General features: G+C 31.5%; 6 protein-coding genes across 10 annotated transcripts; 4 read left to right on the top strand and 2 right to left on the bottom strand.

Moving 5' to 3' along the window:
• The first annotated feature begins 9,517 nt into the window (after positions 1 to 9,517).
• Positions 9,518 to 11,799, top strand: LOC100776262 (ribosome associated membrane protein RAMP4). Of its 2 annotated transcripts, none has more exons than XM_041017597.1 (3): positions 9,518 to 9,762; positions 10,238 to 10,394; positions 11,460 to 11,643. In XM_041017597.1, exons 1-3 carry the CDS (start codon positions 9,760 to 9,762, stop codon positions 11,588 to 11,590), a joined length of 291 nt encoding a protein of 96 aa, XP_040873531.1. In that variant the 5' UTR covers positions 9,518 to 9,759; the 3' UTR covers positions 11,591 to 11,643. The 2 variants fall into 2 exon arrangements, with proteins under 2 accessions (XP_040873531.1, NP_001341138.1); NM_001354209.1 differs by having other exon boundaries at positions 9,607 to 9,762; positions 11,449 to 11,799.
• A 580-nt stretch (positions 11,800 to 12,379) lies between these two features.
• LOC100775721 (F-box only protein 6) lies at positions 12,380 to 16,312 on the bottom strand. 2 transcript variants are annotated; one of them, XM_003531151.5, is made up of 3 exons: positions 16,120 to 16,312; positions 13,230 to 14,491; positions 12,380 to 13,109 (listed from the first exon to the last, which is right to left on the bottom strand). In XM_003531151.5, the coding sequence occupies exons 1-2, from the start codon at positions 16,236 to 16,238 to the stop codon at positions 13,249 to 13,251; spliced, it is 1,362 nt and encodes a 453-aa protein (XP_003531199.1). In that variant the 5' UTR covers positions 16,239 to 16,312; the 3' UTR covers positions 12,380 to 13,109; positions 13,230 to 13,248. The 2 variants fall into 2 exon arrangements, with proteins under 2 accessions (XP_003531199.1, XP_014634341.1); XM_014778855.3 differs by having other exon boundaries at positions 12,380 to 14,491.
• A 3,101-nt stretch (positions 16,313 to 19,413) lies between these two features.
• LOC100820618 (glutamate-rich WD repeat-containing protein 1) lies at positions 19,414 to 24,186 on the top strand. The gene is made up of 13 exons (XM_006585057.3): positions 19,414 to 19,540; positions 19,767 to 19,844; positions 19,966 to 20,129; positions 20,438 to 20,516; positions 20,858 to 21,037; positions 21,131 to 21,229; positions 21,961 to 22,126; positions 22,236 to 22,342; positions 22,492 to 22,631; positions 22,715 to 22,787; positions 23,218 to 23,333; positions 23,626 to 23,743; positions 23,832 to 24,186. The coding sequence occupies exons 2-13, from the start codon at positions 19,797 to 19,799 to the stop codon at positions 23,964 to 23,966; spliced, it is 1,425 nt and encodes a 474-aa protein (XP_006585120.1). The 5' UTR covers positions 19,414 to 19,540; positions 19,767 to 19,796; the 3' UTR covers positions 23,967 to 24,186.
• A 7,962-nt stretch (positions 24,187 to 32,148) lies between these two features.
• Positions 32,149 to 33,504, top strand: LOC100820087 (probable methyltransferase At1g27930). Its single transcript, XM_003531149.5, has 2 exons — positions 32,149 to 32,627; positions 32,717 to 33,504. Exons 1-2 carry the CDS (start codon positions 32,406 to 32,408, stop codon positions 33,353 to 33,355), a joined length of 861 nt encoding a protein of 286 aa, XP_003531197.1. The 5' UTR covers positions 32,149 to 32,405; the 3' UTR covers positions 33,356 to 33,504.
• A 1,363-nt stretch (positions 33,505 to 34,867) lies between these two features.
• LOC100819554 (uncharacterized) lies at positions 34,868 to 38,180 on the bottom strand. 3 transcript variants are annotated; one of them, XM_041018089.1, is made up of 7 exons: positions 38,130 to 38,174; positions 37,744 to 37,987; positions 37,542 to 37,645; positions 37,338 to 37,451; positions 35,840 to 35,923; positions 35,600 to 35,695; positions 34,868 to 35,375 (listed from the first exon to the last, which is right to left on the bottom strand). In XM_041018089.1, the coding sequence occupies exons 2-6, from the start codon at positions 37,940 to 37,942 to the stop codon at positions 35,639 to 35,641; spliced, it is 558 nt and encodes a 185-aa protein (XP_040874023.1). In that variant the 5' UTR covers positions 37,943 to 37,987; positions 38,130 to 38,174; the 3' UTR covers positions 34,868 to 35,375; positions 35,600 to 35,638. The 3 variants fall into 3 exon arrangements, with proteins under 3 accessions (XP_040874023.1, XP_003531196.1, XP_040874024.1); XM_003531148.5 differs by having other exon boundaries at positions 37,744 to 37,990; positions 38,130 to 38,161; XM_041018090.1 differs by having other exon boundaries at positions 35,106 to 35,695; positions 38,130 to 38,180.
• A 22,525-nt stretch (positions 38,181 to 60,705) lies between these two features.
• Positions 60,706 to 62,524, top strand: LOC100819013 (F-box protein At1g67340). The gene is made up of 3 exons (XM_003531147.5): positions 60,706 to 61,164; positions 61,253 to 61,415; positions 61,523 to 62,524. Exons 1-3 carry the CDS (start codon positions 60,881 to 60,883, stop codon positions 62,249 to 62,251), a joined length of 1,176 nt encoding a protein of 391 aa, XP_003531195.1. The 5' UTR covers positions 60,706 to 60,880; the 3' UTR covers positions 62,252 to 62,524.
• The last annotated feature ends 5,464 nt before the right edge of the window (positions 62,525 to 67,988 follow it).

Raw genomic sequence — 67,988 nt, 5'->3', positions numbered from 1 at the left:
AAATCAGATCACAGTATTATGGGTACCAAAAATTTTATAAAAAAAAAAAATAGAGGGCAGAAAAGGCATAGTTCCACTGAGCAGAAATCACAGCCTTTCTTAACTTTGGTTTGCTTTGTGTTCACATCCCTATCCGTCCATGCCAGTAGACAACTTCTTCACGCCAAGTCGTTTACTCTGTGCGTGCGTGGGTTTGTGTTAGCTGTACTTTTGTGTTGACAAAAGTGCCCCTGCATGGAACCAAAATTTCAAGAATAAGGCATAAGCTTTTTTGGCTCAGAATGGCATTTGATACCCCCGTACTTTATCAAAACTGCCATGGGAGAGGACCCAGAGTCAAAAGAGTAGGTATAGAGATAGGCACCACGCATGAATGATTAGAACCTCTCAAGGTGTTATTATCTTTTTCCCTTCCTTCTTCTTTTCCCCCTAGAATCTGTCTACTGTTTAGTTAATAGTTTAGTTGCACCTGGCCACATATCTAACTTTACGCTGAATTCAGACACTATACTCTAAGGACATCACTGTTTACCACTCTCCTCTGCCAATATTTAATTGATCCAATACAAGAATGGGAACATTGTGAGAGAATTTAGGCCATTTGTCACTTTACCCATTAGAACTTGTTCTCTCTCTTTTCTTTTTCTTCCCTTTCCTAATATTGTAGTGTCCTAGTTTTAACTTTTTGTGCATTGCATATCTAAGGGTATTTATTATGCCCCCAAAATGGCCAGAACGTGTATTCAGATCCAAAATTAAAAAGGTTTGTTTTATTATCAAAAATTAAAATTAAAAACCCGAGATATGTAACAATTGAATGAAATAAGACAAGGAATCTCCAAGTACAACAATCTTATTCAATTTCTATAGCAATAGGTAAAGCAATACCTCTTTTGATTTCCATTTTTATTAAACCATTATCTCCTTAATTAATAAAATATTATTTATACCAATGGATAGAGGAAATATTTCTTTTGGTAATCACCTCTTCATCTTCATCCATAATTAACAAAATATTAACAAATATGAATTTAATCAAACACAAGATCTTTTCCTCTCCATTTTTTTAACTCCTCCATGGTTCTATCATAAACTGCTAAACAATTCCTTTACACATTTTTTTCTTCTTATTTTACACTTGAAAATGTAACTATTCTAGTGTGGTCATTCACATTTTTGTGCTTGGAACCAGTTTATATTTTTACGACTCCCACAATTTATCCGTGCATTTTCACTTTTCTTCTCTCTTCACCAACCCTAAACGCAAACCCCGCATCCCACACCTGCTCCTATACAGTGCACTCATCACCATCCCTCTGCTCATTGTTGCGCCATCCCATTGCATCGTCGTTGTGTTGTCCCATTGCAACACCACTGCGACTTCACACTACTCGAACCACTTCGTTCAGGTACTTCCTCTAGTTGCTTCTATAGACCCATTCTTCTCTAGCTATGAACCACTGAAATTGGAAAGCTTGAATTCTCTATGTTTTATGAACGTGTATATTTGATTCCTCTATGTGAGTCTTCTTTTTGCAGTAACACCGTATTTAGAGGTGGAATTTTGTGACTACATTCAAGTGGGGTACTGAAATTGGTTAAAGATTGAGTTTTGGGTTTTGATTTTTTATTGTTTTTCCTGTGGTCGAGTATTGGAATGCTAGGAAAAATAATATAACCTTTGTAAAGCAACAATCGTATATCTTCTAGTCGCGAAAACTCAACCGCTTCGGTCAATCATGTTTTTTTTCCAGGTGTGATGGATATGTGTTATATTAAACAACACATAAAAGGGAACATGGCTTTGAATGATTTTTTGTTTTGTTTTCAATTACAATTGGAAAAATGTTCAAATAATCTTTAATTTTTACACATGTTTTTTTATATTTACTTTATATATTTCTCCATGTCTCTTATTTTTCTCTTCACCACATATCTTATTTTGAAATATATCAAAAAAATTCTTAAAATTAAAGTATATACACCCTAAGAATAAAGATAATTAAAGATCAAAATAAGAAAAAAAATTCAACATGTGACATAATAATGTTATCATTTCAACATTTCACAAATGCATTTATCAAATAGAATGATATTCAATTATGTACATCAAATGAACATGTATTTACAAATATAATATATTAATTTATTATGTTATCATAACAAAGAGACACAACAAGTAAAATTATGTATACATTACGAAGTATATTAAACTAAAATAAATATGCGATATCGTAATAGAAATGCAGACATGCAGGCACGGTCACGCCTGTGTTTCCACCAGAAAATTATAAAAGTGATGTTCATTTGTAACTATTTAAGAAATAGAACAAAAGAATAGTCCATGAGTGTTTTTATTTTCATTGACAAATCTAGCTTAATTGGTTGAAAATGATGTGTGAGTAATTATAAATTTTTTTATATGTATCTTCAATTCTTAAAAATTAGAAACGAAAATACACTAAAGATGAAGTTAGACAAGTTCACAATGATTTGGGTGGAGTCAACAACCAATTTGAACATGACAACAACCTATGTAAAATGTAATAATAATAAGGTACATGAAAATGGAGTCATAACAAACACCTCTGTCCTAGGAGAGGAGTGTAGTCAAGTTGGGTGCAAAATGGGAAGAGGAAGGGGCAAAGTAGTCGAGAGCATAAAAAAATGCAAAGTGGTAATTTAGACGAAAAGAGAGTCACAAGAATAGAAAACACTTTAATCAAAGAGAAAAAGGGGTGACCACAAAGTGATTAGGTTCTCGATATTTACTTCTTTCTTTTTTGTGTCCTCGAGAGTGGGAAACTCTTTCTAAAAGCGACGCCCTTCATCAAATCACAAGTTGTATATATTGTGTCACAAATTATTTTGCTCTACTCCAAATAAATGTTGTAAAAGTAACTAAGTACTACTACTACTTCAATAATAATAATAGTAATAATATTCCTGTCTAGTAGTATCTGTCATGAGGGCTGGTGTTAAAGTTTAAATCATTCATGTTAGTACTACTATATTGTTAAAATATTGTGTAATGAGTGGGTGGTTAAGAACAAGATGATTCATGGCTAGCAAGTATTTTTTTGGAAGTTAGTTTTTGCAAGATTCAATCAATGTTTTTTATTTTATGTCCAACCATCATAGATTAAAGATGTCTTCTAATTTATTAGGTTAAAAATTAAATTTCACTCGCAATATATTATTGCTGTTAATAAAAGTATACAAAAAGAAAATTAGAGTGTTTTTCAATTAAATAAATCATTTTCTTTACATGTGAACGTAAGAAAACCTTACATATCACTATATAAATCTCATGATTTCTAATCAATAAATTTTAAAACAAATAGTATTATTTAAATATTAAATAACGTTAATTATTATAGTTTGGTCAGTCTAATCAATGAATTAAATTATTCTATTTAATTAATTATGGATGCATATAAATAGTTACTTCTTCTATTTAATTATTATATAAACAATACTAGTACCTATCTTGTTTATTGTACTCCATCATTTAGTAAAGAGCAGTTCAAATTCTCATGTTTTGCGTGGTTTGATGACTTATTAAATGCTTATTGAAATAAATATTAAAAACAGACACATCATCAGAGCTTTCTCAGCATGATGTAGACAAAGGTTGAACTTCAAAACTCATTTTATATGTTAAATTCTATACCAATTCCGCGTACAAAAATATTCAATAGACATAAATAAACTAAAAATATTAAAACATTTTTTTCTGAATGAAACATTTAAAGAAATAATAACTTCTATTATATTTTTAATTTCTCTTAAAAAGTGAGATACTGAATAAATATCATGGTTTTAAAATCCAAATCCGCGATTCAAGGAGAAATCCATCAGGTATTCGGTCCAATGCTTTTTAAAAAACAATGCATCCTTAAATCGACTAAAAATTGTTAAACCGGTTTTCAACCGATAAAACTTAATAAAACTATTTTTTTAAGAAAAAAACTTTCAAAACAACATCATTTTGATTTTAAAAAATCAAATAAATATTATGACTTATGAAAGTTTTTAGAGAACTTTGGTTTTTATTATTATAATTTATGTACATTATGTTATTTTTTTCAATATTATAAGATATTATATTAAAATATTTAAAAAATTATTTTATTAAAACCATTTCAATTCCCATTCAAACATTAACCCTTGAACCACAACTTTTAACGGTTTGATAATCGGTCTTAGAAGATCGATAAATATACTCTCGTATAAAAGCTACATAAGCTTTTTAGTTTCTAATGAAATTTATTCTTTCTTTTAACAAAATCTGTGTATGTATTTTACAAGTGAGGAGAATGTTTACACATTCTCAATAGGTTGATTATATTCAACTTGGCATTATTATAAAGACTAGTGAGTAAAATCAGGTTGTGTGGTATATTTAGTAATGAAAATAATATTCTATCATTATTTATAAAATTCTTATAACTTAATCTCTTATTATTTCTAATCTCTCTCCTTTTTCTTTTATATTTTTTTATTTCTGGCCTATCAATGATTCAACCTCAATGTATTTTGCAGTCCTAATAAAACAACGGGTTCAACCCAGTCCTAAACCGTTTTTTTAGCTGATTGAGTTAACCGTTTTACACCTGTATTTCCACTTCTCATAGTACTCAAAAATGCTTTTCACGTTAGATAAGCACATAATTGAATAAAATAATGAAAGACCGAATTTGGACCGGAATTGCTACTGTTTAAATTGTTGATAAATTTAAATAGATTACTTTCTTGCTTTAGATATAAAATATTATTTTCTAAGAAATAGCTGGTATGGAAACTATAAAACGAGTAGTTTGACCAAGTGAATTGTACATGATCATATATATAGTTGGATTAAAATAAAAGTACAGTCCCCGATAAAATTGCTATACCTCATATTCGTATTAGCAAATAATGAATGCAAAAGTCATTTAATTGCAAATTCTTATAAGTTATAACTAATATTCGTAGGAGTATTATGTATATCAAAAAATTTAATTTTAATATTATTTGTCTTAAATTGTATATTATTATATTTTTTATTAATTGATTGTGTCATTTTTACAATTAAAAAAGTCTGTAAAAAAGGAAAAAATGTAAAATAAAAATAAAAATTAATCTCTGCTAGTATTCATTCGTAGTGTTGTCCCTTAGGTAATATGACATAAATTGTTTATTAAATGTGCAACGTGATGTTGGTTTTAAACTTAGGCATTCCCATTTCCCCAACAGGATATTCTTTTGTGTATTAACTAATTAAAAATTAAATATTAAATATACATAAGTGTACCGACGTGTCAAGTGCAATGGGACAGGTTAACGTTTAAGGATTAAAATGATAAAATGATCACGTGATAAATAAACACAAACAAACACCTTGATTAAATCTTGTTACAATCAAAATAGGAGCTATAAATTCACACACATTAATCTGATATCAAAGACTTGGATTCTTAAACATGCGATCTTGAGCTCAACTTGTGAAAAATATCATAATTTTAATATCTGATTATGTTTAAGAAATTAATCTTTCACTTATGAAATGAGATAAATACTCTAAAAAATTCAAAGAAAAAGAATCATAAAATTCAGAGAAAGACACGCAACCTACCATGACGAATTATGAACCAGTTGGAATTATATCGTACAATGACAGCGAAGAAAATGGTAATAAAAGATCATTAATTTAATAAAACATGATTAAATTAACACCTAACGAAGAATAATAACCAAGACATGCATAACCAATATCAAATAATGTAGGCTCACCTGAACAATTAATATGCATAATCCTTGTTTATGCGCTACGAGAGGTGGAAGGCAATTTGGCAATGCCTCACAATGCTATTAATAGCGACTGGAATTACAAATTTGTCTTTTGGTAGAAAAACATATTAAAATCTAAGAATGTATTTATATCTTAAAAGAAATTATTTTTATCCATAAAGATTATAAGCATCAACTCTCCTGTCACTGGGCCTACTGTTTGGTTACTACTGTATATATTTTATAAATACCTTACGAATATAAATTCTTTTTAGAAGAATATATAAATCTTTACTTTTATTATTATTATTATTACTTAAAATCTTAAATCCAAAATAATTTAGCCAGGTAATATTGATATCATGATAATATCAGTTACATAATTAAACATACCCACCTATTTGACACTTCGTAAGAATGTCGGCCGCATTATTCACTTTCCTTTTGTTCAAAATTTTCCAAGAGTTGTCGACTCTAAATTTATAATATAAAGTATAAAGTAGTACTTATGAAGGGGTACTCATCGTTTAACATTTCATGTATTTTGTTTTTTGAAGAATACTTGTAAGTTAATGATGTTATTAGCATTTTAATTATAAGATTTGGGAAATATAAAATTGATCCTGTAATTTAGGAAGGAAAAGATTGTATATTTCTAACCAAATTAACTAATTAATACTTGTTGATATTTTTTTTTTATAAGATTTGCATATCATAAATGTAAGCTAACCATGCAAGGTTTGGATACTTTTCTGGAAAAATAGACACACCACTGTCCTTGCATCAAATGGCAAAACACTTGTCCAATCACCTCCACCCACAACAACATCCCACTAATCAAAAGTTCAGAACATAAGCATCTCCAACCAAGAACCACTTTCCATGTATCGGGTCACCAATTTTCCTTTTTACTAACTTTATCAGGTGCCTACACAAGGCACCCATCTTAGTCACCTGAAGTAAAACAACTTCAAACACCTAAGGCCTTGAGCAACAAGGGGAAATTCAAGACATTAAGTACACATAATAAAATATAAAAAAATTATTGTAGATATTTTTTTACTTAAACTAATTACCTTCCTAAAAAATACCTGTGATTTAATTTCATAAAATAAAAAAATATTTATACACTAACTAACTGTGTAAAGTAATTTTATATTGTCATAAAATCATAAATTATTATTTAAATTTCTTAAAGATAATTATTTTAAAAGTGAATAAACTTATCATTTATAATAAATTATAATTAAATTTCTATGTAAAATTTTATATGGTCAATATATAATTCTTTTTTTCTAGAAAAAAATTGTATATTCGACTAATATATAAAGACGGAGTACGGCGGCTACTAAACCAAACAAACTAGATGTGAATCCCATGAGGACAAGGAGGGTTACAACCATTAATTTCATCAGGACACGCAACCTAGGTATGAAATTAAAGTCAATTTGTTTCCCTTCATCTTTATTTTTGTCACATATGTCTTGTGCGATGATAACTTTTAATATTGCAATTAATCATATCATATTAATGGTACAAATTCTTGTTTTGAACCGTGTTTAAAAAATAGCATGAAAAGCTCACATTAGTGGGGCAGGATTAGTTGAATGTGGGTTTTAAATATTTTAAAAAGGACGTGTTGCTGTTTATGCTTCCAAGACCCGTAAGATAAGTAGGGACATGCAGGGTGCTAATATGGAAGAGGCAAGGTGATATCAAATTAAGTAAGAAACCCCTTCAACGTGCTTCATCTCATAAAGGTACCACCGAGTTTTTGAAAATAATATGATATATCACAAAAAGTTTAAAGCGTCAATAATTCAATATCATTCACATTTTGTGTAAACAAAATTATATAAACTTTCATTGTCGTTTTTTATTTTTATTTTACATGAAGTCGTAAATCTTCAAATAATATTATTTGTAATGTATTTTTATTGAGGAAATGTTTGGGAAGCGTTTTTGTTTTAGGTGAAATGGAAGGCAAAAAGTTTACCAAATGTTTCTGCAAGCCAGAGAAGATTATTCGTTTCAATCATTTTTGCCTAATGCCTCTCGTAAAACATAGTAAATAATTAAGAATTAAATATAAAACAAAGGGGTAAACTAAGAAGAAGCATGAGTGTTTACTGTAGATGCAATAGAGTTTTATTATTAGTACTTATTTGGTTGAATTTGTTTTGAAAAAGTAATTACTTATTGTTTACACTTTTTGAGAGAGTTAAAAGAAGAAGAAAAATAATATTTTTTTAATCTAACCCAAACCAAACATGTGCTTAATGTGAACGAGAGACTATAATACCAAAAAAAGACTATAGTGGTAATTGACAAGTCAGAACTAAAACTTGTTGGGTGTCAAAAGTAGAAAGCATAAACAATTAACAAGTGGTATACGAATTTATTTTTTGGGGTACGATGCGGGGTAGTTAAATAAATCGAGCAAGATTTTTTGTTTTTTGTGCTTGTTTTTAGACAATGACTTGCTTCCATTAACAGAACTACACCGGCCTGCCGGAATATTTGAAGAGGTCCAACTTTCCTTCTTCAATGGTTTTTTTACCACCATATATAGGTGTGCGTGATGAATCATTGGTTTTTTTAATCACTAATTTTTACTAGAGTATTTTGCTTGTTTGGTTTAGTTAGGTTTCTTCTCTTAATTATATTTTTCCATTTACAAGATTAAACTTAAAATCTTATTTTAAAATATAAATTTAATTTTACTCAAACCAACCCAATATTAGTACTTTCTTTCTGGAATTATTTGTATAAAAAAATTTACACCAAAAATTGATTCTAAATTATTTTTAATATGATTTTAAAACAATTATTTTAAAAATTAATAAATTTATCATTAAAGATAGATTATGATTAGACGATAATATAAAATATCTTTATATTTTAAATGAGTATATTTATATATGAGGTCGTACTTTTTAAATTTAATAGAAAGGCTTATAAAGATGAGTACAGTCTAGTAAGCCCAAAAACTCAAACAAAATCTTAAGATGATAAGAAAAAAAAATGCTTCTGGGCCTGGGATACCCCTTTAGTAAGTACAGGCTGAATTGGTTTAATGACATTTATTCCGAGCCTAGGAGATCCTTATTTTTTTTAAAAAAAAAGTAGCCTAGAAGATCCTTATTCAACGTGTATTTGCGGCCTTTGTTGACCAGAATATTTCAAACAGTTTTTTGTTTCCCTTTTGAATAACAGAGAGATTTGACACCCAAAATAATAATAATAATAGGATAGAGAAAATTATCTAAACCTTGATGTGTGGACTACTGAGTACACGGCATTTCCTATTGTCATTTTAAGGCCATGTGATATTTTGATGTATGGATGAATTAATGTTTAAATTTTACTATGTTCTAATAAAAAGGATGATAGTGCAAAATAAACATTTATCATTTGGGTTTAATTTAGATTATCAAATGTATCAAAGTGTAATCCTGAACAACTCAGGGAAAAAAAATCCGGAACGTACCTAAATGATGCGAAAATGTTCCAATTTTTGTTAATCATTCCCTTTCTGATAGTAAGAAAACACCGTTCTAAGGTGAATTAAGCAAGTAAACTTATTGTATTCATGTTAGGTGAATGAATTATTAAATCAACAATTGATTACTATTATAATTTTGTAAAAACAAAATGATTATTATAATCAATAATTTATTAATTAACTTAACACGCGACTTGTCACTCACTGTATTAAACCTGGTACAATAACCTTACGCCGCGTGTCCCAGTGACATGGCATTGGCCAATCGCGAAGAAGCCGTGACGCTATTATCGGGGATAGGTTTGTTAAATAAAAGGGAGAAACAACGAGAAACCGCGTTTCACTCGGATCGCGCATTCACAAATAAGGTTGAAGAGGTCACTGCCGGAAGAAGGGAGCAACACCATCTTTCATTTTCCGGCGATCTCTTGTTTCTTCCATCATCACCGTTTTCCGGCGATCCCTAATCCTCGCAAACAGAAATGGTACTTCAGTTTCTAACGCCTCTGCTTCGTTGACTTTCACACTCGAGATTTACATCTAACAGTTTCTCTTTCTCTGTCTTTGCGTTGCCGACATTGGTTTTATTTCTTATTTTCTTATTTGTGATGTCTGATTTGTCGCGTTTCAAATTTTCGTGAAAGAAATTAGAATTTGAATTCTCTCAATTGCTCAATTCTCTTTGGATTTCTACAATTGGGATCGGGATGTTGTGAAAATTAGGTCAAATTGTTAATTCATGATAATAATTTTGTTAACGTAGGGGTTTTATTGTGGTTATTATTTTATACGTCGAATTAATTCCTACTTTTGTGGTTATTAATGCTGTCTGTGAAATGTTTCGTTAGCTGATGGATCGGATCTGGTGACATCCAAATCCAATTGTGCCTTCCCTGTGGTGTTGATTGATCTTGTTTATTTGATTTTTGCAATGTTAATTGAAATTGTGCTTTTGTGTAGACGACATCAAGGCGCCTTGCGGACAGGAAGGTGGAGAAGTTTGAGAAGAACATCACAAAAAGAGGATTTGTGCCAGACACTACCACTAAGAAGGGAAAAGACTACCCTGTTGGCCCAGTGCTGCTCGGTTTCTTCGTCTTTGTTGTCATTGGATCATGTAAGAGAATCATTTCTACATCATCTTAATTAATTCGTTTCTTTTGGTGGCAAAATGTTTTCTATTTTATTTTCATTTTTAATTATAAAAAAACATATGATGTTAAGTGATTTATGTAAACAATCTTATCTAGTGTAGTGGGATAAGGCTTTGATGTTGTTGTTTTAATTACAAATAACGCCACATTGTTTTTGGTTTGTCTTCTGTTTCTGTTTGCAATAGATCCTGCAAAAACAACCTTTTTTTTATTGTTTTTTGTGTTTAAATGTTTCGTATACAAACTTTTGAAAATAGAAAACACGGTCACATTTCTTGTAACTGAAAAGGAAAACCTATGAAAACATAATCATTTTATCAAACTAAATGACCGTGATGTTTGTCTCTGTTCCTGTCATGGATTTAAACATTTGTTGTTGACTGGATATATTTGACATACTCCAAGAGTTGGATTTGGATATTTTTATGTTGAGAAACATAGTCTGGTTGGATGCTAATAAATTTTTGACAACTTATCAGCTATATCATTACACAAGAAAATAAGGAAGCAAGCAAACATTATATCATTATATTGTTTCTTTGGTTAATGATATGTGATATGACTTGTATTCCATAAAATGTTGGTGGTTAACAACAACATTCATACGCCTTTTTAGCCAAAGTACGTGAATACCTAATTTGTGGTTGGAACCCTGAAGTGAAGAGGAATATTTTCTGATGGCCTCTTCCACAAAAAAAGTGAAAACTATTTGGATTGCATCAAAATGGTGGGGTCTTGCATTCATAACAAAAAAACTTTTGTTTGTTTGTGTGTGCTTGCGTATGCATGTGTCATGTGTGTAAAGGATTAGAGTTAGACCTTGGTGTAGGGAAGGGTATGCTTTAGTGGAATTCGATCCAGGGTTAAACAATCCCTGGAAGGAATTGGTGTCGCTTGAGCTAAGGTGATGTCTGCTAAGGAGTGTGTTAGATTGTATTTACATGTCTTCCCATTTGCATTTTCATAGCCCTTGCTTTCTAGTTCCATTGACTTATGTGTTCTCCTTTCTTGGATTAGCTCTCTTCCAGATAATCAGGACAGCAACGAGTGGAGGCATGGCTTAAATGGAGCTTTGTTTTGGATTTTGTGTCATCTTCTCTTTCTTAGCCTCCTCGTAGAAAATGCTAATACTTCTCTACATGTACTGTACTTGTACTAGACCCTGTTCCTGTTCATGTTTTAATGAACTTTATAAGAATTTTGAATTAAAAATACAACTATTGTTCGTTTTGTCTTTAATTCTACCGAAGGGAATGGGGAGACCTAATTACTTACGTTATGAATATTATTAGTGCATGCAATAAGCCAAATCTGCCAATGGTTAGCACTGAAGAGGTTTTGAAGTTTTAACCGCAAAGCCTGTTGTTATTAATCCCTACTGTGTCATGACTCATGACAAGAGTTATCCGATTGAGTGAAGGATTATAATGTGGTTCAACAATTAGAGTAAAATAAATAATATCGGTTTAATTTACTTTAAAGAAGTAAATTTGAAAGGGTTTCAATTTTCCGAAGAAAGTATAATGTGAAGTGAACAACTCAATCATTAACAGCATTTTGGGATACAACATTCCATAAAGTTTATAATGCTTTAAGTGCTTTACATTTTTTAATTCAAATTGATTTGATGACATGTATTCAATGTATTATAAGCTTATTGGGTTGTTTGTATTGCAACGCCAACCATGTCCATTTCTTTAGTGCTTTGGGATACCAGTGCATCAAACTGTATGGAAAATCCCGTTTCCAAAGTTAGCAAACAGGCCAATAGATAGCTCTCAAAGGAATCACGTCAATATAATCACGGGGTTCAATTTGTCCGCGTTATTATGTTTTTTTACTTTGTTCCATATAAGGGTTTGTTTATTATATATATCGTTTTTCTTTATTTTACCCTCAAAAGATAACTTTTGTATTCTCGGGCCAGAACAAGTTGGCAACCTGAAACTTTGAAAGAAAGCACTCTTCTTTATCTTTTGAGTTTTGACTAGCGAAACATATCGAAATCTCTATTCTGCGATCAAACGCAATTAAATTATCTGTATTTTGCAAAGTAAAGATCATAGTGGTTGATTCATCGTTCCCACTGTCTGAAAACAGAGACAACAATCATAAGCCGTAAAATTCGAATGACCTTCACTTGAAGGGTACTACATCGAGTAGTTGGGGGGAGCCATCGAAATTGAAATCCCAGCTTCTTCCCCGTGTGACGCTGTAAGAAACCTGAGAAATGCCATCGTTTGCACTTAGCAGACAGCAGTCACAGCACAAGTGTGGAACAAAGAACACAGCTTTTTGAAGTTCACAAATTTCTGTAGAAACATGACGTTATATATTATATAATGCAGGACAGAAAGAGCAACAAGGGTTCAGCATGAGGCAGACAAGTGACACCAGACTGCAAGGCCAGGTTGAGAACATTTTAGGCTCTTCAAATGCCTCTCCCCTGACTCATCAGGCTTCAATTCTGAATGAATTTCTGCTTAAGTCTTAAATTCTAGTTGGTAGAGCCAACCCCAGTTTGGACCTTCCAGCTTGAAAACATGAATGATAGTAACTGGAATTTAACCTTCACAACTTCCATATACAGGGAAAAGTCTTGAAAGCAAGGTGACTGAGGTGCATGCTTGAGAGCATGAAGAATACATGAAGTACTACAAACTCGTATCGTTTTCCATCTGCTTTGTTAAACAGCAATGAACATTATTATTCCTACATCAGCATCAATGACCAGCAAATTGAAAAGAACCTCAGGTTGTGAGGGAAATTTTCTCAGGCTATTCCTGTATAGTGTATACCTGTATTATAAAAGCTAAATCAAGCCATTGCAGTGAGGCATGGATAAAATGCAGTACCATGTGCTACCCATTGTCGTTTTCTTCCATGTGGCACCAGACACGCAGGAACCTTCACCCATTCCCTACTTGCTATGTTGTAAGTAACCAATCGATTCATTTGTCTTGATCTCAAGGATAACATCAGCAAGCCTTTGTTTCCCAAGCAAGTCATTCTAACGTGCTTCCCATAAAAGTCCAAGCACCAGACGTTTGGCATTCTGTCAACCTCCTTCCACAAGAAAGTCATCTTCTGCAGCTCCCATATGCATATACATGTGGCTGCATTCTTCGTGAGCAACCCCACAAGCAATATCCGGCCATCGCACTCAGCCAGCATGTGGTCAGTCAGATGCAATGGTGCTGGGATTATGTACTGCGTCCAAACCCCAGTTGCCATATCATACAAAACAATCCCTTCGGGATCTGAATGCATGAAGTACAGGGTGCTGTCAATAGAAACGGCCTGTGACCTAAAATTGAGTGACAGCGGGAGCTTAATATCTGCAGGCATGTTTTCTGGATGGCTCCAAGACTTTGTCACTGAGTCATAAATTTCATATTCTCCATCACAACCAACTAATAGGATCTTGTAGCCAGCACTAGTTGAGTTTCCATTTACTGTCATCCCTACAGACGCACGAGACCCAACCCTAACTGAACGAGCTGGTAACTCCTTTAAGGATTGAGTCAATGGGTTACAAACATAGAAATTTTGACGATAAATGTCAAGAAAGCAAACTAGACCCCCTGCAGAAGCCACTGGCAAAACTATCAACTCTGCGGGCAGTGTTGATATAGTGGGATGATACCACTTCTTCATAGAAGGGTCATACATGGCTCCGGAATTTGCATGTTCATGAGTTACGGTGTAAAACCATGGGTTTGCTTGTGGGACTTGAGCACAATGCTGAGAAAAACTTTGAGAAGTCAGCAAGGAATTCCATCGCTGGCATACAGAGCGGAAGCAGAAAAATGTGGCAATGGGAAGTCGTGCAATCACAGGCTCAAATAGATCCTCAGGCAATTTTTTCCAAATTTGTTGTTCCATAGCTTCATCCCTGGAGGACCTTCCAGATGATTTTCCAAGGCTCCTATCTCTTCGAGACTTCTTAGATGGATGCTTTAGAGGCTCCAACATCCTGGAACTTCCAGACTTTCCAGCTGCCATTACAAGGCCACAGAAGTCATCTAAGGAGTAATCATCAATGTCAAAGAAGGACAATCTGCGAAAAGGATGTTCAAATATATTCTTATACTTCATTTAATTTAGTAGTACTGTAGTAGAACAAAGATGCATAAAAAGACCAGCATAATTCATTGGAAAAAGCTCAAAATCAGACCATAAAATTAATGCACAAATTGATATTTTATTTCAAAATAAGACTGACCCTACTGCATAATTCAAGGATCAAGAGGATATCCAGTTATATCATCAAATTGAATACATTAGCAATCCAAGGTGCTAAGTTGATAAGAAAGCTTTTCCTTTGTACAACACTGGGACAAAGACAAAATGCACAAAATCCAGACCATATGTTGTTTATCCAATAATGGTAGTCACTCAGTTAGAACAGACACTTAAAGCATAAATGTTCAAATATGAATATATGTGATGAGATAGTAAAACCAAGAATTTAGGGTGTGTTTGAGAGTGAGGTTTTGGAGGGAAAAGGAAGGATGGACAATTTTTTTGTTTTTAAATTAAGAGTGTTATATAAAATGTATAAAAATAAATCAAAGATCAGGACATTAAATTTATGTTAATATGTTATTTTATTTCACTTATTTTCAAAAACTATCAAATAAGAGAATATTTATAAGAATGAAAATTTTGCCTTCCTTCCCTTTCCCTCCAAAACCCAACTACCAAACATGCCCTTAGAAGTTAAGCATCTTTAGTAGCCAGTAAATGACACGTCAGACTGTGATCTTTGCAAGGATTGCTTCTAGCCAAGCTTGACAATTTGACGTAAGTCCATTAAAGCACTGTTCCTATCTCTTGTAGTGCAAAAGAAACCGTATTTTATACTAAAGGACCAAGGAGATCCATCATCCGTTCTTAACAAGCATTCTTCAGAAAGCTTACAATCAAGTATTGCCAATATTTTACACTGTGATTAACATACAGGAATACCCACCCGAGTGAACCTACTGATGATAACTTGCCTCTGTGTTGTTAAGGCAAAGAAATTACCTCTAACCTCAATAGGAAATGGTTGTATTGTTCTTACTTGCGTGTTTCTCTACATGTTTCTAAATCATCATATACTATTTTTCAATCTGTGTCTAAATCAAATCCACCTCTCCCCTTTTCTCTTTTTAATGCCAAAATTTGATGTAAACCTACTCAAATTACGCTGAGAACATCAAGACTTCCATGTTCAGACCAATAAAAACACAAGGAACAATGTAAAAAACCATCAAATTGTAGCAGTTAATTTTCTCTAAAACAAAAGAAAAAGAAAGAAACGAGCGCAAGGGAAACCAAAGGCCAAGTCATCTGCATAAGTTTCACAAATTATGCTCTAATTACAGATAAATAATCGTTTAACAACACACACAAAACATGACAACCAACAGAAAATCTAACATCTAGGTTATGCTTTCAGGAAGCGTATTGTTAATGATTGCAGGTTTAAGAGGATGGACAAACAAACTAACCAACCAACCAACTCGGTTCACAAAAGAAAGGATCAACCTTATAAACACGAAGAAGGTTTACAAAAACAGAAAAGAAAACAAAAAGTAAAGTGTAGAGAAAAAGAACAGCATCCTGAGTCCAAACAAAACATTTTTTTAATTAAAAAAAGAATGCATTGAAAGTAGATCTAGGAGGGAGAAAGGAGGGGACCTGGGGAGTTGATGAGAGAGTAGAGGAGGGTGAAGGGTAAAAAAGAGAGGAGAAAGAGAGTGAGAGAAATGGTGAAGGTGAGTGATGAGCATGGCAAGCCCTTCTTCTTCTTCTTCCATGCCCCCAACCCAACTCAATTCTCCTCTCTCTTCATTTTCCACACAGGACGGAGTTTTACTCACCCACCCGTGTGCCACTTTAACTACATTTTCGTTACCATACCGGTCAAAAAAAGTTTTTTTTTCTTTTATGTTTACCATTTGTATTTTATACTTTATCTCCTTCTTTTTATAAGAAATAAATGAGTCTATTATTTTTCTTGATTATAAGAAATATTGATTCTGTTTCTTTCATGATCATTTCCATCACAAATATATATATATATATATTCTTCTTAAATTTGTTGTTATAATTGAAGTACAAATATTTGTTTTATAAATAAAGTTACAAACAGAATGTTGGGTCAATTAATCATCGAGAAAATCGTCAATAGTGAGCCAAAGGAAATGCACGGCAAATCCAAAGGCTTAAAGTACTGAGTATACAATTTTTTTTTGTTTCTCCTATGCATTGTTTAATTTGTCTAAGTTATTTAGTGTGAAATTTTTTATTTCTACACTTGACACTCTTAAAAAATGCACACTATTTTTTTAAGCACTTCATTAAAACGTCCCTAGACCATAAAATTGCTTCGCATAACATAACAGCCGTAATTTTTACTTTGCAAAAAAGGAGGAGTGAGAAGTGTGAGATAGATGATAATGTAATGTGTTTGTTAAGTGTCCTTGAGAGCCTTTGTGGTAGAAAGCGTGGTGCATCTTCAGTGGCTTCTTTCTTGCACGCACGCACACGGGATGATTTGTCTGAGTGTGAATGATGATTTTGTTAGGTTTACGGAAAAAGGCCCTCCAAAACTAATCGATGCCATTTTCCACTCATATCTCATAAGTGGCATGCAATGAGTGACATTGTGGCAAGGAGTTGTTGTAATTATGGTACCCCTGCTTTCACTCGTTTCTTTAATAACTATTCATCCCACTTTCATTTTAGAAAAATTATCGATTTTCAGATGATACCATAATTCTATTATTGTTGTGCTCTCTTGAATTTCTTGGTTAAGAAAATGATAAACCTCTATAGGGGGAGAAGATGGATTAAATATTACGGTTAGAGAAATCTAAGTGGGGGTAATAAACCTGTGTTTTATGTTGTAAAAGAATATGATTTGTCACTTTTGTTGTTTACTAATATTTGACACTAATTTTACCATAAAATCGTACATAAATGTAACATAAATGAATTGAATTTTTTTTGCTCAGCCCATCATTTTTAATGAATTGAGTTACATGTATTAACTGGAAACTCACCTAGTAGCATGACATGTGGAAACTGTGGATTGTGACATGTTAGGGTAGGGGTAGGACGCACGAGGTAGGTTGACACGTTAACATCAAGTATTTTTTTTCTTATTTATGAAGTTTTCCAAAAGTTTCAATAGAAACCTAATTCTAATTCTCGTTTTTTCCTTTCTAATTATAGGTATGATTCTAATTTCAAGTGAGTTGACATCGATTCGATCATTGTATACGAGCTATTATTTATTTTGGTGTTTGATGATATTATCATAATTTTATTCTTATCAAAATGTGCCTTGGTGAATTGGGAAAAAAAATGTGTTATAAATTACTTTTGACATCAACTCTTAAGTAATGTGTAACTTTTGACATATTAAAGTATGTCCTTTAATCAGGGTTAAGAGCAAGAGCGATTCGTATCTTTGTTTTAATACTAATGTCCTAACCTCAAGTCCGCTAATATAATTGGAATCACTATATTTAAATTATTGACAATTTTGGTGTTCAATAGTTTCATCAAAATTTTGTTATTATATGAATGTGTCTTAGTACAATCAAATAGAAAGAGTATTTATAAACTATTTTTATTATATATAATGAACGAAAATTGAACTTTCAATCATGGATTATTTTCATTTCCAAATATATTAACAACTTATTAAGTTACTTTCACTTTTCAAAAAATACAATTATCACATAAAATACATTCTCAATATTTTAATATAAATATTTTAAAATTCATTTAAGGTTTCAAAATTGAGAAGTATTATAAGGAATGTTTCATTTAATGAACCCTAAATTTGCTCGATAAAATTAGGGCAATAAATACTCCAACATCAAGGTAAATATGTCCAACAAAAATAAAATTTAGCTTAACAAATTTTAAAATTTGGAATCCGCCCAACAAATTAATATTTTAGCCAAGTGAAATTGTCAGGGAGAACACCTTTGCTCTTTGTTGCAAATTCGTCCAACAAACACAAAATTCTGCCCAACAAATTTGTGCCAAAAAACAGCTTTTTTTTTGTTGCAAAGCCGTCTAGCGAATCCAAAATTCCATCCAAATATCATTTACCTTGTTAGGTTTCAAGCTTTGGTTTTCCTAAGGAGAGAGAACAAAAGAAAGACATTTAAATTAAAGGAAAGAGTAAAAATTATAAGATTAACTGGGTAACTGAAAAAATAAGGAGAAGAGAGATCCATAGTTTGAATTTTTCTTATTAACAAAAACTCACAAACTAGAAATTAACATATGCTGATAAAAAAAAGTTTAAGGTAGGAGTTTTCTTCTATTCCACCAATCCTTTAACACGTAGGCATAAAATCATTTTCCAATTAAAATTGCAACTAACTTTTTGAACCATGACTGTCTCACAAATTCCGTTTATGGAATATTAAGAGGAGAAGATGAACAAGGAAAAGACTTTATCATTATGATGGAGTCACTAGGAATTCTAGAAAGGAATAAAAACAACTCAAATTGTGAGGGAGCTCTAAAATCTTCCTCAGAGGAAATAGGGGAGACTGAGAGGAAAATGAAATAATTCTTTGGGGATGGAGAAAGTTTTCAAATTTTTGTGAGGCCAAGAAGGATTTCAAGAGATTTTGGATTTTTTTAAAGACCCTTCTATCCACACCCATTCTTTCCAACTCCTCTTAAGAAGCCCAAAACACAAGGCTTAACATAAAATAACTCATTACACACAAAAAACAAATAAAAAGTATATGTTTATATTATATTTTTCCAAAGATGAACTTAAATCTATATTTTCTTGCAATTCAAATCAGAACACTCAGTCACATATAAAGAAAATCACGATGTTACATTAATTTTATTGTTTAACGTGTAATTAAAATGGAAAAAAAGCAGATGGAAATAATCTTATATAGAATAGAAAAAATAATAACCTCTTTAATATATTTTATAGTAGTATAAGAGATAATAATCATTAAAATAATAGTTAAAAAACCTTATTCGAAACACTATTATTGAAAGTTAGGCCCTAAAACCCCATTCGGTGCTGCCTCAACCCAGACAGCGTTTCTGCGACCAACAGCTACAACAGGTATGTTTTCCCCAATACGCTTCTGCGCCAATGGTTACTCTGTTCTTCACTTTTTGCCCTGTTTCTACTCTCTGTTTTTGGCGCGCACAAGCTAAGCTTCGTTTTTTGTCCATTTAGTCAATCGTAGAGCACCTTATGAATTATGATTTGGATGCGTTATGCTGATTTTTAGAATTTGACCAATAAGATGTTATGTGATTCCATTGACTTATTCATCGTCCCTCAGTTTTTCCCAACTCCGAACTAATCGAAGAAGATGACTCGCGGCATAAAACACCGTCAGAAAGCCAAGAGCAAGAAGAAGGTTCAATCTCGTACCCTGTTCAATGTTTCCTATTATAACCTCACTTCATCATGGTTTTTTGTTGGCACCTCTCATTTTTTTTTAATTTTGTTTAAATTTATGGGCAAAAAAAAAAAATCAGGGCTCGAAGAAAGAGGGTGGTTCTTCTTCATCTTTGGCGCCAGAAATTCCAGCGAAGGTGTGGCAACCGGGCGTGGATAAGTTAGAGGAAGGTGAAGAGCTTCAGTGTGATCCTTCTGCTTACAATTCTCTTCATGCCTTTCACATTGGATGGCCATGTTTGAGGTATTTGCATTCATGCCTCTTTTTTTCTTTTTGACATTTGTTTTTTGCTTTTCTATTTGGCTCCCCAGGAAGAGAACAAAACTTTGAGCTTTTTGATAAACAAACCTGATTGTTTTTGCTGGTTTTGTTAGTGTTAATAATGATAGAATCATAGGTTGTTATTGTTATGCACTTGCGTGAAGTTCCTTTGGCATTGGCATTGCAATTCTGTGGAGAATCTTAGCCACCTTTATTGGGAACTTGCTTTATTTCTGCTTAATATCAGTAATCTTCAAGTTATTATAAATACGTTTTGTGGCTTTTGACAGCTTTGATATTTTACGCGACTCTTTGGGCTTGGTTCGAACAGAATTTCCCCACACAGTATATTTCATGGCAGGGACTCAGGTCAGTGTTGTTTCATTTCAATTTTTTTTTGTTTGAGGATCTTTCATTAATCAAATCGGAGGTGGTTAGTGCCATAGTGGTTACATTCATGAGCAATGATAATGAATATTAGGCTTTGTAGACAAATATTCACTAGAGAAATTTCCCTTTAAAGAAATTTTGAGTCTTGAATACAAATTTCTTTCCTTTTTTATTATAACCAGTAATTATCTCAAGAAAAGTTAATACCTAGCAGCTCATAGTTATGTTGTCCACTTGCTTTGCTTCCTTTGTCTTTTTTCCATTTTACTTCTTTTGATTGACAAAGTCATGTTATGGCAATGCATGTGCATGTGCTACAGGCAGAGAAACCTTCTTGGAATTCTATTGGAATTTTTAAAGTATCAAATATTACTGGAAAGAGACGTGAGCCAGTGCCTAAACTTGGAACTGATGACACTGAAATGGATGGTGAGGATAGTGACAGTGATGATGATAGTGAGGAAGAAGACGAAGGTGGTGCTCAGGGTCCCAGTTTGCAGGAAACTTCCTCTTCATTTGAGTTTTTATTGTTTGATTTATTGACTGCTTCAAATTTGATAGTACTAACATTTTGATTCTTTTCGCATCTACAGTTGCGTAAGGTTGCTCACCAAGGATGTGTCAACCGTATACGCTCCATGCCACAAAATCCTCATATATGTGCAGCTTGGGCCGATACCGGTCATGTACAGGTCAGACTTTTCAACCATTTGATTTCATTTTCTAATTTGACATAAATTTCAAAACCTTAGGATTAATCAAGTGTCCCCTTATGCCCTTATAGGGGAGGGGGGGGGATCTCTAGGATTGGGGGGTTATGATTTTATAAAAAAAGACAAAATCTATTTATTTTGACTGTATATGACTCGAGGTTAGCGGATGCCAGAATGTGTAAGATCAAAGTGTCCATAAAATGGGGTGGAAAATAGTTAAATACATGCTTGTGGCTGGCTTTTACTGTGTTATTTATTATTATGCTCTTACACATTGCAGACATTAAATTTGAAACATATAGAATCATAAAACGTTGGCTTGACTTCGTAAATTAATGTTTTTTTTTCAAGGCCTTAAGATTGTTTAGTGTTTGTTGAATAAATTAATTAGGACTGCAGGCCTCTTTCTGTGGCTCTATATCAGTTTGGGCTATAATACTTCTGATAAAACTTCAATTGAGTAACTAGTAGGATTAGATATGATAAATTATAGCTCAGGCATAGTTTACTCTTAGATACAGATGTGGTTACCTGGTTCTAAGCATTGTAACATATTTTTCTGAAATTCTTAAATTATGAGCAGAAGCTAAGTTTAAACATTGTGGGGTGCATTTTTCTTCGTCTTATCTTTCATTCATAAAAGTTAAGTACTGTTCTAAGCCATGCCTTCTATTCAGTATACAGTCTGATACTTGAGAATCAATTTGTAGGTCTGGGACCTAAACTCTCACCTCAATGTTCTAGCTGAGACTGAAACAGAAGGTGTCCAAGGAGTTGCTGCAGTTTTTAATCAGGACCCATTGTATAAATTTAAACACAAAGATGAAGGTTATGCTATAGACTGGAGTCCTCTTGTTCCTGGAAAGCTTGCATCTGGTAATCTTTAGTTATATGTTTTTCAGTTTAGCTATGTTTTCCTCTGGCATGTCTCCATATTTAGTGATCACAGATATATGAAGCTTGACAATGATCTTCATTTTTGAAGGGGATTGCAATAATTGTATTTATCTGTGGGAGCCTACATCTGCTGGAACGTGGAATGTTGATAATGCTCCATTTATTGGACATACTGCTAGTGTTGAAGATCTGCAAGTATGTTTACTAATATGCAAAGCAATAGTTCTTCACTTCTTGTAGTTTCAGTATAGTTAGTATATTTTTGTTCCGTACACTCTATTATGACTAGTTTATCCTTATTTTTAAATCTAATTAGATTTGTAATGTTCAATTAATCCCTGCAGTGGAGCCCTACAGAATCTCATGTTTTTGCTTCTTGTTCTGTGGATGGAAACATTGCAATATGGGATACCCGTTTGGGGAAGTCACCAGCTGCATCTTTTAAGGCACATAATGCTGATGTGAATGTAATGTCATGGAACAGGTATTAATACATTAATTCTATGGTGTTCCATCAATTGCTATTCTAGATCTCTTCATCACTTTGTTCTATATTATGCTGAGCAGGTTGGCTAGTTGTATGTTGGCCTCGGGGAGTGATGATGGGACTATTTCTATTCGTGATCTCAGACTGCTCAAGGTATAGGTAGCCTGACTTCATAAAGAATAAAACGATGGTAAACATTTATTACAGGAAGGTTACTGTTTGCATGTGATGTTCTCTCATGTCAATGGTGTTTCAAGTTATCTCATATCCAGCTTCAATTTTTTTTATCATTCTTTTTTCCTGGTGTCCCAGTAGGCATATTTCATCGTTATTTGTAAAGCTGTCTGATATGACTTTTTTTTTTCCTTGTTGCATTATTGCATCCTTCTTTTACCAATCATTTTGTACGTGCAAATCAAGTGCCTATAAATCCATGTATAAAGGAACTTCAAGATGCATTATGGTGAAGAACTATTATTGCATTATTATGATTTAGAAAGTAACTTTCACATTGTCTGATTTTTCTGCTTATTTACTTTTGCTACGAAAGCTGATGTGAAAAGTGCATTATTTTTGTGGGCAGGAAGGAGATTCTGTTGTAGCACATTTCGAATATCACAAGCACCCAATCACATCCATTGAGTGGAGTCCACATGAAGCCTCTTCATTGGCAGTTTCTTCATCTGATAATCAGCTTACGTAAGTAAAGGATATTGATAGCATTATCTGCTGAATTATTTTTTGCATTTATACTGTTAAGAGAGATTTAGTGGTAAAAGGTCTATCTTTACACTTATACATGACACTAAACTTTATGGCATCTTCTGATCCAAATAGCCAACCTGCCAGGTGGGAAAAGGCTTAGTTGTAGGGTTTTTTTTTCTTCTTCTTCTTTGGGTCTGACCCTTCCCAAGAACTTACAAGCACCACTGCCCCTTTTCTCTTTGTTTTATATTTGGGATTTAACAAGTTATGTAACCTTTCACCACAGAATATGGGACCTTTCTTTAGAAAAGGACGAGGAAGAGGAGGCTGAATTTAAAGCTAAAACTAAAGAACAAGTTAATGCTCCTGAAGATCTGCCTCCCCAACTATTATTTATTCATCAGGTATGTCCAATTGCTCCACTTTATTTATCTGAATGGTAGAATAAAATTCCCTGAGTAATTGTGTTCATTTTGCCTTGAATTAAAACAGGGACAGAAAGACCTGAAGGAACTACATTGGCACACACAGATTCCTGGAATGATTGTATCTACCGCTGAAGATGGATTCAACGTCCTTATGCCTTCAAATATTCAGAGCACACTGCCATCGAATGGTGCTTTGTAGACGCCCCCCGTGCTAAATTTTCAAGCAATAAGCTGCTTCTGGTTACGATCATCGTCAATCTACTTGAATGTTGTTGAAGAAAGTTTCCTATTGTAACTTTTTTTTCTTTTTGGTTCCTTTTGTTTTCTTCTCGGCCCGTGCTTCAAGTTTTGTGGATTATCTGGTTAGCTTGGTATTCTTCACTTGATTTTGAATGCAATTTTCGTGTATGCCGTCTAAACTAAGTCATGTAGACCAAAAGTAAAGTGGAAACAAACAGGCTAATTTAGCCAAAAAAATTATTTATATGCTCGTCATAATTTCATTATATTGGAATTTTTTAGCTAATCAATCGTCGGAAATTTGTTAACTAGTGTGTTTACCATTCATTGGATTTTAAATTTTAATGACAGCTTGCCTAATTCATATTGTATTGTAAAAAACCCAGGTTAGTTGAATGTTTCAATTTTGTTAAGTTCAAATAACGTCACCAATATATTGGGTCTTGTGTATTGTCTCTCCATAATGAGTTAAGCCTAGTCCAGTACAGATTTATTCATTTAAAACCTGGACTCAACTCTAACCGTTGCAGCTGCAGATCATCTAACTTCTTCAGTCACTGAATACGGTATTACTACACTTAGGTATGTTTGGTGGTCGAATAAATCGTTTAGTCTATTATTACCTCTGTTTCTTTTTATAAGAAACAAGTGATATTAAAAAATATACTATAACTTATTTCTTATAAAAAGACCGAACGTAGTAATATTTTTTAGTGAATCATTTTTTAATTTTATAAAATTATTACTTTTATAAATGCCATAGCCTATTACTCTAATACTACTAGTCATTTTAGAAAAAAATCTAACACCAAAAGTCCATCCCACATAGCAATTAATATTTTACAAATGTCGTAGGTATTATTCTAATAGGTATCGGTAATTAGTATCCTTAGGACATTAATTAAATAAGTAAAAGAAGAAAATATTTATTATGTAAACATAGGAGAACATACAATATATTATGAGTAACATAATTGTCCGTCTTTTAATAAAATGATTAATTAAATTTTTAGTCCTTCAATTTTTTTATATTCTAATTTTTAGTCCCTCAAAATTTATTTGACAATTTGTAGTCCTCCATTAATTTTTTATTAGTATTTTTAGTCCCTAAAAATTTATTTGCCTATTTTTAATCCTTCATTTATTTTTATTACTCAAAATTAGTTCAAGATATATAAAAATGATAGACTAAAAATGGACAAAACAATGACTAATCTTAAGTAATAAAGTTAAATGAGAGACTAAACATGGACAACAAATCTGAGGGACTAAAAATATGGATGGATAGTTAAGGGAGGACTAAAAATTAGAATCTAAAGAGGTTGAAAGATTAAAAACTTAATTAACTCTTAATAAAAAATATTTTTACTTTTAAGTTTTTAACCCATACTCACTTGTTATGATTTCACTATTCTAATATACTTTTAATGTTAGAAAGGAAGAAAAATCTAACATTAAAAGTCCATCCCACATAACAATAGTACGCTTTAAATAGTGCGGGAGTTACTCCTGTAGTCCTGTAAGTCTTTAATAGCTGGACGTCGGGAAGAATTACATGAAGGAGACTATACATGTACAGAAGGTAGACTTTTATATAGAGCAATAGACAGATATAGAATAGAAATTAGAAAGACAATAAAAATGTTGTACTTGTTTACCCAGTTTAGATAGATAGTAACTAATGAGTGAATAACGATTAGCGTAACATATGGCAGTTCGAAATGTACAACCTAAAACAAATTAAAACATAGTCCTTGATGGGCCACTACTTTACAGTAATCTATCATATGCTATATTCTAGCATGTGGAAAAGAAGTCCACACAAAGATAATTACTTTAATAAAGACAGCCAGAATTGAAGAGGGTCGAAAAATTCTAGACAAAATGTTGCAGACTCAAATCAATTAATTCTATATATGCTGCAACCCTGCAAATTAATCAAAATCCATCCATCACTAAACATTATGAGTAGTAATAGCAAAACAACCACCACGGCTACTTTCATTTAAAGTGGTGCTATCTGTTACGTGAGTCATTAATTGAACGCACCCATCACGAATAAATGTAGACAGAACCAATTGGAATCACGACGAAGAAAATGGCCCAAACAACAGCTATTAGGTCTGCAATGAGAACAGGTCTAAGCATGTTTCCATAAGAGCCCTTGTGGATGTCTGAGAGTGGTGGTGGTGTTCCCGCTGTTGAAGCTGAATTGGTTCTCAACGAAGCATTTCTGAAGATAGCCGCGTCACGGGAGTTTGGAGATAGACCCAGAAGCTCTGCCATCAAATCAAATCAAATGTGTCCCATTTTAATCATTTGTAAATAAAATAAAATAAAAGATCAATGGTTATTCTTAATTATAAGTTAGTTTATGTTAAACATAATGATTTTTTTAAATACAAAACTACAAAATAATGTGTTTGCTAAATCAAATTTAGGCTAAAACATGCTAGAAATCCTAGAAATTATCCGAATTTTGCAATTGATCGATGAATTTTTTGGGTTTCTTGTTAGGTCCCTAAAACTTTAAAAGTTTTGTGAAAAATCCCTATCGTTAGGTGACATGTTAAGAATACACGTATGAAGTCACATTAGAAGGCAGTACATGTCATCTGATGATGTCATCCAAACCTCACCTATGTTGGCTTGTGGTGCTCACTCGCTTTTGCGCCATCACTCTCTCAAACCTCACGTATGTGTACCTTATCTTCGATCACATTTTCTTTCAAAGTCTACGCTGTCCACCCCATCGCCTTCTCCTTCTTTCGCACATGATCCACTCCCAACCCTCTATCCCAACCATTTTATCTTCTCCCACACGCTCAAAACCTACCCTAGGCCACTCGTTGCAGAATTCATGTATGCCTAGATCATTAAATAAGGATTTCTCCAATACCAAACGTAACCAAACACCAACAGCCGCCCCATCTCTAACACATGTCACTGCCACCTAAGCCACCACCACTGTCGTAGCCACCCAACCTTATCACTGCATGCGCGACACCACCACCTCTGTAATTGTGCGCGACTCCTCTTCCTACAACCATTGCACCTATCGTAGGAAAGAAAGAAGAAGTGATTGTTGTTAACAGAGAAGAAGTTGCGAAGCAAATCTCTTGTTTCCTTGACCCTTCCATTATGTGTTCCAAAACCTTCATTGCCTCACTACAAAGCAAGTCTCCTAGTAGCACGTCATGTCATTGATATCTTTAACGTGACTTTGTATGAGTATCGCTGATGTGTCCAAATAATGAACATGCTATCACATTTTGGATAGAGACTAACGACAAGGATCTCGCATAAAACTTTTAAAGTTTTAGAGACCCAACAAGAAACAATTTTATTTTAGGAATCAATTGCAAAATTTAAATATATTTTAAGAAATATTATTAAATCTTGAATTTATACTTACATTAAATTATATATATATATATATAAGTTGATATGTATTTCCTTCTTGGTGAATGTACAATTAATTTGTAAATTTACTTATAATAATATTTCTTCCGGTTAGTCAATCACTTTAAAAATTACAACCACAATTTTTAATGTACAACTCTTATTCATTTATTTCTACAATTCCTTTTCACTTATATTAAATATTACCTAATAGAGTTTCAGTGCTTGAATTTTTCTATAAAATAATGAAAATGACTGTAATAAGCGTACATAGTCACTTACAGCGTCAATAAATAAATAAAATCATCTTTAGGATAAATTTTAAGACAATTGTTATAAAATTTAACAAATTAAAATTAACATACACAATATTAATTGATTGGTGAAATCATATAGTTACTTGTATCATACAATAATTTCTCCAATAAAGTTGGAGTTGTGCTAATTATGAAGTGACAGTTCTTTATATGGTCATTAAGTTAGATTCGGATTATGAGCTAGTATTTGGCAAATGGATGAAGTAGTAATTAATAAAGGCATTGATATGATTCTGATTGGGATGAGGACAAGTTAAGGAAGAGTGAGTTATGGGATGGACAGTTGGTGGTGCTGGCATTCTTCAAGCTGCAAGCAGCCTGCCCTTGTGCTCGCAGCAGTCCTTGCTCGGAACCAAAGGGACACTATCACTACTCTCATTTTTGACTGAGGATGGGGTTTTTTTATATTGAGAGTGTGATAAATGGAATATAAATTCATAGATTATTTATTTTTTATTATATTCAGGAATTAGATATGAAAATAAATGCTAAATTCAACGATTAAACAGGGAATTTTTTAAGACTACAACTATTCGATTTCTTTTCCTAAGAAAAATCAGATCACAACCAATCGAAATTGGGGGTAATGCAAGACACATCTACATTATTTTTGGTCTAGCAATGGCCCGGCCAGCACATGCATGTATCATGGATATACACTAAAAAAATAGGTACAATAATACTAATATTCTGCAGGATATAATAATACAAACACAAGTAATATCTAAATGAATGATGAACATACATTACAGATTATAATAGGTACATTAATAATATTCTGATGGGATATAATAATACCAACACAAGCAATATCTAAATGCATGATGGTCATACATTAGAGATGAACAGGTACAATAATGATATTCTACCGGATATAATAATACCAACACAAGTAATATATACTAAGTGAGTAAAAAAAAGTATCATATATAATTAATATGCATTCGTTGGCCCATATATACCAATAGTAGTTTCCTGGATCCATGTGGAATTTTGGTAAAAATGGTATCTCTTCCAACCAAGCCCACTCAACAACACATCTGTTGGGTTTTGGGTCAACTTTCTTCTTATGGGTGATTAATTCTCTAAATTTTTTTTATCGTTAAATATTAATTATTAATTTATTAATTTTTATTAATAAAATAATTTAAACTTATAACTTGTTTTTTTTTTCTTTTTTTCTCTTTTATCACAAAACGAATCTTATATCTCCAATTAATTGTCAAGTAGTAATAAGTTAGTAATAATTTTTACATTTAAATATTTTTTGGTTATTTAAATTTAAAACTATTATTGACGTATGACAAAACACTAATTAAGTGGATTGGATGGGTGATAAGTTGAGTTCACCATATTTTTTAAGGCAACAAAAAATTACTTTTGTAATAAATTAAATTCATCACAATTTTATTTATTTGTTGCTTCTAAAAATTATGATAAGTTGAACTCACCACTAATCAAGACTCAAAGTGAGCATTTAATTTTTGGATTTGAATGGATCTGTTGATGTGGTGGGACCCAATGAATACCCACAGAAAAGTATGCGAAAGGAGAGAGCGTGGAAATGGTTGTGAAGAGATGTCACACAGGACAAGGAGAGCGAAGGGTGTTCATTGACATGCAATTATCTTATTCTTACTCGATTTTAAATTTGACTGGTACCATTTATTTCAATTTGACTCAAACTCTATCATTTATGGGAAGATTTGTTGATATAATATATTCATTTAATACTATAAATAAAATTGTAAAATTAAGAAATATAAAATTACAATCAAGATATAATTATTTTTTTTAAATGATACTATACTGTTTATTCTGTTGGTTTGCATGACAGTTGGTAAATACCATTAACTATTTATAGTTTTATGCGTGTAGAAATATTATGTCTATATGAGGTGACTGCTAATCCAAACTGTAAATCCTAAACAATAGTACTTTAGAGCACAGTACATAATACATGTTGTTATTATAAATTTTTTATATTATCAAATATTTTAAAATATTGAAAATTTGCCTGTATATCTAAGAGATGTTTACACCATGCACTTTGGAGGATGGGTATTAACTTGACGATTTTTTTTTTTCATATTCTTGTGATATATGGAAGGTTGAGTTGGGACCACCAAATATGTGGAAAGTTATGTACAAACTTATCTTCTTCTTCTTTCTGTCCGTAGACTTTTATAAGGGATATTAATATATTTCCGTTTCAGAGGCTAACATGTCACGATTAGGAGAAACAATTAAATTTTTATTAAAAAGAAATAAAATAAAATCAATTTTATTCAAGATTAAAACCAATTGAAAAACGTTTTAATTTTTATTTGTGACGATTGATAAATTTAAAGATAAGTTTCCATTAAAAATTTGATCATTCATAAAAAAAGGTTAGAAACTTAATCTGATTATCCTTTTGTTACATCTAATAAAAATGATTTCCACATAAGTAATCATTATATTATTGAGAAATGGCAAACTAATGAGTTATGAGACAATATTTAACTCCCTACGCATAAAAATAATCGTCACAACTAAGGGTAAAGGGAATCTCAAACGGGGAAGATAGCGCGGCCCACTCACCAACTACTGTGTATAGAAAAAGATCAAATGGAGCAAATTGAGTCTTGTTTCCTCAGACAAAAAAGAAACTAAATAGTGTGCCCTTTTTTCTCTTTGAAGATTGGCTTCGTCAGAGGAAACGATTCTCCCCAAAGTGTTGATTGGCGAATAAGAGATGATTAATCGCGCAAGGAAGAGAATGATTCAGAAGAACCCAAAATATTACGCAGAACACCGGTAGGACATCAGGGCATGTAACAAGTGTCAAAGAAGCGCAAGCCAAGAGAACAAAAATCAGCAAATAGTTATATGCTGTTTTTTTTTTCCGGCATATATTACTGTAGTAGTAATTAAATAGTATTGTTGAGGATATTTTAAAATTGGTTTAGTTAATTTTATTATACCTCAAATATAAGTCGCTTTTAAATTATTACAAAATATTTTTTTTCAACCAAGTATTTGAATAATTTTTACATTTTATTTTACTAATTGTCGTTAGTCTTATTTCATTAAGTGATAATGTGACAAATAGAATGTCCTGTCATCACGTCTTATCTTCGACACCTTAGCACCACGTCGTCACTTTCTTTCCCTTCTTTGACGGAAACCCGCGCCATCCAAACCCTTCTCTCCTTCTTTCTCTTATCCAACTCAAAACAACCCACCCCATGCCACCAATATAAAACAACTCACCTCAATGATCCATCTTGTCTCTTAATCGATAATGACAACAAAAACATAATTATCAACAACACAAGTGGATTCGATTGCGTCGAGGAAGGTGGTGCGAATCCGTGAGGACGCTAGTACAACAAAGAAGCCGTGACTCATGTCCAAGCTCATTCACCGCCCGTGCACACCATCACCACTGAGATCCACCTCTATGTGCTCGCAACAACAACGACCTAGCCATCACCAACCATCGCATCATCATGCACAACTCCACCCTCAACACCTCTATGTGATCATTGGTGACAACAAGAGCGACCGTTTTCAAACGTATGGCGTAGTGAAAAGGGTGGAAAAAACCTAGTTTTGGAGGCATTGGGTGATGTCGTTGAGCACTGTGGCAAGGTTCGAGACAAGGGGTGGCTGTTAACGACGACATCTTAGGCGCGATGGATGTGCATGACGACAAGTTTCATGGCTTTGATGATCTTTTGCATGGTTTGAATAGTCAGGAGAGTCCACATAGCTCATGGGTGTCACAACGAACCAGAGAGAAGTGGGGTTTTAAGTGGGAAAACATTAAATTAGGGAATGGGGTTTAGGGTTAGGTTGAGTTATTTTTTTTTCCAGAGAGGTGATTGTGATGTTGGATGGTTCATTTCATCATTGTTGTTTTGTTTGTTTGAATTGAAAAAAGTCAATGTGGTGATGGTTGTGTAGCTTGGTCGATGGTGGTGCGGCACGGTAACGACGATTTTCGTTGGAAAAGGGAAAGAAAAGGTGATGATGTGACGCAAGATATAAGTGATAAGGTACGATAACATGTAACAAGAAGGCACTAACGATAAATAGTAAAATGAATGTTAAGTAATAATATAAAATTGGTTTATATTTTAGGTATAAAAAACTTAAATAAGTCTTTTAAAATTTAAACAAAAAATATTTAAATCAGAACATTTTAAATACTCCTAGTAATCCATTAGAGCATGTTGGAATATAAAACTACAAGTGCTCCCTAAAAAACATGTATAATGTGTATCAAACAGGTCATTAGATCATTACTCCTCACGAAATAGGGAAAAAGAAAAAAGAAAAACCAAAGACTGGGTCATGAATCATGATTACTGTAGCACCACGTGGTACTGCGAGAATCGCGACATCTGACAGACATTTTCTCAAACACGGCACCCACTTTTTAAATTTCAAAAACTCCGAGGGTCTCATCCAATCCCATCCGAACATGAAGACACTGCCCCGCGTACGGTCGTGCAGCGCATTTGCCAAATTACGAACCCCTAACCCCAATTACCATTTATTTGCACCGTCTTACCCTCACATCTATCTATCTTAAAAACACTTTAAAAATCCCTCACCTATCCCCACTTCCATAACCATTTTCTTTTCCAAACCCCTCAAACTAACTATATCTATCCATTAAGGGATATTCAATGCAATTAGCGAATGAGAGAATGAAGAGCCGGTGGTTCGTGTGGCTTTTGGCGGTACTAGGCATCATCGGAGCCACACTCTTCATAGTGAGCTTGATCCAAACCTCGGAGAACAACTTCCTATGTTCCATAACAAGAACGATGCAGCAGCAGCAGCAGCAGTTCACCGATGGCCCCACATCGATGCAACTCAAAGCCATCCTCCACTACGCGACCTCTCAGGTATCCACAAATGTTAATGACTTTTTCCTCCTCTTCTCTTATTTCTTAATCATTCATCCAACCAAACTTATATCTCTTCTGTTCTGCAGATTGTCCCTCAACAATCTCTTTCCGAGATTACAATAACCTTCGACGTGCTCCAAAGCCTCCACCGCCCCGCCAACTTCCTCGTGTTTGGGCTGGGCCGCGATTCTCTCATGTGGGCCAGCCTCAACCCCCACGGCACCACGCTGTTCCTCGAGGAGGACCCTAAATGGTTCGGGATCGTCACCAAGGAGGCGCCCTACCTCCGGGCCCACACGGTCCGTTACCGGACACAGCTCCGAGAAGCCGACAGCCTCATGTCCTCGTACCGATCCGAACCCGCGTGTTTTCCGGCCACCGCCACGCTCCGCGGCAACGAGCGGTGCAAACTTGCCCTACATAACCTCCCTGACGAGGTTTATGAGAAGGAGTGGGATTTGATCATGATCGACGCGCCGAAGGGGTACTTTGCGGAGGCGCCGGGGCGCATGGCGGCGATATTCTCGGCGGCGGTGATGGCGAGGGACAGGAAGGGATCCGGTGTGACGCACGTGTTCTTGCACGATGTGGATCGGAAGGTGGAGAAGGTTTACGCGGAGGAGTTTCTGTGTAGGAAGCACTTGGTCAAAGGTGTTGGGAGGCTCTGGCATTTCGAGATTCCTCCAATGGGTAATAACACTCGTGACTACGCACGTTTCTGTTAGGGTTCAGGATTATTACAGTATTAGTATTCTTTTTTTTACCGGTGTAGTGAAATACATTACTGGAGAAGAATAGTGAGAGGAGCATATATATCTATATGTTACTACAGCTTTATTAAAAGAAAAACTCTAGATTGCTTTTGCTTTTCCAATTTATGTTGTCGGTTATGGATACAAAAAAAAAAGGAGGAATGGGATTGTTTGTGGTTGTGGGTTGCGAGATTACATGTGATGATTCCGCTGCAATCTACCGACACTAGATGATAACCTTGTGCATTGTGTTCTCTTACTTTTTAGACATTGTCTTCAATGGCAAATTTGATTATTTATCGTCCATTTCAATTTGTCCAAACCGAAAGAGTTATAAGAATAGGTAACACACTCAAGTGGCAAATAAATTTTTTTTCGCTTTTTTTTATCGGTTTAATTCTACTCTGATTTTGGTCTCACAAATTTGGAAATCTCACAAGTTTCAGTTACACTAATTGAAGGCCCCAAATTTCTTTCCCATTGAAATTTCTTCCTTATTCTTCCACTAAAAAGTCAGTGGCGGCTTACAAACGTGTTTGACAAAGATGTTGGCATATAAAGTAAACGTTGACTAAGTATTGAAGGTGAGATTTCAATCTCAATCTCCATCCCTATACAACAACAACAATACTAAGAACTTCATTATATGTCAATATATTAATTTGAAATGTAAATGAAATTTATACAATATAATGACATAAATGAATGGTAGTTTAAAATTGCCTATATAGTAATTACATCTAATGCTATGAAATTAGACAAACAATAATTTATATTTTTAATACTATATATCTTAATTTTGATTTAATGACTATCTTTTGAATATACTTTTTTAAATATACTATAGTAGTAAATCACAATAATTGTGTTTAGCTTTTTACGTGTTAATCTAGGTAATAAGGCAATAAAAACGTATTGTTAACGAATTGCTAGACTCAGATTCATTGTTTGCATAAAAATGTCATAAATAACATGGGACAAAATATAGTTGACCGAGCAATTAACAGAAATAAAAACGAAAACATACTAAATAAATGATAGCTTTTATAATGCTCTGTCTAAAAAAAATTAATAAAGCCGGAAAATTAAATAATGGATGTTAATTATTCTATTTACGTTCATGGGAAAAACCACGACTAATATATCTGTTTTGAAATTTCAATTCTTCAATATCAATGCAAATGTGGTACATTTATTTCAATATAATAATAGCAGTTTGCATCCAATTTCTTTCATGGAAGCACCAAACGATTAATTATTCTATTTACGTTAATTTCTTTTGGCTTTGAAATTTCAATTCTTCAATTTCAATGCAATTATGCAAATGTCGTGCCTTTATTTCATTATAATAGAAGTTTGCATTCAATTTCTTTCATGGAATCACCAAACTCGTGAGTAAATAAACTACCGTATAAAAGACACCCGAATAATTCACAAGTTTTGTTTTCTTTGATTTGTGAGAAAAGAAAAAAAAAGGAATGATAATTAGTAAAGATAAAAATAGAGGACGTGAATTTATTTATTGTAATGTATTACGTTCATGTATATTTCTTCGGAAAGATTCGAAATTTTACAGTTCAACATTCAACTTCAAAAGTTTCGTAGAGAATGCCAAGTTTTTGTTTCATTTTCAATTGAAACAAATTAGTACAAATTCTGAAAGCAAAGAAGATTTTTTTTAGTTAATCAGGCTCTTGACCACCAAGAGAGAGGTGGAAAGGGGTTGAAAAAAGGGTCAGAGACTCAATGCATTCTGAAGATCAAACTCAAGCACTCTTGTACGTGCCAATGCATAAATGCTAACAATGTGAGTGATGGATTGAGTTGAACATAAGTTCAGTTGGATGAAACTTTAATCCATGCACTCTAAATCAACTAACTAGGCCGTTTCACTGTCTCAAGGCATCCACATCCAACTCTTTGTAGAAAGAATTCTGAACATTTTCTCTAATTATTTCTTCCACTCGTTATGACACTCCAAAACTAGATTGTTCTACAATCAAAGCACCATTTATGAAAAATAGATCACCCATCAACTACATATATTAAATAAAAAAGCAAAAGTAGTGGCTATTAGATTATCTACCATTAACAAATCATGATGTTACATCTTCAGGGATTACAAAAGAAATCCAAATTGCACCATGATTACTCTGATTAGAATGATATCATGGGTTAATTAATGCTTAGGTAGTAAAAAACCATGTTGGTACATACCTTGCAATCGTGGTGTTCTCTACAAAACAATGTGACAGATTATAAAAAATATTTCACCCGGTTGTCTGTCCTCATGGCATTATATACAGCTTGGACCTGAAAAATGCAACAACATTCCATATCAAAGACAATATACCCTTTCCTTCTTTTCCCTCATGTTCTTTTAGTGGAAATAAGCAATAGCAATTAACTGCAAAGTGATAGAAATTAGAAAGATGGGACGAAATGAGACAGAAAGACCTGTTCACTAGAAACAACTTGAATGGGCCCAATATTTACAGATACATATTTGCCCCCCGACGATAACTTTTGCTTCACATATCCCTGTAATAAAGATGTTAAAAAGATGTCAAGTTCCAATTGAAAAATGAAGCTCGACCACTGGATAAAAGTATAGATGCAATATACCGATAACAGTTGAATCAAGCAAATCTTCTGCAACCTAGCAAACTATCGAAGGTTTACATTCACATCATGTTGTACAGTCCATAGCCCACAAGGAGAATCAATTATAATTGAAAGAGAAATCAAAGTCAGCTTCAACATACATTTTATGTTATCAATATTGGGTTGGTAATGAACAAGCAACCAGTCCAGTTTGCAAGTTCATATTATGATTTACTTTCCAGCACTATACAAGTCCATAGTCTTCATTAAAGTGACAACTGAATTCATTGAAACAAGTCCATTCTGTCCTAATTATCTTCATTGAAAAATGAAATGTAATTAAGCACACCTTTTATGACAGAAGATCATCAATAACCAATTAAACATTACCACCAAAGAAGATATAAAACAAATTTTAACCAAAGTAAGTTAAAAATAGATACAAAATAACCTTAATTTATATCAGCAGTTAATCTTAAATAGCTCTAAATTAGCCCGAGTGATGACAAACTGTTTATTAAGTAAACCAAAACTGTTTATTAACTTCACATATATTTTGTTCGTAGTTTTATATTGTTATAACTGATGCACTGTTTAGTTGATCAAGATTCATGGAAACATAGAACCACCACAGGCACAAAACTATTTAAGTTTAAAAGTTGCACCAGACTCAGTAAGGCCACAGTAGTTAGTTGTAAGCATATTGATTTACTTATCCTGCGATGCTGATATAGAAAAACTTATCCTGTGAGAGTTTAGGTACATATTAAGTAAAATGTAATTTATTTCAACAAAATCACTACAATTAGGTTTTTTTTTTTTGCCTTTAAGCCTATTCAGTTTCTATTACTTTCCTTCAATTCATCATTCACACAAAATATAAGTTTCCTTCTTCGACTGTTATTAATTTAGTTTATTATACAAACTCAGCAAACAAAACATCGTCACCCACCATAAACATCAAGTAGAGTTCAAGAGGAAGCCAATTTACACACACACACACAAATTAGATACAAAAATAGCGGCACACTTAACCTTACAGTAATAAGATTGATAGTGAAATACTTATAATAGCCAGTTTGGATACAAGGTTAAAAGTCATATTGAGGGCTTCTGTACTGGAAAAAGCTCTACATTTTCAGTAGAGAAGTTCTCAAAAGCACTTATAATTGTATGCATACAGGCCCTAAGTTAATATTAGACAGGCACACACATGACCCCGACCCCAACCTCAATTAGTAATAATTATCATGACATCAAAATGGATGTCATTTGGAGTTTTATCATATAATAGTAAAACTTATCCGATAACGAAAGTTCAATTTCCATAAATGACTTGATATAGATATACCTGAGGAATTGGTTGTTGGATTACAGATTCGACAGCAACAACCATGGCTTGCACAAAATCCTCACCTCCAGTTCCAATGGCGGTAAATCCTCGATCGGTTGGGTACGAGTTCACCTGTGCAGCACAAACAATTAATCCAATATTCACAAGTAGTAGCTACTAAACGAAAACAAAGAAAGCCTTATGAAAACAATGAAACAAAACCTTCTGGTCCAAAGCCAACCATTCATTGTTAGAATCATCGGCAGCAGTGCTTCCAATAATTACGTTTGTTGTTTGGCCAACCCTCCCTTCGCCTTTGGAAATCTCTGTTGTAACAGAAAAACGATAAAATTAACAGTAATAGCAAAATTAATAACGGAATGTAACAGTTTCGTGGGTTTTGAAATGAAATAGTTGGAATTACCTGAAATGGCCTTCAAGACAGGGTCCTGAGACAACGGCGTTTCGTTCTGAGAGGAAGAATAAGGGGGTTTTGGAGAATGAAACCGGCAAGACCATTGGTTGAGTGAAGCTATGTGATGTTTGTTAGAATTGAAATTTAAAGAACGGAGTAGGCTGGGTTCTATGAGAATGGTGGAACGAAGCATACCCCTGCACGCCATTTTTTCCTAATCCCCAATCCAATCTTCTCTTTCTCCTTCCCTTTTCTTCTAAAAAATAAGAAGGAGATTATCTCAAGAAATAAATTGTTTTCTATAAAATTTTAGATTTTTTTTAATTTTAATTTCTGTAAAAAAAAAAAAAGTTGCCTACTTTAAATCTTTCATTTATTTCCTATTAGTTTTGTACCTCACGGCTCAAACTTCTCCCATGCGGCATTCGTGGCTCGAATACAGACCCACCTCACTTTCATAACAATAATCATTTCTGAAACTATAATGGTCATAAAGAAATTACCTTACAAGATACCAGTAACCACGATTAATAGGGAGTTAAAGATCGCCCACATGTCATGGTTTTTATTATGCTTACCTATGACATTTTATTGCAAAGCAAAATTAGTTTGCCAAATTTTATTTATATGCTGTGTCTTTGTACCTATAGAAGTGCAACCCACATGAACAAAAAAAAATTAGTGACAATATTACATAATAAAAAAAACCCTAATCTAATAAATATTTTAAAAATAATTTGCAAAATTACACTACTCTAATAAGTATTTCTAATCCATCCACTAATCAAGTTAATCAGGTGATGTATGCAAACTCATTCTTGCGGTCTCTGTCCTTGTTTTGAAAACACGGGCCGAAGAAATAAATGCGACCATAATGGACCTAAATGAGAAGTCGTAAAAGGCTGTTATCTGGACTCTGTAATGGCATAATGGACCTAAACGAGAAGTCCTAAAAGCCTTGAAACTTTGAAACAATTAGGAACCAAGTTTTTATTATCCTCACACTTCCTAATTTTGATATTTTTTATCAAAAATTTTACATTTATATTAATTATGCATTAGTTGTTTCAATATGAATTTTACTCTTGATTTAAAATGAAAAAAATATCAAATTAATCTATAAGTGTACCATTAATAAGTATTTTACTATTAATTATTGGAGTCAATTTTTATTCATTAATGGAATAAAGATTTTATATTATCAACCAATTGAAAATTATTTTAATATAATTTATAAAAAAATTATTACAAAAACCTACCATCTTATTATTATAACACTTTTATGCTTTTACGAAGCATATTCTAATTAAGATCAACTATTGTGAGTTTACGTTAATAAGAAAATGTATTACATTTAATAACATAATACAATAAAATATATTAATTGCATACTAATAAAACCATTTATTATTGCAATATACCGTATTGCTATTTTAAATTTACAGTATTGATATTAATAATTTATTTTTTATAAAATAAATTTATATTAACAAGAAGAAGTCTAACCACAAATTTGTACAGTCGGGATAAAAAGCCAAAGATCGTGAATGCGTCCTATTGGAAGTCAAGGGAATGTCGTAAAGATTTAACACAACTTCAATTCATTCTTATCTTCGAGTCTGAGCCAAAATCATTATATCCACTCTCATAATCCAAAGTGGACAAAAAGCAAGATCCATAGCCACATATTACATCAAAGAATCCTATTCTCTTCAACTATATTGCCTCTCTTCTCTACTGTGCCATTCCACACTCCCTACAAATCCGAATCACTTGCTGAAAACTGATAGCTCCGTTTTTGGGTTTAAAAGGAGAAAGAAATTAAATAATAAAATAAGGCAAAGAAATTAGTAGAAAATAATAAATATCATTGTTGTCAATTGTTAGCATCCCTCTCAGACTTCTTTTACGAACTTAGCAACACAAGTTATTGCTTCACTTTTACTCAAATGACTAAAAAAACTACTGTCTTTTTGCTATTTTATTTTCTTTCAATTTTAGTTATATACTTGCAATTAATGATTAATAGCCTATTTGAATGTGTTACTTAGCTGAGTTGGTAATATGTCTGCCATTCATAAGCTAACGAAGTAATCTTAGTTACTTTTCTCCCTCTTAAATGTTCCCCACATATCAAGGTATTATAATGTGTATAGGTTGGTATGTATTTTCGAGCAGTACGAATTTAATGACTTTCTAAGTCAACTATCTAAAGGAAAAAGAAAGTAATCCCTCAAAGCAATTAATGTCTAAAAGGAAAAAGGAGAAATTTCTTATTTATATTTGGGAAATGATAGTTAATAACTAGTATAATTTAATTTCCCTAAAAGCAAATTTACTACTATCATTCTTAAGATTGCTTAATTTTTAAATAATATTGAAAGCCTTTTTAATTAGTTTTAAATAAATACCAGTTACTGTAGATGTTTTATTTCTTGTGTTCCCTTTTCCTTCAAGTAAATTATATAAAATGCATGAAATTATATTTCTTAACAGATTTAAACAAAAATAACGTCTGTTCGGGTTATCCGAAATGAAAAAAAAAAAAAAGTAAATATGATAAGAAATCCAGCATTCACTTCAACTAGATTTGAACTTTCATCCACAAATTGCTTCAAGATGTAAAGCACCGACCAGCAGGGGTCTAGTTTGGTGGAAACAAGTCATTTTAAGGAAGCAAATGGTGGTTAGCAATGATAGATATCTATTGCACTCAGTAAGTGTTTGAGGTCTACCTATATGCTAGCTATATCAAATATTGCTTTAAGATAATGGACAGGATTTAGCTAGCATTCCTTATAAAGAGACCATGATTTTGATTTCTGTCTGTTGCCTTGTGATACTTTTTTTTCATGCAAGCATGTGGAAGCAATTAGTGTTGCTATTATAGCCGAAAAGAAATTATGTTAGATTTGCGGCCCCAAAACAACATCCTAATTATGTCTCTTTTAGAAGTATAATGTTGAGCAGTCTCAGAAATATTTCGTATGTCTAAGTATGATGATATAAACACACATTCCTAATTATGATAGCCATTTTCAGAGCGTATTCTTAGGTAGAATTTTGTAGTACGTACAACAAATGTTTTTTTTATAACAGAGATTTACATTGAGAACAATATTTTTTTAACATTGAGATAAACATTTTATATTGGTTGTTATATACAATTAATTTAGAAAACACTTTCTAGATTGCTTGTGTTAAGAATTGATGTAGAAAATACTTTGTAGAGAAATTCTCTATCAACCAATCTAAAACATGGACATCCTTTGCAACTTTTAATTTTTTTGGTAAAATTGTAAAATTGGTCTCCTACTTTATCTTCAATTTTGGATTTGGTCTTTCATTTTTTTAATTCACGAATTTGTTCATCCTATTTTATAAAATCGTACAATATTGATCTCGATGACACAATTGGACGTTGACTATCACGTGTCATGCTCTTATTGGATGAAGACTGTCACGTGTCATATTCTGATTGGATGTCAATTCTAGAAAATATGAAATGCATTATTGTTTTCGTTGACCAATCAGAACATAACACATGACAATCATCATCCAATAATATCGTGACACGTGATAGTCAACATTCCTTTGTAACAGTCAACGTCCAATTGTGATCTGAGAAACCAACATTGCACGATTTTACAAAATAGGAGAATCAAATTCATGAATTAAAAAAATGGGGAACCAAATCCGAAATTAGAAATAAAGTGGGGAACCAATTTTATAATTTTACCTAATTTTTTTTACAATAATTTCTTAGATGCTTATATAGTAAATCAATTTAAAAAATTACATCGATTCATTGTATAAATGATCTAGAATGTCAACACTTTAGTTTTTGAAATTTCTGACAAAATTCACAAAACCTTTTTAAATTGATTGTATTAAGATCAAATTTAGATTTTTTTTTCTAAATCGATTACTAGTCCTACCAATCTATAAAATCTAATATAAATTTTATGCTTCCAATAACACTTTTCCATTCTCGCTCCAATTTTTGAATCCTCTTCTCTAATTCGACAAATCCAAGATGCCTTGACGAAAGTATTTTCAAGCTTACATTGAAGACGTACACCCCAAAACATCAATCATCTTCTTATACAAGTATGAATCCAATATTTGTTTTCTCTTATACATCTCTCCATTTTTTGTTTTTCTAAATGTTTATTGTTGTCGGGTGTGTTCATATTTTAAACCCTAATTTCACGAGGTGTTATTTATACATGCAACATCTTTATGATATAATATTCTCTCTCTTTCTATGTTTATGACTTCATTTTCAAATTATAGCCTCTCTCTTTGTTTCAGACCCTAACCTTATTATTTCTTTCTTTTAAAGTTAATTTTAATTTAAGAGAGATGTTTGATTTATTTTACATTTTTTTCTTCTACAATTAAGTGCCTTTCTAAAGAATTTAACAAAACTAACCCATGGGATATTTGTAATAATAAATTCCATGGAATAGAAGTCCAATATTTTAAATTTTAAGTTTAACCACACCAAATTCTTTTTTTTTCTTCAAAATCCCATTTAAATTGAGTTCGTACATTTATGGCATAGATTTCAACTCAATTCTTGCATTGCATGGTCCTTTTGTTTCCTGTCTTGGTTGCGGAGTCAACAAGCAAAGATGTGCTGGGTAATGGGCATGATTGACTTGTGTGGGAGAAAGAAAAACACTCTCTCGGTGACTAGTGTGTTCATGTTCTGAAGTACTAAATTATGCAACATTTTGGTTGATATCATGTACAATGGTTTTGCCAAACCTCTAAAAAGCTAAGATTATTTTGTCGGCTTCCTGGTAAGTTGGCCCCCTAAAGTTTATTATTTTGTTTTTTTCAGTTCATATTCTAAGCGTTTATTACACGGTCACATGCTGATATGGGCAATTTTGCTTCCAAAGATTAGTATAACATTTCTAGCTTTTATTAAAACATGATCATGAACGCAATTCCAATGCCACTAATGAACAAGTTTAAAGTTTGTGAGTGCAATGCAAGAATGTCAAAATTTGGTTAGATTTTCTATTTGCTCTTCAATTTGTGGCCACAAACACATATTTGCTATGATGATGGCCCCAACTATACCTAAACTGTCAGAGACCCTATTGAGGCTTGTCTTTGGATGTGGGTGCAATTCTTGGGCACCCCTGTTTAGTGAGCATTCCTTTTTATTCTCTAATTTTCATTCTGATCAAGTGAGAATGAATTTTCTAGGACCACAGCTTAAAGTGAATATCCGGCTAAGTTATACAAGAACCCTTCTTTTCTTTGACTCAGCAATTTTCTTTTTAAAAAGTCTCAAACTAGCATTCCCAAACAATAATTAATTAATTTTTCATGCTTCAAAATAATTGGTATTCTTAAAGGTTGGCAAATATAAATATGCAAAAGGAATTTTTATTCAACGGTAACTTTTTAAAATATCAAATTAGCCTGATATAATTTATACCAACAATCATACTAGTTAATAATTTAGATAGTTTCCTTTCAAAACCTATTTTTGGATTAAAAGTTTTTAAGGTATGTATTACATTAATTTTGATGTTTATAAGTTATGTATTAAATAATTTTAAATTAATATGATCTAATTATAATCCATATAATAAGAATTTTCAACCCAATGATAAATTGATATAAATAAATTATCCAATAAAAAGTTGTTTAACAAATGTCAGAATTTCCTTAAAAAAAGAACAAAGTGAGAATTGGTGTAACACACCTTTTTCTTTCATGACATTTCTTCCGTGAAAGTAATGTTTAAAATTTTCATTTATTGTTCTTTCAATTTGGATATCTTTACTGTTATCCGTGATAATAATAATAATAATAATAATAATAATAATAATAATAATAATAATAATAATAATAATAATAATAATAATAATAATAATAATAATAATAATAAATAATTTATTTATGTTATTTATTTTTGAAGATGGACAATATTTTAATTTTAAACTTAATTAATTAACATATCATTTTTATAATAAAATAATTTTAGCTCGTGTATTTATCTTTTCAAATGTGACAAATTAGTTACATTTTACTAATTTATTAGATGAGACACAGTAGTCAGTAGGTAACTTTTATGTGTGAGAAACGGAAAGGTCATAGTTTACAAATAAAAAAAAGTTCTTAATTAATGTGTCAGGATATTGATTAAAAAAATAAAATAAAAAATTATTTATAAAAAATCATAAGTTAACATAAAAAAATTATGAACACAATTTTATGTATCTTAATAAAAAAAATCACTTTTTAAGATATTTGTTAGCTTTTGTCTAAAAAAATGTTACTCAATACTATATTTCTTTCAAAATAAGTATTGTATTTGATAAAAAAAAATTATTCCAAAAAATATTTTATTTGACTTTTTAAAGTAACATTAATTAGTTTTTTCTATCAATATTCCTAATAAATATAACATTCAAAAAAAATTAAAGTGAGTAGTGATTTACACATATGTGAACAATAATTTTATAAAATTAAATTTAATATTAATATTATATTAAAAAATTAAAATAGTATTTAATAGAGTTATTAATAAAAAACAATTAATATTATCTTAAAAAATTAAACCCGATATTTATTTTATGATAATTTTTTTCTGAAATACAAGGAAAAAGTATATTATTGAACTGTCAATTAATCACTGTTGTAAAACAGTGACGGTACCCGAAAATGTTGAAGTCTCGTCTCTTTGGTAATGACACACACATATATATAATCAGGATAAGGTACCGACCATGCATCATAATTTTGTTTGTATGAACCTAAATGATCGCTAACAAAACCTAATCTTCCTAATTCTAGCAAATGGGTGTAAATCCATGTTCATTAGTCTTCGATGGTCACATATGACACATCTGACTTCCTTACTAATCAGTAATCACTAACCAGCAACTGCACTCACCATTAAGAATTTAATTTGGTTAATTAATTACAGCCACATCTTGGTTCGTTGTAATTGTCAATTATTACTTTATCTCATACACTGACAAATCATTTTGTGGCGTAATCAGATAGAAAGTAAGTCTCAACGGTGACGTATAGCTTGTTATATATTTGTCGAGATGCATGCATATATAGCGTAAGTAACAACAATTGAAGTCCAAACTCAGCAATAATACATGAAACATGTTCGTCATTTTAAATTATGAAAATGATGTGATGAAAATGAAAAGGCCTCGATAATCTGTCTTCGGTTTGTGGCCGGCTGTTATTTATTTTTTCTTTTTCTTGTTTAGGCAGGAAAGTGTGTTATATCCTTCAAATTAATATTGTTTATGATGCTTTCTTGTTATTTTATGTACTGACGTGGGTTTGCATGCTGCCTTGAAAAATAATGTATAACGAAAACAAAAGCATGTACAAATACTGTGATCACTTCTAGAAGGCTAGAACCAGTTACATCATATCCAAGGCTAATTTGAGGTTTTCAAATTTTAATTGAGACCTAATGATAGTGTCAACCAAGCATTTTCTTTAAATGAAAAAACCTATAAACTAATGCAAATTATCTAAATCTCTTATCACTAAACCGATGTTATTATATTCTGTAAAAAAAAAAAACGGACAATAGTATGTAAGTTAAAGCATGCATTTTGCCACACCGGAAATTTTAAAATTCATGTCAACAAATTAATTTAAATTTTCAATCACAAATATCTAACATATATTTAAAATTTTGGATAATCCAATTAATATGTTTTATAATATCCTGTAATGTTGTTATAGTATAAATTTACAAAATTAAGAATATTTATAGTCTAAAATTAAAATTTCTACAAATCATTTTATTTTATGAGTATGTATGCAATTTCATACTTACACATGAATATGTTATATAAGGAAGTAAAGTAAAAAAAAATTAATTTACTTTGACTTGTTAACAAATTCTTTTTATAACATGAAAAAATGGTTTAGTTTTCTTTTCTTTTTTATTTTATTTTATAAATTCTATTATGATCTTAATTTGCTGAATTTTATTTATATATTTAGTATTTAATAATATATTGAAACACGATTTTATTACTTTTAATAAATAATAATTATCTTTTCATTTATATCACTGATTATTTTTATGGCATTTATAGTACCGTCTTTTTCTTTTGAATTTCATAATATATCTTTTGAATTATATATATATATATATATATATATATATATATATATATATATATATATATATATATATATATATATATATATTCGTTTCATTCTCTATAATGAAAATACTTAAATGGTTGTTCAGTGTTATTTTTTATTATACCAAATTGGTCCTATTTTTTATATGATTATTTGATGCCTTTATTATTTAAAAGTAGAACTGATCACACATTTATCTTTCAAGAAGTAAAGTAGCGTGTTATTATCCTTAACGTAAACAGCTAATCAACTTAACTTAGTAACAAATTTAAACCTAATCACCTCGTGACAGAGGTACCTCATCTTAATTCAATTAAAGATGAAGTTAACCCTCCCAAATGTATATAAAAAAAAAGAGAAGGTAAACCATAACTTATACCTGTAAATGTGAAGCGCAAAAATCATGTTAAACCTTTGTTCTTAAAAAACACAGCTGTTAACACTTGCATGATAAGATAATTGTGGTGAGGTTAACTTCACTTACCATTCACGTAAAGGGTGTCCCAAGAATTGCCGGCACTAAGCAATTTCAAGTTACAGCACATCGCATTGGTTTCTCAAATTTGAACTGCCAAAGCTTTTTGCTTATACTTATGGAAATAATTAGTTGACGCCTCCGAATCAACAGTGGAACAACATCCTAGTATGGAGAATTCAAATTGAAATGCTTTTAACTTTACCCTTTCATTATTATCCAACTTTCAGATTTTCTTCCTTTACTATAAGTTTCATCTTTGGACGCCGAAATTATTCTCTGTTGACTGGAATCATGACAGTTAAAAAGAGAAAGCATTAGTGGGTGTAGGTATAAGCCATGAGCCAATTTTTTCATATTTGACTTTTGACCGGCTATTGCTCATGCTAGGGTTTTTTTGGTTATTTATAATTATTATTTTTTTTTCTCATTTTGGTATTTTATTTCATCCAATAATAGTGGTAGCAATAAAAGGAAAAATGTTTTTGAGTGAACTGACATAATATAATAATTAATTCTTGGAAGTGAAAATAACAGAGAATGTTAGATGGCTTCAAAATTACTCAAAAACACTGGGCCAGAAGTCCAGCACGTGTAGGACTCAGTGGGATATGTGCAACGTATACGAGGAAGGAAAGGGACCCAAAGCAGAGGCTAAAATGCGTTTAAGCAACATGGAACATAACTCAAACAATGGTTCCCTCTCCTTAATTAATCCCATTTTTGGTTCCTTACGCTAAAATCTCACAAATCCCAATTACTTGTTACTTGTTAGTATAGTTTATTGGTAAGTAAGGGGCATATTCAGGATTATTTTTCTCTTAAATACTACAATATATTAATTATATTATTCCTCGTAGGAACTATTAGCTTATCCTCACAGTTTGTTTTTATTGCTTTGTCTCCTTTAGTTGTAATGTTTGCTTTGACTTGCAAAACTAAGCATTAATTATAAGTATAGTACTGGCAAATATTAAGGGATGAAATTGTGAGGCAGGAACTCTCTCCTCGGATAACTTAGTTAATTAAAACTGACGTTAAAGCTTAAAAGAAATATGAATAATAGAAAACGTGCATAATCATATAAACATTCGTTAGAATATATAGAAAGAAAGAAAATAGAGACGACAGCAAGAATTAGGAGTGGGACATCTTTTTCTTTTTTCTTTTCAAATGAAATTGGACTTTCTAATAGCAGGATGGCGTGCCATCAACCATACATTAAAGTATATAAGTCATAATAATAATAAAAAAATAAAACTAACCAATATATTACAAAGTGCATTTATAGTGCCATGCCAATTGCGGGATCTTTGGTAAGGGTTAGTCACCGACTATGCGTTATGAAACATTTTCTGCATATGGTCGAACTTAGTTTACTCAACAAGTACAATTAAATAATTAATAAAACGACCCGTTATTCCTGTATAATGCTTGGAACTTTTTAGCCTTTGTTTTCATCGCTAAAACCAGCATTGCCAAATCGAATCCCACTTTAATTTGTTGGTCGTCAATTTTGTTATTTTCTAATAACTGAAAATGTTTTTAAGTACCCATACGTTGGCCACCTTGTTAAATATGTTCACAATTGAAATTCATTAATGATGAAAAACTGATCAACACCAAGTTGGAAATAAATCCCTTCAACCTTTCCGGAGTAATAATAAAATATAAAGCACAAAAAGAAAAATCAAAAGCACACAAGAGATGTAATTTGTTTAACATGAAAAACTCTCCTTCAATGTAAGGATATAAATCACGAATCGTCCAGACCAAAGCAATGGAAACAAGAAGATGAAATCCCAAAATAAAAAGCGAAAAATGCAAAGCACTTATCTCCTTCTTCAGATATCTTTTTGACAATCCAACCAGACAATTTGAAGTATCACGTGTGTAGACCCTGTCGTCCAAAGATTAGTCCAATCCAACAGTGAACAAATCTGTAATTACAATCTAAAAAATATTCTCTAATAGGTTTGCGAAAATCACAATAATTTTCTTTTTTCTTTTTCTCTCAATGTTTTATAATTGTTTTTCCCTTTCAAATGAATCTCTCTTTCTCATCTAATCTGATATTTCTTCACTTAAATAACAAAATGAACCTTCTTATTTAAGCTTTTACTCTATATAGGAAAGAAGTCCAACAAATCTAACAAGTAACACGCTTGTAGTTTTTCTTTTGAAAAATAAAGATGCCTATGATAACACGTATGAAATATGATCCCACCTAAAATAACTTATTTAGAAATATTGTTACAAGTCTTACATAGTGATACAATGTATACACAAAAATAGTGATGCCTAAATCCTAATGGCTATGTACGTGGTCATGTATTGTTTTTTACTTGTTTAACTTGCTATTCTTTTTCCTTGACCTACTTTACTTGGAATAGGTGGTGACCTTGAGATACACATATATGATATATTCCCCACCATTCACAATACACTGGGCTGTGTGGGGATGAGGATTGAATTGCAATGATTGTGTTCCACCCACTCGCCATCTTAACCTTATCTATTTACTCCCGCGAAAATTTTCTCGACCCGTTAAAATAAATCTCAAAGATGGGGAATGGTACTAGTAGCTCGCTTCAATTGCAAAATTGAAACCCCAGGTTAATATGCTTCTACGTGGCATAAAAGAATTGGCTCAAGTAGTCAAATAGTACAATCGTTTTTGTCCCTTTAAAAAGAAAAGCGTAAAAGTTGTGGGAACATAATGACTAGGGTCACATTTGGTTAAGAGCCAGCAGGTTCCAACTTTCCAAGTTCACTCAGAGACCTTTTATTTGTTTTGTTTCTTATTTTCTCTCTCCTTTTTTTTTTTAGGGCGCTTCCTTCGTTTGTCTGCGTGTGTTTGTAGTTAAATTTGGCCAAGTTCACTTACCATGCACGTAAAGTTGAATGGAAGCATGGAATGGTAGTTTGTCCTAGGACTGGGAGGCATAAAGCAACTTCTTGCTTACACGGCCAAAGTCGTGAGAATTGATCAATTCAATTCAATTGAATTTGCAAGAAATTGAAGAAAACCACATGTTCTAGTTTATTTATTTATCCTAGTTATGGATTCAGATTCGCCAATTGGTAACATGATATCTGTCGGATTCGCCCCATCAAGTTACTCTAAGTTGGACATAAAATTAATAGTGAATGGGAAAACAATCTCTTACCACTTCACTCCCAACGACTTGGTTTTATTTTATTTTTTTCAGTAAAGAGTAAAGTGGACGAATCAACAATTAATATGATGAGATTGCTAGAATTTGCTTGCCGCTAAATACCATAACGTAGAATCTGAGGGTTTAGGTAGGTGGCGTCAGTAGTACTAGTGTACATCCTCGCAACTTTTCAAACCAAGAAAGCAAGGTTCACATGCTTGTTGTACGGTGTAGTAATAAATTTGCCCTTTTGACCCCTTCTCTTACAAAGAGTGAACAAGAAAATTGTAACTAACAAATACTTCGGATTATTTTTTTGTTTATCGTTTAATATTCCATCCCATATATAAGAAAATATAATTAATAAAATATCATCTGTGATAAAATTATGTGTAATTTTTAATTTTTTTATTTCCCTTTTTTGTTATCCAACAGACCAACACTTCATATCGTTTTTTTATATAAAGATCTTAGTAAGAAAATACTAGTTAATATTATGTTATAATTTTAAAATTTTATATAATTAAAAATATTTTGCTTTTCTACAACGACTAGTGAAAGAGTTATATTAATTGTACTACCCTTCCGCTTACACTTGTTTTGAGAAAATATTAAAAAGGCAGAAATGGTAGGGGCGTAGGGCCGAAAATAATTTGAGCAAAAAATAGAAAGGAAAAAAGTAGGACCTAAATAATTCGACTCGTCTTCATAAGAACTAGTAGCTCATATTCATTCACAGCTCGATTTCAGTTTAATAATTTGTTTACACTTGGGTTTAACTTATTATCTCAAAAAGCATGAGCTACTAGTCAAAATTATTTAAATCTTGGACAGTTGTAAATTAAAACATTATTTTATAAGCAAAATATGAACTAGAAACAGAATACAGTACAAATTGTGTTTTGATCCTTAACGAGCTCCATTTTCAACTTAGAAAATCATAAACCAAATTCTATGAATTAATTATCAAATTAAATCTCAAAGAAAGTATGAGTTATTTTGGTTAATATTAGCAGCCCTAGCTAGAGAAAAGGGAAACTGGGAAACATGCGATTCTTAATTATTGCTCTCTTTTTCCTAAACAATAATGTGAGAAGAGAAAGATGTGCAACAGGAAAGACTATCTCTACGTACGCGGCATAATATACGTACGTGTACGTTATACATATATGGTTGTAATTAATTGTCGGTTGTATATATATATATATATATATTGTCGGTATGACTCGTTTTTCAACTGAGAGCAAATTAATCTACAACGGGTAAAGTAAAGTAGTTCCTGATTACAAACGTTACAGTACAATGAAAGAGTCTTTGGCTGCATGCAGCATGGGGACCGACAACTCTGCCGTCCCTCGCGTTGACCTCAATCTGACTACTGTAGCTGTATATATTAGTTAGTGTACCTTGCTCATAATCACAAGTGCGTGATCTTATCCTTTCAACCAACTAATCGGATACAAATCATTAATATAATAAAATTAAGATTCAATCATTTCAATATTATTTAAATTTGATTTTTAACGAAAATAGATCAAATAATTTTTAATTAAATATTACTTATCTTTTTTTTTTTATCAAGTTTTAGATTAATTAGAATTTTTTAAAATAAATTTGGAAGATTGAGACAAAAAATAATCTTATAATTTCGTTACTTCACACCTTAATTTTGGAATAAATTAAATAGGTTGTTTATTGTCTTGGTGCGTGCATTACCACAATCTGAACCAACCAGGTAGGCTAAAAGGAAAGGATCATATAGTTACAAGTTTGAATTGAAGCTGAAGTGGTTTTTATAGTAAATGGTATTGATTTGACACTCGTACATAACACATGTGTAACACTAGTTAAACAAGCAATATGTAGCTTAGGCCATACTCAACTCAACCGTCGTTTTTGCTTTGGTTTAGTTTAGATGGTGTATCACGTGCACATGCTCTCTCACACCAGTCACCAAGGGACCCTTACGAAAATAAGTGGTAGTATTTGGCAAATGCGTTAAGCAACATCCTCTGCATATGTCTCCAAACTCCTCACACTTACTTCAGTGATGAGATATGGATATATATGGAGGCATGCACCGTGCAGTGGTTTATAAATGAAGTGATCTTTGTTGCTTCACTTGTTAGTTTTAATCCCTTTTTTAATTTATTTAGTGAATCGATCCATCCCTGCAGCGTACGGATTGATGAATAAGATTGACATATTTGTACGTCAACCATGATCATCCATCACAGACTCTAAAAATATCTCAACCTCTTCCCAACTCGCAAATCGCATTTCTCACCCGCATTCGTGGACGCAATCATAGCACAAATTAACCGTTTCTCTTTGGTACGTTAACTTTGGCCAAAGCCTGCATGTGCTTGGGAATTTATATACTAATTAAATTATGAGTAATACTATTTCTCCATAAATTTCTCACTGTTATTTTTATAACAATGCAGAAAGAGAACAGAAAAGAAATAAAATAAATTAAAATGAATAATTTTATTTTTTTTGTTTAGACTAGCAATATCTTCTGTCAAAGATAATTTTATTTGACGTGAATTAGTATGAACAATAAAATTCTCTCGTCGAGTAATATGATAACGATAAAAAATAAATATTATTTTAAAATTGGTGCACAGTGATTCAAAACACCAGTTGAGTTTGAAGTTGGTGCATGCATGGTGTGGTCTACTTCTTCCGTATCGGGCAATTGTAGGGGGCACATAGTCAACCTAACTGATTGGAAAAGCTATTGCGGGATGAATGGGTGATCAACACATCTTTTTATTTTGTTTTTTCTTTTGCCCGCAGAAAACTATGGCCTGCTTATAGGTGTCAAAATCCACACTTTCGTGCATATGAACCCTATTTAATGGCTATTTTGGTGGTGGCCTTCGTTGTCAAATTTTAATCATAGGTCATATTCTTTCAACTAAGTTAAGAATTGAAAAAAGATAGGAAAGATTGAGTTAACAAAAATTATAAAATCTAGGAGACAGTTAGGGATAATTATGTTAGTAAATATACTAGCTACATGATGTATGTATTATTTATTAAAATAATTACATACACTTGATTTTTTAATCGTTTATCTCTTTCCATTTAACCTTTTTATTTTTATTTTTAAATTATTTTTCAATCATTCTTTTAAAAATTATCAATAAATAAAAATAATATTATATCACAATATAAATTATTTATTGTAAATATAAAATAATTTATTTATAAAGAATATTTATTTATTATGAATTTCAGTTATATAAAATAAATGTTTATATCTTTTGAACTAGGGTAAAATAATAGTTAATAATCAATTATCGTTAACCAAAAGAAAAAATAAGTAAATAACAAATATCACAGTAAAGTTTTTCTTCAACTTTTGTCAGTTGTTCATTAGTGCTTTTACCAAAAAGTACATGAGTTTAATTTCCATGTAACCAAATCATGATATTTGTTCTCCATTTTTTTCAAACAAAGCTAACTTTATCTATTTTTAAAATTAGGAAAATTTAGTTATGTCGTCATTTTAATTTCATTTACATAAAACAATTAAAATGTCATTTTATAATCAAAGTTTTTATAAACTGAATTGGTTTAATTTTTTTTAACTTTGTATTTGAGAACCATCAACCAAAACATCAAATTAGTTCAATTAAACAAAAAAAAGAGGAATACCTATCACATTCAAACCTTAATATTCCATTTCACAAACCTTCAAATTTTATTTTTTTACTAAATTTATAACTTCTAAATATTTAAAATTGTTTCATATATCAAACTCTTAACATAGACTCATCCGATCATTTCGATAGAAAAATAAAATATGAGGGTTCTAAACAGGAAAAAATAATTGAGTCGTTAGATTTGTTTAATTTTTAAAATATAAATAATTAATTAATTTTTAAAAAATAAAAATACAATCAATCAAATGTGAATGTGAATAATAATATAATAATAATACATTTGTATATTAGTTACGTTTTATGTTATTTGACATATGATTAGCTAATATGGGTTGATACAAGTAGTTATGATGAATTCAGTATTAACTCTCATCACCTTCCCGTCTAGTATCACTGTATTAGGAAGGAGTGTCTCCAATATTTTTAACTTCACTTGAATCATAGAGTAGAGTCTACTTCGACTAAACAAAGTTTTTATCGACATATAGCATTGGTAAGCAAAGTTTTTTACACACACTAGTACAATAATTGTTTTTATTTATTTATTTATTTAAGGTGTAAAATATACGAATTGAAGCCCAGAGTGACAATTTAAAAAAGAATGCAAGGACATACTTCTAGAGTATATATAATAATGCTGCACTATCCACTTTCTTTCAATAAACTGTGGCAAATTGTGAGTCTGCATAAAAAGCTGAGCATATGATTCAATTGCATCAATTTCTGGGGAGTGAAAATTGTGAAAAAACATTCTCTTTAGTTTTTTGTCTCTTCATATAGTATTAAAGCATTGACATAACATATATATCAAATTAAAATTGTAGACCTTTGACTATATATAAGAGAAGTGAACTAAACCAAAACACAATTTTTTTCATTAATGAATTAAAAATATTATTACTTTTGGTACAGTTAAAAACTTTTAGATCTACGGACCAACCCATTTATAATTAAATGAATTCTAATACCATCTACACAAGCCGCTAGAAATCATACGTATACCATTAATATACCAACTTTGCCTATTAATTGCGATACACGAAACAAGAGACAGAATAATTGGTCTCAAGCAAGAAGGAAAAATCATCAAACCATTGAGGAAACAAAACTCTACGTTTCCAAGTGTAATTTGTTAGTTAGAATTAATAAGAAAATGAATGTACGACAGTTATATATATAGACACACAAACACAGAGAAAAAGCAATAAATAGTGAGTGTAGTAGTATTGTTTGATACGTTTTTCCTTCATTTGGTTTTAAGGAAAAATGAAGAGGGGAAGGGTGAGAGGGAGCAATTAAGCGGGGGTGTCTTTAAAATTTGTCTTGCGTGGCATGTGAGACTAGTGACAGCACCGTAAGGATGTGCCTGAAAATGCATCCGCGTGGCATATTTCGACAAGAGCCGTGCATCAATGAGAGGGAACAACTTACCTGTCCAGAAACCTCCCAACACAAAAAGAGCCCCACCTAACATCTCTGTTTACACTTCAGAGATTCTGTCCAAAATTAGGACAAAGTAAGAAAGTTGTGCAATTTTGCAATAACATTCCCCCTACTTGGATAAGATTGCAGCCCTAACCTACCTTTTTAATTAATAGCTTCGCTCCTAACAAACAAGCCACTTAGGTTAAACTGTTTTTTTTATAGACAAATAATATATCATTAATGAATAGCACAAGAAGTGTCAACATTTGGCCAAACTGTAATTAGTTCTAAATGACCAAACGATTAAAATTCTTTGCACTTTTCTTTTTTCTTGAATCAATCCGTCCATTTTACATGATTTCAAACTGAGTATCGGGTATTTGTGGAATGAGTTAGAACGGTTTTATCTTTTTCTTTACCCAGTTTGAAAATGTAATTGGATCAATTTTTTAAACTCGTATTTGATTCGATTATATGCACGTATGGATTAAAATTTATAAATTCAAGTCTGGATTAAACTTAAATTTAGAAATTGAATTTATAAAGGTATCACAAATCTTTTTGAATTTCCAAACTAAAATTTAGTCAAACAAACTTTTGAGGGATAATTAAACATGATCTTAATCTTGACTAATTTTACTTTTAAATTTAGTTTAGAAATTCTCAGAAAAATTCAAACACACCCTAAGACTCGACAAATATATGAGATAAGACTAAGTGAACTCAACTTAATATATTAATTAACAATATATATAGTTAAATCTTAAAACTAAAGCAGTATATAATTAAAATAAAGGAATATTTTACAATTTGTTAAGAAGTTGTATTATTAATACATGATTATTTAAAAAAGTATGCTTTTTTAAAAGAATATATGCCATTGAGTTTCTGAACTCATCCTCAAAATACAATATATTTAATATGTATTATTTTTTAATATTAATAAAAACAACCTAAGGTATCAGGTTATTAATATATGAATTCACGATATTTATTATTTGTTATTATACTTGAAAAAAAAAATTAATGCGTAAATGTTAATATATGTTTTTTATAGGGAAAAAAATATCTCCATACATTAATATGTTTATGGATGAAGCTATCATATGCGATGTCGTGGAGTCTTCAATTTTGCCTCTAGCATTTTTATATAACTTGTGACACAATCCAATAATGGATCACTTCATGGGCTGCAGTACTGTGATCAATTATTTCTTCTAGTCAAGCTTTTGCAAATTCCTGAAAGTGAAAGCTAGATAGATTTATCAGGAAACTGTACTGTTAAATCCACATATGATGTAGTACAAACCACATATGAAGTGGTCGACAAATCTTTCTTCAAAAGATTTTGGTTTAAAAAAATCCTTTAAAAGTTTCAGCTTGTGCTCGGAGAATATTTCTTGATAAAAGAAAAGAGGAATATTTGATATAAACTATGATTATGATTGCAAATGCGCTTTCTGCAACAGTAATGAAGAGAGCAGTGGGCATTTTTTTTTGCTTGCAGTATGGTGCTTCTGTTATGAGTGGTTGAGATTACATAGAAACTGTTCAGAGGTGATGATGTCTGGACGTGTAAAAAAATTGCTGAAATTGATCAAAACTAGGTCTTGAACATGAATTAGAGTAAGATTTAATTTCACAGATTTTCTTATTTATTTTTTATATTGAAAATGAGGGGATATTTAATCTGTTTGAAATCATTTTAATTTAGGTATTAATATTTGGTTATGAACTGCGTGAATATGCCTTGCTAAAATTAATTTTGAGTTTGTAAAATTGATTTTAGTTAAAATCAATTTTAAAGCGATATGATTTAAGTATGAATATTTTTAATATAGAATCAATTTAAAAATAAAATTTAGTATATATTTTTTGACTCAACACAAAAATTAGTTAAACTTATATTAATTTAAAATTAATTTTAGACTCAAAATTAATTTTAAAATATTTCACGAACTAAAATCAAACATATAAAAATAGATGTAAAATCAATTCAGATACTTAAAATTAAACACAACTATAAGGATTGAGGCATTTTTTTATAAAAAAGAAAAAAGAAAACCAAGTGACACAGTCCATTTATTCGCAATCTTTTACTCGATTCCCTGGTAAATAGCTTTCTTCTTTATTCCTTCTTGAGTTCAATTGTTGTTTCCAGCAGCAGTGACGTTAACAGAAGAAAGCATGGGGAGAATTGAGATATGTATACGTTAGATAAAAAGAAAGAGAGGTAAGCTTTCTTTGTTGGTGGCAGAGGAGGATGAAAAATAATAAAAAGACAAAATGCGGATAAGATGCATATCTTGTTTATGACATGCAAAGCAAATACGAGACAGTCACAGTAGCAGCCTCTGCTTTGGATGTGATGGGGTTGGCGTAGGCTGATGATAGGATAGAGTAGGAGTTGCTATAATCTTATACCCACACGTCCTATTCGCCCATCTAGCTCATCTCTACTATGGACTCAAACATTGTCCACATCTCCTAAATCCTAATACTACCTTTCTTTATTTCCATACTCAACGTTACAACTTACAACTGCTGAGACAACAAGACACATTAGCGACACTGTTTGTTTACGTTATTATGGTCCTACGGGAGGTTCCCCATAAGCCACGTTTCCATCCAAGAATCATTAACCATATATATATAAGGTTAAACATCTATTTTTAGGGGAAATACACTTGCCAAAATACTTCATTTAGAACATATAAATTCAGTTCCATCTATATAGAGGATATATTAACAAAATTACTATTCAGTTGTTTTTTAATACGCTCAAATTATTATTTAAACAAAAATAAAATGGTTTTTTTTTGTATCAAATCATAATTTGTCAACTATAATTTAATCAATATTTTTGTATTAGTGCATTTGGGTGTAATTTATTTTTAAAAAACTCATTAATTGTATCTTGTTAATTTATTTTTTTAAAATAAAATATTTTTTTTTAGTCTTAACCAATAATATGGGAATGATATGTTACACATTCAGTTGATGACGAAAATTGTTATTAAAATCAAGACAATTAATTTTTTGTAAAATTATATGGATTTGTTGTATAGTGTATTTGGATTAGATTTAATTTTTCCATAATCAATTCCAATTTCACGTTAAAAGCCAAAACAATAAATAATTGCTTCCACTTTTTCAAATTTTCACCATGATTTTGGATGTCATAGACAATTTTGTTAGTTTTCCAACACACTAGTAAAGACACATGTAGAAATATATTGAACTAAAATAAGAGGAAGTTGAGGATTTGGGATACGTGAGTAAAAAAATTGGATGACATTGAAATTTAAGTGAAAGAGCGATTTTGAGAAGAATGGATGTGTAAAAAAATGTTACTCATATTTATATACATGATAATACTGATATTTAATATATTTAATGTGAAAAACAATGTTAAAATTCAAACGTTTAAATTTGTATTAGCTAGTTAAATAAAGTGTGTGCATGTTAGAAACTTCTCATGCCATATTTAATTTATATGGATAAAAATATATATAAAATATATGTTCCAGGTTAAGAAATTTATATTTGCCACTTTGCTTTAATAAAAAATGTCTCACATGGCCCACCATCACATAAGTATGAACCGATTCCTATTTAAGAAGCACATGTAGGATACCATTTTCATGCAATGAGAATTCAATTTAAGCATTGATTATTTTCTCTCAAATATTGTGTCCAATATTTGCAATATAGTTGGTCTTACACAATAACATATGTCATGAAAATGTTATGTCAAATCTCAAACATTTCATAACTAATATTAATTGACATAAATCATAATCATATGTATTTCTTAATTAAATAATCTATAATTCAAATCTTAATTAAAGATATGAAATAAAAAAAATACTGATGTTGTAAACATTTAGGATCATGACGAATATTAGTCACGATTTCTCATAAAAAATGCATAATTAACGACTCTTTAATTTTTAGTTGCCTTATTTTTCAGAACAATTAGCATAATTCTATATTATTAGATGTTTAAAGACTGAAATTTAGTATTTTTATTTTATTAATCAAACATTTTTAGTATTTGTGTTTCTCTCATTTGAAGTTCAATTTTATATGTTACCTTCTCAATTAATTTAAAAATATTTTTCTCAGTCAAAGGTATGTTCATTAATAATCCTATCATCACATCTAGATTTAAAGTTACTTTTCATGGATTCATGTTTAGGACATTAAACTCAATGTATTTCGTGGACAAATATATTATTTTAAATTGTCCCAACTTGATCCATTTTGATTTATATATTAAAAGTGTAATCTGCTTAAACAACTACATATTAACTATACAATTTATTGAGTTAGTAACATATTACTGTATTTGTATTGATTTCAGGCTTATTTGTTAAATCTATTTAATTTATTTTTTAATTAAGTAATTTTTTTTTTTTGCATTTGTTTCAACTTTTCAAAATAATAAAAACTCAAAAAGAATATAATTTTTTACTAAAATAAGAAGCTATTTTTAAATAACTTCTCATATAATCAAAGTATTCTTTAAATAAGTTTTTTTTAATGGTGGTATACAATGATAAATGATATTTTTTTCTTTCAAATTTCTAAAAAAATAATCACAATTTATTTATTTTATACAAGAATCACTTGTTTTCAGGGTAATAACAAATTGACTTTTTATTTATCTTGAAATATAGTTTATTTGTTTTTATACCACATATATCTTTCCTTGGAAATAATAGTATTTAAGTTAAATATAATTATTATGAATGATAAAATTATTTTTTAAAACATTTAACACAAATTATATATCCAGAACTCGAATCTAAGAACTTTAATCAAACTAAAAATATAACTCAATTATAGTTGTATATTATTTTATTTTACAATTTAATATATTATTAAGATTGATGTATTATGTTAATAAATTGAGTTGACTTTAGTTTTATTTAAAAGATTATCGACTTTTAAATCGATTATTTTATTTTTTTACAAACAGATGCAAATCTATCCCACAAATACCTTTACTCTATATTATCTTAAAATACACTCTCTCTCTTTTTTTTTTTTATCTAATTTCCTTAATCCAATATCATTTTTAATCTATTACTCCTTTCTTTTTAAAAAATTACAATAATCAAAAGTAATTTTATACTTAAATTTAGAATTTTTTATTTATTATAAATCAAACATATAACTTATATAAGATAAGATTAATTATTTATCTTTTTTTAGGGAAGATTATTTATCTTATACTAACGTAGATATTAGTATAAAAAATTAAATACGGGCCAAAATTAAAAAATATCGGTCGAAACAAAACTGCTTTTTATGACAATATTTCGTAAAAAGAAGTAGTTATTGCAATTTACTTTACCATCACCCATCTCTTACACACGCCAGTAATAAAATAAAGATTTTAAGAAAATTGGGTTGGGAATGAGATCATAAAAACAAAAAATAAAGGGATAAGCTAGTAGTAAAAGAGATGAGTGTAACTGCACCAGTTGCTGAATCGTAGTTTTGACCTCGAAATGAGTTTGGTCTTAAACGAGTGCCAAGGATTCGGTACCTGAAATTGCTGAAACACGTTCCAAAGAGACACGCTCCAAACGACACAAATGTGTCTCACGCGCACGCGAGAATCGCGTATGTTGTTTCAAACCTGGGGTGAAGTTGAATTTTCAAATAACTGAAATTAGTGTTTTCACTACCAACTAATTTAACCGCTTTTAAAACAAACTCGACAATCTTTACTGTCTTCCTCTTATATTCCATTCCTTTTTTTATTAAATATAAATACAGACGGAAAAAGAATATAATATATAAAAGAAAGAGAGTAAGAGAGGAGGAAAAACTGTTCAAAATCAAAATGAAAGGCATGAAGACAAGGGAGAAGCATTTGGCATTACAAAATAAGAGCCAATTTTCAATTTTAACATTCACAGCATCAAGTAACGCACGACGACGGTGCGGATCTGGATCAACTTCGTTTGACCAGCATAAACGACAACATTGGGGTTATTTCAGTAATTAAGTATTTGCGGCCCCACCTTAACATTTCTTGTGTCTGGTTTTAAATTTTACATATTATCACACAGGTATTTAAAAGCCTTCGGTGTCGTTGATGTTGTTGTGGTCCGGGTTTTGGAGATTCATTACATTACCCTCTTATATATAACTTGTTACTTAGATTTTTCTTCTTCTTTTTTTATCTCTCAACGGAGAGACAGAAAAAAAGAAAGAACGAAAGAGTGATTAATTAGAGGGACATGAGAACAAGGAGAGGTGCGTGTTATCCTGGTGTAGTCTCAAGGATGTGCTCCAATGTGAGGGTTACGAAGAAAAAAAGCAAGGATCTGCACATGCATATGCATGTTCCTGCCGGAGACTCCATTATTTATAGCCGGAAAAAGCAGAAGAAAACGCCGGAAAAACTCGCCGCCGGTCGTTACGATTTTTTCGAGTCCTTGCCGGATGACCTCGTAATCTCCATCTTCTGCAAGCTTAGTTCCACCGCCACTAAACCTTCCGATTTCGTCAATGTTTTAATCACGTGCGTAGTTTCTCAACCCTTGTTCTTCTCCTTCTTACATTTTTTTTTTGAACGGTTTTTTATTTTGGTTTTTGTGCAAAAACAACAGGTCTAAAAGATTAAACAGATTAGCACTTCATTCGCTTGTATTATCCAAAGCCTCGCCGAGAACTTTCACTATTAAAGCAAAATATTGGTGCGATTCGGCACACAAATTCCTCAAACACTGTGCCGATGCCGGAAACATTGAAGCTTGCTATACTTTAGGCATGGTTAGTACTAATAATAATACTAATTAATTTGTAAAAGACTGTGAAGTGTTGAGATTTTGTTGTTTGTTATTGTTATTGACAAATCTAAAATTTGTTGATTTGTGCAGATTCGGTTCTACTGTTTGCAAAACCGAGGGAGCGGCGCGTCGTTGATGGCGAAGGCGGCGATTAACTCTCACGCGCGGGCTCTCTACGCGCTGGCCGTGATTCAGTTCAACGGAAGCGGGGGCACGAAGAGCGACAAGGACCTACGCGCCGGCGTGGCGCTATGCGCAAGAGCGGCGTTTCTCGGACACGTCGACGCGCTGCGCGAGCTCGGCCACTGCCTACAGGACGGTTACGGCGTACGGCAGAACATCGCCGAGGGACGGCGGTTCCTCGTGCAGGCCAACGCGCGTGAGCTCGCCGCCGTGCTGTCCACCGGCGCCGCCGCGCGTACCTTGCTGAGTTGGAATCTTCAGCCGCAGCAGCTCCGGCAGGGGTCCGGGTGTCCGCTTCTCAGCGATTTCGGATGCAACGTGCCGGCGCCGGATGTGCATCCGGCGAGCCTGTTCATGACTGAGTGGTTCGCCGCTCACGGCGGTTCTCCGGGACCGGGGCTGAGACTCTGTTCTAACGCGGGGTGCGGGAGGCCCGAGACGAGGAAGCACGAGTTTCGAAGGTGTTCTGTGTGCGGCGAGGTGAATTATTGCTCACGCGCGTGCCAAGCGCTTGATTGGAAGTTCCGGCACAAAGCGGAGTGCGCCCCCGTGGAGCGATGGCTCGACGAGGACGGCGAAGATGTCGGTAACGACGACGGTGACGGAGAGGTCGAGGTTGTTATGGTAGATAGTTAGACAATTTTTACAACAGTAACGGCAACGGAAGTCGCTTTGGACGGAAAATGAATCTATTTTTGGCGAAGAGAAATTACTTGTCGTGATTTATTCGCCGTCTCAAAAAGGTAGAGAGAATATGGCTTCCTTTCGTTTTTTCCTTGTATAGTTTGAAAATTCTCCCGAAAAAAAAAAAAGACGAGGGGAGATTATTTTTCTTTTTTTTTTTGTTGCAATTTCGGAGTTTAACGTTAACTAGAAATTAGAAATTCAATGCTAAGAGGTTACTAGTTACTAATTTTTGTTATTAATTTAATCGATTTGAACGTAATTAGTAGCTTTGAAGTTTTCTTTTATTATATGAGTAGCTTTTATTAAAACTTGAGATTCACTTAAATATATTTTACGTTTTTTTTTAATTTAAATGTAGTACTATACTCCCCTCTTATATTATTATAATATATATTTTACAGTTTAATAGTTACTCTATTTTGTTTGGATTTGAGATTTTAGCGGATACGACAAAATTAAATGTGATTTGGTGAGCTGTGATTTGTCTCTATTGATTTAATGCGGCGCCATCGCATAAGGTTGAAAAATGAATAGTTGTGAAAATAAATCTAATCAGTTCACGGACATCAGATTTTGCTTTCATACAATTTTACCTCTCCCCTCACATGCATGAGATGATTACAGAGGGTTGATTGATTCTATGCGATCCAACAACTTGTTAGTGGCGTAAAGAAAATATTAAAAAGAAAGAGAAAAAAGGTGTTAATAACAAAAGATTCAAAAGAACCTATCATTGATTGATGGATCTAATAATTATTTGAAAGATACTGTATTAATTTTGTTTCTATTTTTTTCTCTGAACGAGGGCATCCAAATTGCTCAGATAAAGGATTAAGTGAGGTTAATAGTAATTATTAGCTCTGTGTTCTTTGAGTACTAGACTAATCTTCACTCAGACATTTGCTTGATTTGTTTACAACATGTTTCTAATATTTGTGATCCATTTGCAGTATACTTATTAATTTTTTTAAATCCCCTTTACTTCAAATGCCTTAGGGGATAAATTTCCGAAAATTTTCTTGAACTCTATAGCAGCTCATGTATAAAGAATATAGTCGATACTTTAACGTAGTAATATAACTCCTTAGAGTGTGTTTAGAAACACGTTCAAATTATGTTTGATGAAAAAATTTCAAGTTCCGATGCAAAAATCCAAAAGCAACTTGAGTATAACTTTTGAGTTGCATTGTTTGAAGACTACTGGGTTACTGGTATCTTGGCCTCATGGACGGTTGGCTTAATTCATGTTTAGTCTTACAACAATATTAAGATAAAACTTTTTAAAATTAATTAAAATAATTTATTCAAATTATTATAATTTTCTTTGAAGTTTATTTTTCATTCTTAAAATAAAATTATTTATTATTTCATTTGAATTAGTAATAAAAGTCAGCCTATTTAATATTTATTGAGACATTATCGAACTGGACTAGTATTTTATTAAATTCAGTTTTTAAAAACATATTAGCGCTAAACCAATAGGGATTATTGATAATATTCCTTAAGCAACTTATGTGTAGTAGGTAATTAACATTAAGCAAATGTTAACTAATGTATTTACGGTATTGATTAAATTTAAAGTAAAAATATTTTTATTGGAAGATGAAAAATTATGCTATCCGTGATCATTTTTATGCTTTTTATGATTTTTATAATAAACATTTTTTTTAATTTTTAACCAATATCCTAAGCACATTAATTAACAAACATCCTTAACAGTACTCTTAGTTATAAAGTTTACTATATTATTTTGGCTGGATATCAACTAATGGAAGATATGTAGTGTTTTAATTAAGATTAATTAAATAATAAAAGTCAACTATTGAAATAAATAAAGTAGTTACTCTTAAGAAATATATAAATGTCATAATAAGATATTGGACTTACTTTAGCCGGAAAAATATTTTCTATTACCATTACTTATGCTTTTTAATTTGTATAAATAAAAAATCAGTAAATAATAATTTTGGAGAGCTTTTTTTTTCTCTCTATAAATTGATTCTTGAGTAAAGGTTTTACTTGCCTTGTGTTTGGGCCAATCATGTAGAGAAAATCTGTAGAGAATCATTGGTACGATTTGATGAATTTATGAAGTTGTATAAGTAAGGGTTATACGCATTAAGGTTTGCGTACACAATTGGAAAGGTCATTTATTTCTATTTCTTTCTATTTGACCCAATTTATTATATATTACAACTCACAAAGCAGCATATTAAATTTTATAAGATTCAATACCTAACAAAGTTTTTTTTGAAAGGAATAACTAACAAAGTTATTCATTAAAAATATGTAATGACATATGGTACGAATATCAACAACTAAATGCTCCTCCAGAACCTGCCTTCATCTAACTTTTGTTATCACTGTCTTTTTTTTGTTTTTTTGTGGTCAAGAAAGGATCAGAAAAGATGAAAGATAAAAAGTAGGAAAAACATGTAATTTGAGAATTACAAGTTGGAGCGAATTGGTGTGGGTATGCGCATATCTGCATATCATACAGTACAATGATTTAGAAATAGGTAATCTGGCTGGAGTTTTTGGCATATATAACAAGCTCAAAAAATATATAAATAAAAAAGGGAAAAAAGATTCGATTTTGCATAGATTATTAATGTCAAACTGGGAAAGAAATTAATTTAATGGGTATGGGAAGATAGTGAGGGGACGATGAGAGTGCACTTATTCTTTCTTCAATGTTCGTTATTTATTTATTTTTGGTGCAGGTTCTTTATTTATTTCAGTTGCACTTAACCCCATAAGAGTGAACGGCTGGTCCTGGCCCAAAACAATAGCTATTACCATTTCCAAATATCTATTCAAATTGCAGAGAAGAATACAAAAGACATCATAGAGAAGAATAAAAAAGAGGGCTAATGGTTTGACATCTTTTTTAAAACTAGAAATCTTGAGTTTTCTCAGTAAATAATCTATTACTATACTTAGAGAATATGGACATATATAAAAATACAAAGAACTTTGAGAGACATGCTTCTTTTATCTCTGGGAAACATATTTGGCATTTCCTTATGGGGCAACATTAGTACTAAAATGAGAATTAGGGTCACATTTTAGAGGGATGGGAGGCCTGGTAAAACAAATGTAAAAAAAAAAAAAAATAGAATTAGAATGGATGAACATATATATGTTGGGTACAATAGAATTCGTGTATTAGAAAACAAATTTGCTTATTTGACCAGCTACGGAGACAAGCTTATATGTTATGTGCTAACTAACACTATTTTGTCGAAATGTAAAGAACCTTCCACGACAGGTGGGATTCTTATGCCTTTGAATTGAGAATGAGTTTGAGCATCTAACTGTTAATTTTTATTTTCCTTTCTTCCTTTAATCTTTGTTTGCTTCTTGCTTTGGTATCTTTGCATAGCATATGCAGTTATTGCCATGTCGGTTGTCACCATCTTATGCTTTCTGTCTAATCATTTTTCATGTCAGAATTAGAGGGAGACATTTTCTTAATATCATAATTAGAGGGAAACTTTAACGATATACCATCGATTTATTTTTTAAACTCCTGAATGGATGCGTATTTTAGATTAGTGTTTAGTAGGGTTTTATTGATTCAAGTAGTAAGAAATTTATTTATTTATTTATAGGTAAGGAGAAGAATCTATTGAAACTAATACAAATAAGTGAACGACTAAAGACTTCCAAGCATAAGTTATCAAGTAATAAAATTCATTAACTACTTTTAATGGAAAATTACATATGTTAGGACGACTTCTTAAATTTACTTTCAATTTATTGGTAGGCTATACTCTGCAAATTAAAGGAGAATAAATAAAAGGAGAAAAAACATAAACTAAAAGGTCTCCTCTTTGTGATTGGTGTCAAATAAAATGAGATAAGAAAGAGGGAAATAAATGATGGGACCATGCCTCAGACACGAAAAAAAAATGAGAAGACAAAGCCAGGTAAAGAGTATGTATTACTTATTTTATCCTGGGAAGTAATGAATTGTAAATATTTGTATTTCTAATGCATGGATAAAAATGTCTTGGTGATAAAATATTATTTATTTTCTTCACACCTTTACCTAATTATGTAGAGAAAATTCAACGTTTTCCCTCTTTATTTTCTTTTATATTTTTCTCGATTTAAATAATTTAAAATTTTACTTTTATTTATTTATTTTCTCTTTTCTTTTATTCCTTTCTATTTCTTCTCACGTCCAAAATCCAAATAAAGCATTCAAGAAGAAATAGCTGTCCTCACCACATTACTCTTATGTACTACTACGTACATAAAAAAATTGCAATAACATTATTTATGACTGTATTAACCTTAAGGTAGTAGTTTTTTTTTTCTTTTTCGTGTAAAGACCTTATAAAACAAACGCAACTATTTAATAAGTATTTATTAGTATTATTAAAGTGGGTTACCCATCCTAAACTATTCCAATTCCCACCTAGCCTAGCCACTAAACCTGCCAAAAAAGAAGACTTGTTGTTTCATTTTAAAAATGAATTAATAAAATAAACTCTTCCAATTTTATAGTGAGTTGGTAGGTCAATCAATTTAATATTAGAAATTAAAAAGGAATTAAATAATTTTAAAATAAATAAATAATGAAAACATAAATAAATAGGAATTGAGAAATATGATGAAAACTGTGTTAGTATGAGCTTCTAGTTAACGAATGAAAATTTAAAGAAACAAAAAAGCTTGACAGGACAACTGTTTTACCTTTGTTCTCAACTTATCATAACTCATGAATTATGTGAGTCTATAAATTAATGAATAACCTAACAAATAAATAAAAATGAGTAAATGGGTTACTATGGCACATCAGACCCACTTTATTAAGATTAGTTTTATCAACATTTTTTTGTACGGGAGTGATGTAAAAGATAATAAAAAAATAAAAATCTATGGATAGTATAAAATTGAATAAATATAGATAGACGCTATAATATATGTTAAAAATTTTGTGCACATGATGACAATATACAACATATATAAAAGTGCAACAAATGTCATGCAATGCTAAACAATCGGTAGAATTCAAGTAGAAGATGAATGCAAGTATTCTTTTATCTGATAATATTTTAAAAAAAAAATTAACTAAAAATATTTTCTGTTTAAAAAAATAAATAAAAGAATTATTAATTTTTTAATAATATTTTTATCTATTGCCATTTCATTTAACTATTTAATTGAATTCACAACTACATTGAAACGCTTTTATTTAGATTACTTATAAAAAATATATTATCATAATAACTTTTATGCTGTTAATAATTTTATCAAAGTACTTTGTGTTATTCATGAGACAAGCAGAATAACTCCCTTTTCTTGTATTACACTGGCAAATACCTTATTTTTAATTCAGGTAAAATTTCAAAAGCATAAGTTATCAAAATAAGAAATAATCTTCATCAATTAGTCAAAAGTTAAATGGAATAAATTTCAAACTAAAAGTTAACATTAAATTAAATCACTTATTAATATTGAACATAATCAAAAGGAACTCAATCACATCTATCTGTGTAGATAACAGGAATATATGCAAATATACATAGATAGGAGGAGAAATTTATTGCATAATACAATTATTTTATTATTTCTTTCTATCACATTACCTATTTTACTTTATTTTTCTCTTCTTATGTCTCTCAAACTGTAAAGTTATTTTGACGAAATTGTTTTGGAGTGAGTAACATTAATC

Source organism: Glycine max, chromosome 8, assembly GCF_000004515.6.
Source record: "Glycine max cultivar Williams 82 chromosome 8, Glycine_max_v4.0, whole genome shotgun sequence".
Lineage (NCBI taxonomy): Eukaryota > Viridiplantae > Streptophyta > Magnoliopsida > Fabales > Fabaceae > Glycine > Glycine max.
This window is presented reverse-complemented; position numbering and strand designations above follow the sequence as displayed.

Bases quoted from the DNA above. Each gene is read 5' to 3' on its own strand.
- LOC100776262 (XM_041017597.1), top strand. The intron at 10,395-11,459 runs GTAAGAGAATCA...GCTCTCTTCCAG, and splicing joins CTTTGTTGTCATTGGATCAT to ATAATCAGGACAGCAACGAG.
- LOC100819013 (XM_003531147.5), top strand. From the start codon at position 60,881: ATGAGAACAAGGAGAGGTGCGTGTTATCCTGGTGTAGTCTCAAGGATG. The intron at 61,165-61,252 runs GTGCGTAGTTTC...CAAAAACAACAG, and splicing joins TTCGTCAATGTTTTAATCAC to GTCTAAAAGATTAAACAGAT. The intron at 61,416-61,522 runs GTTAGTACTAAT...TGATTTGTGCAG, and splicing joins CTTGCTATACTTTAGGCATG to ATTCGGTTCTACTGTTTGCA.
- LOC100820618 (XM_006585057.3), top strand. From the start codon at position 19,797: ATGACTCGCGGCATAAAACACCGTCAGAAAGCCAAGAGCAAGAAGAAG. The intron at 22,343-22,491 runs GTATGTTTACTA...TAATCCCTGCAG, and splicing joins CTAGTGTTGAAGATCTGCAA to TGGAGCCCTACAGAATCTCA. The intron at 22,788-23,217 runs GTATAGGTAGCC...TTTTGTGGGCAG, and splicing joins GTGATCTCAGACTGCTCAAG to GAAGGAGATTCTGTTGTAGC.
- LOC100775721 (XM_014778855.3), bottom strand. From the start codon at position 16,238: ATGGAAGAAGAAGAAGAAGGGCTTGCCATGCTCATCACTCACCTTCAC. The intron at 14,492-16,119 runs GTCCCCTCCTTT...TCCTTTTCGCAG, and splicing joins CTCTCTCATCAACTCCCCAG to ATTGTCCTTCTTTGACATTG.
- LOC100819554 (XM_041018090.1), bottom strand. From the start codon at position 37,942: ATGGCGTGCAGGGGTATGCTTCGTTCCACCATTCTCATAGAACCCAGC. The intron at 37,646-37,743 runs GTAATTCCAACT...CTGTTACAACAG, and splicing joins TGTCTTGAAGGCCATTTCAG to AGATTTCCAAAGGCGAAGGG. The intron at 37,452-37,541 runs GTTTTGTTTCAT...TGTGCTGCACAG, and splicing joins GGTTGGCTTTGGACCAGAAG to GTGAACTCGTACCCAACCGA.
- LOC100820087 (XM_003531149.5), top strand. From the start codon at position 32,406: ATGCAATTAGCGAATGAGAGAATGAAGAGCCGGTGGTTCGTGTGGCTT. The intron at 32,628-32,716 runs GTATCCACAAAT...TCTGTTCTGCAG, and splicing joins TCCACTACGCGACCTCTCAG to ATTGTCCCTCAACAATCTCT.